This window comes from Macrosteles quadrilineatus, unplaced genomic scaffold (assembly GCF_028750875.1).
Source record: "Macrosteles quadrilineatus isolate MER2022 unplaced genomic scaffold, UCM_ALF_1.0 Scaffold_7__1_contigs__length_78375512, whole genome shotgun sequence".
Lineage (NCBI taxonomy): Eukaryota > Metazoa > Arthropoda > Insecta > Hemiptera > Cicadellidae > Macrosteles > Macrosteles quadrilineatus.
In genome coordinates, this window is record NW_026542600.1 from 17,196,108 (window position 1) to 17,268,196 (window position 72,089).

Below are 72,089 nucleotides of genomic sequence, written 5' to 3' on the forward strand. Positions count from 1 at the left end.
ATAGGGCAGTTGCCTCTCATCACCGCAGCGGGTTCGTTCTTCTCCTGAGTTGAGATAAAGATACTGTACAGTACTAGCCTACGATTTAACAACATGTAAAATGAACATGATAAAATGTATGTATGAATATGGTACAACCCATTGTTGCCAGTACGTTTACAAATTTCAGCTAATTATTTATAGAGATAACATGTTGTTTACGTGACTAAGAACTACCTGATTTTCTGCATAACCTCTCTCTCGCAATTTTATTTGCATCAATTGGCATTCATTTGGCTAGTTACTGTTATATCGTAAATTATATCAACCTGAAAAAATGCAGAATTGAAAGGCCTAATGTCGTTCAGATGGTTTCTGTTTCCCTTAAATGTGAATAATGCGAATCCTTCAATGAAAGTTTTATTAAGGTTTCTTGGATGTAGACACATTCTTTTAAAAATCACTTGAATTTTATAAAAAACTTTTATTTAATGATTAATGTCCTTGCCGTACCAATTTATTCAGACTTAGAGGGGTTTCCTTTGCCAATCATCATAAGGTTAAGGCCATGTTTCCTAGAAAATAGTAGCACTTCGGCTAACATCCTTGTTCATTGTTTGTGGGAATCTTCATATTGTAGCTGTAGGTATTCTTCATTATATAGGTTGATAGCAATAGTAAATATTTTTTAAATCTCTATTTCTTCTACTTGGTGGCGTTCTATGACTTTGCTATGTTTCCATGGTTAAAAAATTGGTTCTTTCAATGATTCCCGAAAAAATACAGTACTATGTCAATTATTTTTTCTTATTTGGTAAAATATATACGGTTGTCCAGGTTTTCTTGTTATTTTACATTGTAATATGTACGGATATTAATTAAAATAGTTAATATTGAATTTCAACAAAGTTATTAAATGTACCCAATGCGTTTTATTGAATTGAAAAATTAAATAACATTAATTAAATTACAGCTGATCAAAATGTAAACAATTATGTTCTTCGTAAGGATAACATGGAGACTTTAATAACCACTGGAGCAGAGCCCAAGGGACTTGAAAAATTGTAAGGTCAGTTTGCAAATCTACACGACACGCTCTTTCCAATGAGACGTCAACGGATAAAATCGGTTAAGGACACAACCTTATATAGGTAACCTATATAATCGGTGTCGGCGGAGGAGTTCAACCGACAAAGTTTCATGTAGCGTATTAATTATACAGTAAGATATGGATGAAAGCCTTCGCAATAGAAGCGCAACGACAATGTGTTTCTGTTTTGCGAGGGTTGCAAAGACAATTTGAAGGCGTTTTTTTTACTGTGTGTGTTTCAAAAAACGGTAAAATCTGTTTATCCGGTAACTTGATTATCCGTCATGACCCTGGTCCATTTATACCGGATGAACCAGGCTTTAAAGTACATACAGGGTGATTGAAAAGTCTGGGTACGGCTTAATATTTTAAAATATAATGCATATTGAGCTACAATACTTGGTACAAAGTTACAGGGCATAAAACTCTATTTTAACACATATTCAGTGATCCAATAACTCTTCAGGGGGACGGCCCACAAGGAGACGGAAGAAAATCTTAAATAGAAGCATAGGTCAATATGCACTTCAAATTAAAGGTATTTTTTAGTAGAATACAATGCCGCAAACCGCACTTCAAAAGGTTGATCCTGCGCAAAATGACAGTTGTTCAAAGATTCATTTAATTTACATTGCTATTATACGCTTACTCCTCAGCCGGGGCACAGTCCTAGAAATCGGAAGAAAATTGTTAACGTAAGCATAGGTCGATATGCACATCAAATTAAAGGTCTTCACTAGTAGATTACGATGCCGTAAATTCAAGCTCAAAAGAATGCCTGAGTAAAAAATGACAGTCGTTCAAAGATTAAAAATGGCGGATTCAAGAACTGTCATTTTGCGCAGGATCAACCTTTTGAAGTGCGGTTTGCGGCATTGTATTCTACTAAAAAATACCTTTAATTTGATGTGCATATTGACCTATGCTTCTATTTAAGATTTTCTTCCGTCTCCTTGTGGGCCGTCCCCCTGAAGAGTTATCGGATCACTGAATATGTGTTAAAATAGAGTTTTATGCCCTGTAACTTTGTACCAAGTATTGTAGCTCAATCTGCATTATATTTTAAAAAAAATATTAAGCCGTACCCAGACTTTTCAATCACCCTGTATATTGAAGTGTTTTAAATTTACGAAAATTGGTTAACAATATAAATTTTTAATCACCATGCATGCTATTGTTATAAGAATAATTAAACTGTTGTAGTTTGCTAGTTTATAGACATATTTAGACATATTAAAAAAAAACCGTCGCAGCATACCTCCAGATTGAGCGAATTTGCATTTGCCTGAATTGATATTCAGTACAATTAAATCTATTCGAATAAGACAAGGTTGAACAAGTACCTTGGTTTGCTGCTACAGGGAGGCTAATAAAAGGTGTTTATAGTAAAATATTAATAGCTTAGTATTAAATACATAAAAAATAAATATATAAGTATATAAGTAAATATTAAATACATTTGGTAAGCTTCATCAAAATATATCCATAAACACACAAACTATGGAACCACATAATCAATGTATTAAAATATTGTGGCATGTCAATAGTTTGCACTGGAGAGAAGAAGAAACAAGATGATTCAGTCAGTTTTATTTAGTCAGTATGACAATCAGATAGTGCTGTCCAGCCTGTACAGTTTTAATCCGTTTATAATTTTATTCCATTTTAATTTTTTTTTTTACATGAGGAGTTTTAATTATTGTGACAGTGACAGCCTTTAAACTAAACTATTCACATATTACAATGTATTAATACTAATGACCTGACGATATTCTAAGGAACGAAACTTCTTGTCATACGAACTAACTGTAGTTGGATAAGGTAATTATTTTATTTTATAAATAATGCTTATCACTCACTTTAATTGGTTAAATAGTGACTGAATTCACTAAGTTGATCATGAAAGATAGAGATAGGTTACATCTTGTCAACTTTTGTCAAACCCGAACTAATCCTCTCCAGGCGACTGCAGAGGGTCCCAGGATTACTGAGGGGTCGGCCTGGGACTCTCTGGCTGCGCTCACAAAATCAGACAAAGGATTTTTAGGTAGGTTTAAGTAGGTTTTTAAAAATTATCAATTAAACCGGAAACTCAGTCTGTGCTTCAATGACACAGAGTCAATGGAGTAATGAAGGTGGAAGACATCAGAGACACAGTGACGGAATAAATGGGACCGGCTGTCGAAAAACGGCGCAGAAAAAAGCCGTGCGCATCAACTGGGAACACAGTGAACAGTCCACCATATATTAACAAAAATATGAATTATGTTCAATACCAGGTACACGCATTACCTAAAAAATACAAGCCACTATCCCTTAAATTTGCAGACCATTGATCGGTCCCCCAGTACAATTTGATTAAGTCTGAAAATGTAAATCAGAGCTTTTGGCCGATACAACTAAACAATAAAACATTTTCAAACCCTGTGTAGAACTTAAACAACCATAAAATACAGCGTGTGATCCATTCTCCTCCAGAATGCTTTTATTCATTCTCAGCGACCTTTCATAGCCAATTTTCACGTTAAGTCTGGTAATGCAAATTTTTAAGTTGTCTATTTGAATGTCTTAAATTATATACATAATATTTACATCAACAACAAACAACAATTGATTAACAAAGTTATATCAATTGTGTACGATACAGCAGCATTTGCTCTGTCATCTAATGTACAAAAGGAAAGATAATTGATTTCAGTTTCTGAATTTCTTGTTTAAAAGTTCCAAGTTACGACTGTCTGAACTGACAATCTACAAAATAATGTAGTGCAAAACTGACATTCTCCAGAATATTATGTATTATTTCCATAGTTTAAACGGAGATAAAAGTAGTTAAGTATGTTAACATGTATTCCTTAAATATAATCTACAAAGTATGGACAAAGCAATTGTTAAGGGACTTTATTTTTTTTATCAAAGGGATTTTTACTCCTCCATTCTGAAAACTGTAAAATGCAAGTTATGCTTGTAGACCTCCTTGGCTTTCAGCTATTTCAACCATGTTCTATTAGGTGGTTTCGAACCCACGATATGACCTGACTTGAAAAAATCAGTCTGGCAAGGACGTTACATCAAAACAGTGTTGCATCAATAACACTGTTTTATAAAACTGCTTACATTAGCTATACAGTATAAAGGTCGATTCACACACATCAGTCCAGTCACAGTTCCGTTACAGTCCAGTTGCAGTTCAGTTACAGTCCAGTCACAGTTGCATCCGCAATTTCTCAGTCAATGGTCCGTCAGTTGGTTTCAGTCAGTCTTCCGTCTCTAATATTTACAGTAATTTAAAGTCAAAAAATTTAAATTTTAAACCTATATTCTATTAAATTATCATTGTCCATCTTGTTGATTGTTACAAACAGTACTCAAAATACAAACGCAACCATTTAAATGACAATAACACTATTTCCTAACCTTAAACAGTTCCGTCAGGCGTCCGAAGAATCAAAAAGTATCGTTGGAAAGAAATCTGAAATTGACTGACGGATGCCAGCAGAGTGACTGACGGGACTGCAACGGATGAGTGTAGATAGCGCAATAGAAAATCCATCAACGAATATTTTTGTTAACTGTGACGTGCCTGAAGTGACTTTACTGTGACGTGCCGTAACTGTTGTGTGTGAATCGACCTTAAGTAGCCCCCCTCTACAGTCACCAAGGGGTCCGCCAGCAGTCAGGACTTCTGCCTTCTCATTGGCCGGCTACGTCATCTACTCACTGTGCGAGATCAACAGCAAACAGTTTACACTCAACAAGGTAAAGCACGGTTCAGCTAGCTTATAGAGAATATACAGGGTGTCTACCAGTCACAGAAGTGACTTAGTTCACGGAAAAGTCTCTGACTACGGAGTCACGGAAGTCACTGAAAAGTAACAAATTTTCATTTTAAGGTCGCCCAAGTCATGAAAAATCGGGCCTAGCTAAAATAAAGTTTCCCAGACTTGTCTTTGGTTTGAACCTTTTGCAGGTATTGATTAAATTCATAATGCAAAATCAATGAGCGTGAATATATCTTGGTAGGCAATCAGCTCAAATTATTGCGGCACAAACTATTGAATGTCTGACTCTTTCATGTTCAAGTTACTGAAAATTATTATTTTAGAAGTACCAACAGTTGTGTGTTTTTCCGACTTTTTAGGGATGTTACTTCGATGTATTCATTCAGCTTAGTGAATACACAATTAATAGAGCCATTGAATCTTATTAAACCAACGAAAAGGGCTGTGCATGTTTACCAGCGTTACTCAGCAATAAAAACCATTTAATTTTTCTCTAAAAGACATTTTTTACAGTTAACCGGTAACTTGACCAGATGGTAAAAAATGCCCAAACTATATACTACAAAAAAGTTAATTCCAGAGCCCTTTTAATGCCCTTGGTTTGTGAAATTTATTAATTCGGCTTATATTTATCTTAACAAACAGATAATTCATCTGCAGAAGAAGTTCATTGTGCTCTTATTGTGTCTAATAACTTACAAATACAGAAACCTTGCCTAAAATAGTTCCTATATCTTGACAGATGTTTTGCAGTGGCCTATTACAGACCGTGGCCAACTTGATTGGCCTTAAGTGAGATTTTTGAAAATAAAACTACACTTCGACTGTAAAACAAATTTCACAGAGAGTAATTACCATTTAAGCAGTTACTCTCATGAGTGAAAAGTCGTGTTCCTTTTGAACTAGATCCCTTCATCCTTCCTAAGATAAGTTGATTAACAACAATGCATGTAAACGTCACTCTTTACGTAACAATTTACAGTATTTGCATTTTGGAAATGCAGCATTGCTTTGTCATTTGCATTATTTGTTGCCAATGAAGCCGCATAACCATATGAACGAGGTTACTCATTTCAATAATAAAAGCCAGTTTCACTACAAGTATATTCCTTTAAACCTAAAATTCCGAAAATATATTATATTGAAAACTTTATGTAACTGATAAGGTTCATGACAACTGACATCCGCATGTCATGGAATCAATGTTATGCTAAAAAAATATTATTGCTAAATTTAGAGGGTTATTCATTAGCACAGAAGTACGGTATGATGACCGTCGTGACGAAGGAAAAATAAAACTTACACAACTTTAGGGTGAGACTTCCTTTGAAGTAAGAACGTGCCTTCTCAACAAACAGATATAAAAATAAACCCAGATTTAATCTACATAACACTGATGAAATCGCAGAAGTGTGTACCGCAAAATATCCACCAATACGATTTTAATACTATTTAAAGATTCTACCAAAAGCATTCTATATACTATATTCATCGAGAAGAAGTTAACATAGGAACAATAACTCCTATGACTGATGTTATATAATGATCAACCATATTTTGTAACTAACGCAATAGTCGTTATTGTTTCTACACCTATTTACTCATTTCACTATTTACTATTTTTACTATTGTTATATAATAATTACTATTTACTAATTTACTCATTAAACAATGCTAACGGCTAAATTTTTTTTACAATTTCACTCTTTTTGTCGCAATTAGAAGAGTTGTTGTAAGCCTTTTAAGCAACCGTTGATTTCGACGGGTTTCACCTAGTATTCTCTATAAGAATAACATGGAAATTTTAACATAAAATTTTTTTTTAATATTCTACATAACTAATAACTGTAAAAAACATTTTGACATGCTGAATTATTTGTTTTTAAGCTCTTAAAAAAGGTTTAGAAAGAATTTGGGAAATTTTGGGTTTTGATGGTTAAAAATGAGAAAAACCTATTTTCACCCCATCAATTTCCCTGTAAGACCCCGTTGCCATGGTCCGATCATGCTGGTTCGCGATCTCATCCAAGTTTATCCCACCTTACACCTTCAAACCAAATTGCATCAAAATCAGGCAAAAATTACTCAAGTTATCGTATTCACGGACACATATATAACCCTATATATATATTTACACATAGAAAGCAGACTCTACTCTGATGCAAAATCATTCCGTATCATTTAAGTCTTTCATCATTCCTCCTCAAGACCATGGAACGGCAGGTGGAGAGGCACATAAGAAAGGGTGTACTTCTCAACACACCTCTTCATTGCAATCAACACGCCTACCAGCCAGGCAAGTCCTGCGAAACCGCTCTGCACGAGTTGGTCAGTAGAATTGAGGACAGCCTGACTGGAAATCGTTCTATGCACCTTCATGGATATTGAAGGAGCACTCGACAATGTAACATACGGAGCAATGGTGCGGGGAGTTTGTGAGCGTGGACTCGAGCAATCTCTGTGTAGATGGACAGAGTCTATGCTTCTCAAGACGCACCGTAGCCGACTTTCTTGGTAAAAAAATTGTGATCGCACCCACAAAAGGATGTCCACAGGGAGGTGTACTTTCACCCTTACTGTAGAACCTTGTGGTTTGTCCTGCTTCTTCAGACTAACCCAACGAAAAGAGTAATTCAGTTACAATTATTATTAAAACTGTTAAGTTAAAATAAACGAAAAATGTATATCGTGTGTGTTGTTAGCAAAAGTATTAAAAACTAACCGTATTTAAAGATGAGGATGTTTTTAGAATAAGCTGGTTTTGGATTAGAAACTTATTACTCTGGATAGCTTAGAATTATGATGTAAAAGTATCTTATGAATAAAACCATTTACTCTATGAATGAACAGGAGCAAGTAAAGCCGTCCTCTTTCTCTTTGTCTATCTACAGTGCGAGTGCACTACAAAATTGTAAGTCTTAAAAAGTAAACAAATAACAAGAATGACGGAATGTTATCCCATAAGGCCCATGTGAAATTTTCAAAAGGTTGTACTCATATTATGGCTAAAATAGATTTTCCTGGCTATACCACTGTTCTAGAACTTATTTTTGACACATAACTTAGTTATACCGTAAGTATAAACGTACAAGAGTGAGGCCATCTCCTTCACGAGGTCGAGGAGGCAGGACGATGGTCAACACCTCCACCTAGACGGGGCCGACATCCCATGGAAGCGCCGGGTGAAGTACCTCGGCGTCCTGCTGGATCAGCGACTCACCCTGATCCCCACGTCGAGAGGGTCTGCGACCTCGCCAGGAAAGGTCTTGGCGCCATCCGCCCGCTGCTCAGGTCACGGAAGTTGTCGACGGTTGCAAGAGTCCGACTCTACACGGCCCTGCTTCGGCCTGTCCTCACGTACGCAGCCCCTGCATGGTACCACCTCACCTGCAGAACCGCTAGACGGAGGCTGCTCGTCGTCCAGAGCAAGGCTCTTCGGCAGGCGACAGATTCACCCTGGTACGTGAGGAACTCCGTCATCAGGGACTCCACAGCAGTGACAACTCTCCGAGACTTCGTAGACGGCCTTCGAGCGAGACTTGAAGAGACGGCGGATGTTTCTCCGTGGGAACATATCAGGGACCTGGTCGCTGAGGATGTTCCGCAGCTCCGCCCCCAGATCAACGAATAACCCCCGGGAACGACGTTGACGTCTACAGGTAGCTGAGCTACCAGGGCTTGGACCCACAGCAGACCGGAAGTATATGCTCCCAGCGAGCAGGCACTTCCCCCAGACGTGGCGCTAGTCGCCACAATCATATGAACTTGGACTTGGACTAGTATAAACGTGTTTATATGTGCCAATTCCGTGATCGAAGAACAAATTTTCAAACTTTATTCATATTATATACAGGATAATGAACTATCTGAATGAAAAAAGTAAATATTTATTTTGGTTATTCTATATAATAGTATCAATTTTAATGAATTTAACTTTTTAAATCAAACACTTAACTTAAGTAATTAACTTAATTAAGTATACTCGAGAATAATCAAATTATCATGTAGGGATTATTTGTAAAATGTAAATAATTTAAAAATTATTAATATAAGGTAGATTAATTGTATTATTACTAGCTTGAGTAACATTAAAAAGGTAGCGTAACTTTTAGCCAAATAAACATAAAGCTCAGACAATTTTAAATCAATTTCTGGCAAGGAATAACATGACAGTGTCACGAAAAGAAATTTAATGTACAGATGGTTCTGCAAACATTATAACTTGAATATAAACACTCTCTTTCACAATACGGTTTGACATTGTTTCCTACAGAGTTAAATGAACACATGGTTTTGCCTCCTACGCCATACGCCATCCTGGGGTTGAGATACAATGCACAGTCTCTGTAGCAACCTACACTGTAAATGTAACGTGAAAGTGAAAAAGAAAGGTTTTGTTTGGTTATTTTGATAAATATAACAAAGAAACATGTTTATAATAAAATAAATAATTTTGACTGATGGGTTCAATGGGTGGACACTGACGTTTGCGATTTTCCCTACGCTGAGGGATCATACTACTTTTTTTGTCATAGTACGCTAGGCACGAGCCCAGAATTGTTCTTCACATTACTTCAGGCTAGACCTAGGGGTTACGGCATTATCACTTAGATAAAATCAATTGGTGATCTGGCGGGGTTTGAGCCCGGGACCCCAGGAACCGGAGTCCAGCGCTCTAACCACTACTGAGTGATCATACTACTGGATCTGGCTTATGAGCTACCGTTTCTTGTTATGGTTTGAGATATTTCTAGAATACTACGTTTTCAGTTTACGTAGTCATGTGATTTATTGTATTTAGGGGGTAGCGGATTTCTACCCCCGGATATTTACCCCCATGAAAAAACGCCTACGTCATTTTGACGTCACGAGGGGCGGGGCTTATACACGTTCGAGAAACAGCCCGCGACTGGAAATCTACCCCCGGACATCTACCCCCAGACATCTACCCCCAGACATCTACCCCCGGACATCTACCCCCGGACATTTACCCCCGGACATCCACCCCCGGAAATTTACCCCCGGAAATCTACCCCCCGTGGTCAGCTCTGCCGTGTATCGGCCAATATTCATTATGTTGTATAATTGATTTTATAAATTGCTTTACCTTCTTATATCCAGTAGTAAACATGCGATATGTCGATGTCTGTTTTAACATTATCCATATTTATAATTCAATAAGTTGTAACAGTACTTTTCAACCCGACCTACTTCACAGATTTTTACGATTGAGGTGTCTTTTAAAAGCTTAAGATCTAGCGCAGCACAAAATGGTAATTAAAAGGATATTTCGATTATGGCTTCAAAAGGTTGACCCCTAAGCCTTTGATTTATTCCTATAGGTCGGCCGCTTAGAAAACGACCTCCTCCAGCATTGGTTTAGCATTAGCGCGCAGGTCGTTTTCTAAACGGCCGAACTATAGAAGGTGCTTCCAATGGTTGACCAACTTTTACAAACACTATACAGTAACAGTTTAAAAGTGAAATGTGAGTAGTACTCATCAGATCAATTTTTAAGTCAGGTTGTGAAAACATGAATAGATCGTCTGCAACTGTAAACAGGAGATGAAAAAGCTATGAAAATAATATAATATAATATTGCGCACTTTTCACATGGTCAAGTTACATCGTACTGAACCAGAACCATTGTTTTTACACACATTTCTTAAAGGATAAAGTGAATAAACTGTGGTGAACTTCCGGTTTATTCAATGTAGGCCTAGTAGTAATAATTGTTTAGTAAACTAAAACTCATTTGTAAACTGTTTAATTGAGAAAGAGGATCAAAAGTTTTCATCAATAAAAGTCAGGTGTATAATGGCAAATTTTTCATATCACCTAGTAGTAAAAAAAATAGTTTCTAAGATTTTAGATGCGTACTAAGAAAGGATTTTAAAGTATTTTCTCTTTAAGACTTAAAATAAAAAAAATATTCAAATTTAATTTTTGTATTTTGTATTATTTTGTATTATAATTATATTTTGTATCATATTTTGTATTATAAATATATTTTTTATATTTGTAATTTTTCATCAATAAAAGTTAGGTGTATAATGGCAAATTTTTCATATCACCTAGTAGTAAAAAATTTAGTTTCTAAGATTTTAGATGCGTACCAAGAAAGGATTTTAAAGTATTTTCTCTTAAAGACCTGAAATAAGACAATTATTCAAATTCAAAATAATGGCCACATTCAAATTTTTAAGCATAGCCTAATAAATCTTTTATATCTTATCTTTTAATACATATATACGCCTAAATACCCCCATTGCAGCACATTCGTATATTCAGGGAATCTATAAAGTCTTATTGGAAAATCCTGCCTTAAAACAAAACTTGTCAACTTATTTCCATAAATAAGTGTTCAAAAGATTCATTCATAAGAATACCATATAGGAAGTGAATATGCAGGTTTCCTGCCAGTAAAATGTTAAAATGAGGAATTTAATGTAATATACAGAACAGAATTAGGTGAAACCCGTCGACATTGACGGTTACTTTCAAGGCTTATGATAATTCATATAACTGCGATAAATAGATTGAAGTAATACAAATTTTGAGCATTTAGCTCTTTAGCTTTTTTGATGAGTAATAAGTGTAAAAGCAATAATGACTATTGCGTTAGTTACAAAATATGGTTGATCATTCAATGAATAAAATAATTCCCATACCGTACGTCATAAGAGTTATAATTAACCGGTTTCTCTTCTTTTTGAAGAACCTTTAAATAGTATTAAAATCGTATTGGTCAATCTTTTGTGATAAACACTTTCGATCCGCGCTTAGCATGCGCCGTTAGCTGTTACTGTATGTGAAAGTAACAATGGGGGGTTGAAAAGGACTGTTACAACTTATTGAATTATAAATATGGATAATGTTAAAACAGACATCGACATATCGCATGTTTACTACTGGATATAAGAAGGTAAAGCAATTTATAAAATCAATTATACAACATAATGGATATTGGCCGATACACGGCAGAGCTGACCACGGGGGGTAGATGTCCGGGGGTAGATGTCCGGGGGTAGATGTCTGGGGGTAGATGGCCGGGGGTAGATTTCCAGTCGCGGGCTGTTTCTCAAACGTGTATAAGCCCCGCCCCTCGTGACGTCAAAATGACGTAGGCGTTTTTTCATGGGGGTAAATATCCGGGGGTAGAAATCCGGCGACCCGTATTTTAAACAAACATAAACACTTTAAACCCAAACAATTACAAGCAAGAACTTAGCTTAAGGAATATTAATGCGAAATAAATGAAGAACTTAAAGGAATACTAAATTTGCTTATTCGGTAGCGCAAAGGAACTGCGCTAATTTGGATTACGATAATTTATAACTTTGGTTTGATCTTAAGAAAACATTTGTATCCTGGAAGCCAATATAAATTTACAACCTTTAAGGTTATATTTTGATTAATGATCAGACTCGTATCATAAGCTTTTTCAACATCCAATGATCAGCGACTAGACGACATCCCAGGATAATCTCGGAAAGAGGCTGAACTGCGGGTGGCGACAGAGGACAGACTGGCGACATACAGGTTCGTACCTGTCTAAAAACCGAAGTGGCAGTCAAAGCGGTTGATAACATCCCTCTGACGGGGTTTGTACTTAATCAAAGTTCGGAGCTTACCATTAGCGTATCAAAGAGGGAGGAGAAAAACGATTCGACGGAAGATGAAAGTCTATGTGAGGTCTGGCGGTCTGTATTCCTTACAAATGTTTGGTATTGGAATAGATAAAAAGAGTATAGACATGTCTAGGAGGTGTTATTCCAAATCCTAAGTAGGTTTGATCAAAATTTATAAATGATTATCCACCTGCAAGAATTTAATTTCTGCTTTTAATATTATGGCTGTATTGCAACTTTAAAAAATTTTTGTTTAACTGTTACATTTTCCTTAGATTTTCCCTAGGTTTTTATATCAATTAATCTTTTACTTATTTAAAATATGATATCAGAATGAGAATGTTGTACTGTAGCATTCATGTAAGCTGGAATTGACAGTGTTAATTTGTGAAGAAATTTATGTTTTAACTTAAAATTTTCACATTACTTAATCCCTTCTATACACACTTCCGCTTATATACACTTCTGCTGGGTGTACGAAAAAGTTAAGATGAGTTTATAGTTTCCAAAACAATAAAGATAGACACGTTTTCAAAGTGTTTAAAATGTTTTTATAATATATTTATGGTAGTATTATTGAACGTTGGCCAGCCAAAATATAACAAACCTGAATCATCTGCGGTTCATGACTCAATCTTCATAAAACTTGCATTATATTAGTTTTTGTATTTTACAAATATCATAACTAAACACTGGAAATGTTTAATTAAGTATATAAATAAAGGAAAAGATCAATAAGGTTTAGGCTTTTAGATATAGTGTTTAATAACTGACAGTACATATCTGATGCTAATGTTGGCATTTTGATCGTATTGTGTTTTTTTATTTATTTGTACTCAAACAGATACTCTATAAGGAGGTGGATACCATAGACGTAACTGTCGGTTAAAAAAGAGGACTGAACAATTGTTTTTGTACTTTTTATTGTTGGAAAGTAAGTTCTTTGTTTTAATAACAAATTTAAATACCACAAAAAACTAAGAAGTATAGTCTATTAGAGCTATTTGAATCTAAAGCGTGTGTTCCTTTCCTTAGCCTCTTAATTAGGTATCCACCCTTTACACTTAGAAGACAGCTCAGTCCAAGTAAATAAATATGAGTCAACTTTATTATTATATGTACTTAAATATACATTTCACTACAGATATTTATTATAAACGTTCTTGCTTTCAAGAATCAAGAATCAATATGATAGTTTTTTGGTTAAATTTTGTGATGAAACAGAAAGAAGTTAAATATCCGATATAATATTTGTATTTGATCGATAAGGGATATTATTGAAAATTAATTTCCCATAACCTGTAAAATCAACTAGTTTTAAGAATCTTATATTTCAATACAAGCATTGTAAAACAGCATATATAAGTTTATCAGTATGTATAATCGACCTATGATTCACTATCAGGGAGGCAGCAATGACGTATGGTTTCGATATCATTATCGCTGTGTTCTGAGCTCTTGGTCACTCCAGTTTTATCCCGTGACAGGTGAAGTCCTTCTACTTGAGCTTCTAGTGCTACTTGAGCTTCTAGTGCTACTTGAGCTTCTAGTGCTACTTGAGCTTCTAGTGCTACTTGAGCTTCTAGTGCTACTTGAGCTTCTAGTGCTACTTGAGCTTCTAGTGCTACTTGAGCTTCTGCGACTACTTGAGTTTCTGCGACTACTTGAGCTTCTGCGACTACTTGACCTTCTAGTGCTACTTGAGCTTCTAGTGCTACTTGAGCTTCTAGTGCTACTTGAGCTTCTAGTGCTACTTGAGCTTCTAGTGCTACTTGAGCTTCTAGTGCTACTTGAGCTTCTGGTACTACTTGAGCTTCTAGTACTACTTGAGCTTCTAGTGCTACTTGAGCTTCTAGTGCTACTTGAGCTTCTAGTGCTACTTGGGCTTCTGTGACTACTTGAGCTCTGCGACTACTTGGGCTTCTGCGAATACTTGAGCTTCTAGTGCTACTTGATCTTCTACTGCTACTTGAGCTTCTGCGACTACTTGAGTTTCTGCGACTACTTGAGCTTCTGCGACTACTTGACCTTCTAGTGCTACTTGGGCTTCTGCGTACTACTTGAGCTTCTGCGACTACTTGAGCTTCTGCGACTACTTGACCTTCTAGTGCTACTTGGGCTTCTGCGACTACTTGAGCTACACGATGGCTTCAGGACATAGCTACTTCTCAATGGAACGACTACGAGAAAGGAAGTCCAATCGACTAGTGCAGTCGACCGCAGTTTTAGTGTTTATAGCACTTGTGTTATACCTTCGCGTTCTCTTCTCAAGCGGTAAGGAATGTTATTTTATCTAGAATATAGCTAACTCACTAATAAGTGTTTAAGATAAACTAGCTACGACCTAAGAGGTATTGGTACATTGAACCGTCCCATTTTTGAAATAGATTACAAAAATAACTCTAAACGCCCTTTAAAAGATCAACATAGAGTTAAATATACTGTATATTAATTGTAAAAAATAGTACTAATAAAATACGGTAGGGCATTTCTTCGATGAGAAAAATTAATAATGTTTATTGCAGTAGTAAGACTTGTGACGGATTATAGCCGATTGTATTTATATTTTATAGTTTATAATTAATAATCAATCGCAGAACTCCAACCTCCCTGACTGACCTCAGAACTCTAACCTGTTCCAAATTGCATAACTGAAAGAAAACGCTCCGGAACGAATTTCTGTAGAAATGCCTTCATAAACAGTCCCTAACCGATTAAACTTGTTCAAAACAGTGCCTTGGCATCATATTCTTATCGGAGAGGTTCCTTTCAAAGATACAAATGTGATACTTTAATTCTAATAGCGAATATAATTTTTTTGTGCCATATAACACTTACCAAAGAAATGTTGGGGAATAACTTATTATACCTTCCATGTAAAGGGAATTCTAAGACCCAATTCTGAGGAATATGTTAGCTACAACAAGTTAACTCTTATGCATAGAACTTACTTTATTGTCTTGTAATTTTATACATATTTATTTAAAAACTGATCAAACTTTGACTGGAAGTAAACACATGCCGTGGTATGTATGTCGGAGCAAAGCCTGGCCGGTCTATAGACTTTCTGAGCAATACCTTTATTAAAGACGCGTTATTCGGAGCTATGCCTAGAGGAGTGATATCGCACATCGCTCCATGTTGAACATTACTTTAAATTTTTTAAAGACTTATATATTCCCATCGTAGTATGCTGGGCTCGGATATTCTTCATATTAATTCGGGCTAGGCCTTCGGGGTGAGGAATTATGCCAATCAACTTATGCAATTGTGATTGGCGGAATTTTAACCCTGGACATCAGGAACCGAAAAGCAACGCCCTACCACTAAACTAGATCCATCAAAAATTAGATGCAACTAAGAAGTAACCTATCAACAATTACTTTAAATATTTTCTAGGCAAAAATGTTGGTTCACGGAACCTTTGGGGCTTATTTGCGGACCCCAAGACCGATCTGAAAAACGAATCTTAACGTTACGAATCAGCCAGTTAAAAAGCTATTATTTGGGTGCTTTTGGCAAAAAAGGCTCTTTTTTCCTATGCGAAATAAGAAAAAATGTTACAAACACGGGAAGGAAAACGTGTCCATTCTAAACACGAATATTATAAAATACCCTGTATGGATCATAAACATAAACAAATGACGTTTTTGCCCGAAAGTAAACAAAACCATATGTCAATTAATGCTATTTGTATAGAAATTTTGTTTACTATTGGGCCAAAAACGTCATTTGTTTATGTTTATGATCCATACCGGGTCTTTTCTAGTATTCGTGATTCTAAACGGAGTTTAAAAAATACTGTACGCTATAAAACGTGGTGTAGACGTGTAGACAGGTTTATCAATTATTTTATTGCCATTTATGATGGAAAAATAGAGACAGACACTAAATAGTATATTTCCTACCTAGGGCCGAAAATGTTCTCGACTTTGTCTCGAACTTAAACATGATCTCGATCCAGCAAAACCCTTTCGGCCCGTGGTACGAACACTATTTTCTCCACACTATACAAAATTGAGAAAATAAATACAGTAAATGCACACTCAACATAACTAAAACTTTAAGGTAATGTTAAGAAATAAAAGGATTTAGCAGAAATAACAACTAGTTGCTATGTAGCGCAATAAAACAAGTCTACTGGAATGCATTGCTTGTGTATTTTATATACAGCTGGTTTAGCTGATTAGGAACAGCTGATGTTTGGCCATAGGATGTAAAACCCTGCTCGGCCCCCAAATGACGACGACAGCTGGCTTTTCAGCCCTGGACAGCAAAAAACAGCTTAAACATTACAGTGAGGTAAAAATTAAATATTCAACAGTGGTTGAAATTCTGTAAGCTTGTAATTATTATTTCTTTATGTTAAAACAATTTGTGAAGTTAAAATTTTATGGTTTTAGTGATTATAATAATTTATTTGGGGGGAAACGGACTTTCGGCCTGCGCTGCCCCTGACTCGGCCTGGGCTGCCCCTATTATGTGGTGTAAAGGGTAGGTTTCTCGGGAGTAGGTACCTGACCTGAGCTTGCGCTTTACCCACTAAATCCCAGGAATCTCCCGGAAATACCTGTGGGGTGGTGGATAGGCCCGTCAACACAGGAAACAGGGCAAATAGCATTGGAGCCAACCTTCTAGGAAATACATTACTATTGTATTAGAATACTGCTGTAATCTTTGGCATTAACGACTCAGGAAGTGATGGTGTCTACGGGTGGTGGATATCCGCCCCAAATAAACCTATTTTTGTTTCAAAATTTTAGATTCAAAAATACGCAAATTCTTACTACATATAATAAATCTTTTATGCTTCTTTTAATACTGTATATGATAGTGGTTTTTAGTAATGTATTATGACAAATTTAAATGTAAAATACTTGCAGTTATTTGAACTTGAATTCATTATTTCTTAGGCCGCGAACGCTAAATATGTAACAGATGTTCGTGTACAGTAGTTAAACAATAAAAAATAGTGCATTTCATCACTAGAGGGTACCTATTTAACAGTACTGTATTACGAAACATTTATGTGTAAAATACTTATAGTAATTTGAACTTGAATTCTTTATTTCGTTGGCCGCGAACACTAAATATAAAAGTAACAGATGTTTGTGTAAGGTAGTAAAACAATACAAAATAGTGCATTTCATCACTAGAAGGTGTCTATTTAACTTAACTGTATTACGAAATCTTTAAATGCAAAATACTTGTAGTAATTTTAACTTGAATTCTTTATTTCGTTGGCTGCGTACGTTAAATTTTGGCAGTAAAAGTTTAATTTTGATACTTACTTGTTCTGTGTTATTTCACATATTAACAACAGTACATTTAATTCCATCCAACATAATTTTTGTTGGAAATGCACAATGTTGAATTGTGTGTTCCAATTATTAAATTGCAAATTACATTAATTAATTGTTGAATGAAATGCATAGGGGCATTTAATTCCATCCAACTGAATTTTCTGATTTTGTATATAACAAACTGTAAATTTCTTTTATTGATTGTAAATATCTACATCACTAGAAGCCTTTTTGTAGTAATTGATCATTTAAACACTGCAGTTACAAGATTAATTTTAATATTTTGTTGTACCAATACACCAGACTGTTAATTAATATATAGGATTATATTTTAAACGCATTTTTATAACATACTTGTCTCTTGTTACATTGGTTTAGTTTTTAATTTCATATTTTATACTTAGTGTTTATCTGGTTTTTACATAACAAATTGTTATTTACTTTCACTTTGTATTTGCTTGTAAATAGGACACTACCAGAAGTTTTTTTAGGTAAACATTATTTTAAACACTGCAGATTTTTGTTTACCTTACACCAGACTGTAATTTAATTAAAGTAGACCTATCATTATTTTTATACTACGTCTCTTGTTTAAATTATCTGAATGAATGTACTACGAATGTACATTCAGCTGTTAAACTACAATTCACACTTTAAACTGAAACAAGAGGTTCTACCCGTGAATTCACGGGTGAACAGAAACCACCATTAAATTAATTTAATCAACTTTGACTTTATATTTCATCCACATCTAGTAGTGTGTGGATGGACAGCACATCCACTCTAGGGAGGAGAAGTTTGTTTCGTTTGTTAATTTAGATTGGTTGATTAATTATTAATCGATTGATTGGTTTTTTGTGATTTTAGCGATTTTTTAGTGATTTTAGTGATTTTTTAGAGATTTTTTCTTGATATTATGGGCTTATTCACTTGATATTATGGCTGTAATTCCACATTTAGTGGTTTTATGAGCTTATTTCCCTGGTATTAAGCCTTTAATGGGTAATTTTATTATATTCTACAGTCTAATTCATCATTAAATGATTATGAAATTGGTTAAAAAGACTAAAAAGTCAAGATTAGGCTATGACTCTTACGTTTTACTTGCCGATTTGCAACCACTGGTAATACTTGAATTTTCGATAAACTGTTCATTTAAATTACTTAGACTTCACTACATACCATGTAATAGGTGCTTAAGCAGTGAAATATACAAAAATAAAGTCATAATTTACTTTTATAGAGAAATAAATAAAAGAATAAGCCTGTATTGTTGTTTGAAATGTCTTTGTCGCAATAGATTTTTTCCATTTTCTGAATAAACTGTACAGTTCTAAGCTCTCCAAATGTGGTTTTCAAATCATTTACTAGTATAGTTTAACTAATTTGATGTTAAAATCCCTTAAAAAATCACAAAAAACACTATATTTTGCAATATTATGACATTTATCGTCTTTTAAACTCGTGGCGAAAACGCCATTTTATTTGCTGAAATATAAAGCTATTGAAAGGATTAACATTAAATAAACTACATAATTATGTTTATTGCTATATATTCAACAGTAATACATATATTTCAGCCATTAAAAATGTTTACTTTTTAAGCCTTATCAGTCTAAAGTTGGCTATTTTGCTGCGAGTTGGACTATTTTAAGTCACAGATTGTAGACTTTTAAAGTGTATATTAACATAATATTTACTGTTTTAGGCTAAAATGATTCTCAAAGGTACTATATTATACTTTGGTTAGTTCAAAATTGGCTTAAAACAGTTAGAATCCTAATAAAGACCCTTTAAAATCAAATAACAATCGTAGTATTCGGTTAAATGAAGATAGGTCTTTAGTTAGTCTTCCTGTTAATCTATACATTCATCAGAGGCTATAATCTGTATTAAACTAATTATTAAAAGTTTCAATTGAAGTGTACATAGTGTTACATCAACTGCCTGCCAAATCGCTACGGTATTTCCCAAACATCGATAGAATGCGCTGACAAAGGAATTTCGCAAGGTCACCGCGCGCTGCTGTAGATCTATTGTCATACTTTAATATGTATGGTTAATATCATAAACACTTTTTGGCTTAATAGTTTATTAGTAAACTACAAATACCATACAGTTTACCATATACAGAGTCTTGAACCTCTAGTTTTAGTCGATTGAAAATTGAATTTTTTATACGTATTTTCAGTATAAATGTATGGTTTTAAAGTATTGAACTGTATATATTTACGTACTTATTAGTATAGAATTATAGAAGTAGTACTTATATAGAATTATTACTTATATAGAATTAGTAAGTAACAAAATCAGTAATAAAGCATTTTAATGTTGTAAAAAGCATAAACCTGAGTAGTTTGAATGCTAATTATACGTATTTTTTGGTCATTTAACCATAAATATAGAGTTAAAATCTGTACTTTTAGATATTTTACTAATAAATCTAGGCTTATATAGCTTGTTTGACCACAAATACAATAGAAAATGATTTATAGCCTTTGGAATACTTCTCACATTTTAAGACTATCGTGACTATCGCCTGCCGTTTGCGGAACGCAACGCGTAGTAACTTAAACGCGGGCGGTCGATTACTAAATAACCCTTAAAGACGCATGCATTTAATTAGGTTAGTAAAATGTGGGTAAAAATTAGCTTTAATTCAGTGAAAATCCCAACTCTGTATCACTATTAGTTTTCGAGATATTTGCATTTAAAGTTTTCCACGAGTTTATTTTACCTCTAAATCACGTAAATATTATTTTTAACATACAATTTGCATCATCTGACGTTATATTTGAAAGCCTCAACCTAATTAAAAGGTTATAAAGCTATTAAATCCCAATATTCTATAAATAAACAGTCTCTAACTTGTAAAAACTGAGTTTCCAACGCTTTTTGACCATTCTGATAGGTGGAAAATCACAAAAAATGCCTTAAAAATCACTAAAATCACTAAAATCACTAAAAAACCAATCAATCGATTAATAATTAATCAACCAATCTAAACGAAACAAACTTCTCCTCCCTAGAGTGGATGTGCTGTCCATCCACACACTACTAGATGGGGTTGTGGCTTGAAGTGGTTGATCGGTCGAATTTACCGTTTTTTATTGGTTTTATCGATTGATTATCTAATTGATTACTGATTAATAGATTGACTGATAAGATATGGTACTAAAACTATTTAAAAGATGCTATATTGATTGTTTTTTTCTGTTAAAACTACCAAAAAGACGATGAGTTTCCCTTTATTCCTAACATGCCTACTGAAATAATGTAATAAAATAGTATTATTATCTCAAGTGTAATCAAAATAACTCTAGTTTAACGTAGGGCCATGTTTAAAATCAGTCTCTTATACCTTTGTCTAGCATAAAGAAGTTTTAGCAGCAAAATGAAATGTGTCTTAATAGTGATTGATTGTCTGATTAATGATTGAAATATCAGTATTTTTGTGAGTATAGCTATGAGTTTATCCCGATTTTAGATTTGAATGATGGTAATAAAAAGAAATAATCTGCTGAACAAAATACTAATATCCTTTAGGAAGAAGCATTGGTCATTGTTTGATATTAGTGCTAAAGAGACCCATATTACTATGTATTTTGACAGACTTTCTTAGTACAGTGGGAAACTGTATAACTGCAAATCCTAAATACATATTTTATTTTGGTGACAGTTGTTTAATGTTTGTTTTACACTATCAAAAAGGTTTCTTTTAGTATAAATTCATAAAGTGTAAAATCCAGCAGTAGAACCATGTACTGCGTTGTATTTCTGAAATGCTTCCTACTAAACAAGAAAAGGCTATGCAGACAGTCATAATTTAAAAAGATTGCCCTTTGCTATGTGACAGTTATTTATCATTCTATAAACTACATCACAATACCATCATTTAAAAGTTTAAATTATGCAAATTGGGCAATAAATGGCAAAGTTATTAACATAATAAAATATTCCTACAAAACTGGCCAATTCTTTTGAAAATCATACATTTCTTGAAATTAAAAGTTATTTAAACCCAATAATGGCAGTTTTACCATAAAATACCCTTGGTTTGGATAACTTAAATGTATTTGACAAGATTTAGAGCAATTATAAGGTGTATTTCTTGGAAAATGTTGTTTAACAGTACCAGCGATTCATTTCAGACTATAATCTGGTGTATCGAATTTGATCTCAAAATAGCCCAAATTGTTTTTTTGAGTTTTAAATGAGATTTTTTTAAACTAAATAATATTTAAGACTAGGCTATTCAACATTTGGCCCAATAAAAGTCCTTTTCCAAAGAATAATCCTCATTTAATGTAAGTTGTAGCTAGTTTCACGCGTAATATTTCCGCAACACCTTTTAGAGAAATTTTTCACAAATATATAACCTATTACTTTTTGAGTAAACTTTCCTGACAATTTACATATAGTTATAAGAGGAATTAAAGGTTTACCTCAATTTAATTGCATATTTAGGGCTGAAAAATCCATTTGAAAAAAATTTCCTCTTTCAAGGAGATTACTGTTAACTTTTGCCATTTCTCATACAATGATGCAGTATATAGTGAATTATTATTATATTTCTTGGCGATTTATATATTTTAGTGACTCAACTGACCATTTTTAATGAATTTGACCTTTTTACTTTTGAAATACAGTCAATTGTAAATTTATAGTACAGGAAGTAGACAAGGTAGAAGGTAGTTTATGTCGATTGAAACAGAGGATTAAACACTAATAAATGACTTTGTTCAACTTTATTCATTTTGTAAAAGTAATATATTGTCTTAGTACAGTGTTTTTAATCTTAGAATGATGGGTACAAGCTTATGATGGACCCAATATTTTGTAAAATTTCAATCTCTTGACACTATACTATAAAAAGTCTTTCTTGTATCATAGTTTCTTCAAAAACTATTTGATTGTTGTAGACTAATAATTTAAACAGATAAATTTACTTACTTAAGACCAATTAGTACCACAAATAACCAATCAATTACATGCAATAACAGTCCTGTTCTAGCTGATGCCAGATAACAGAGAAAACTCTAAAATCATGAAAGACCTCTAGGGCAACAGATATCACTAATCAGTTAAGCAATCAATCGATAAAACCAATAATAAACTAATCAGTTAATCAATCAGATAATCAATCGATAAAACCAATAATAAACTAATCAGTTAATCAATCAGATAAAACCAATAATAAACGGTAAATTCGCCCGATCAACCACCTAAGGCCACAACCCCATCTAGTAGTGTGTGGATGGACAGCACATCCACTCTTCAAACTTCTCCTCCCTAGAGTGGATGTGCTGTCCATCCACACACTACTAGATGGGGTTGTGGCCTTAGGTGGTTGATCGGGCGAATTTACCGCTTGTTATTGGTTTTATCTGATTGATTATCTGATTAGTTTATTATTGGTTTTATCGATTGATTAAGTGATTAGTGATAACTGTTGCCCTAGTTCATTTAGATTGTTAATTGATCCATTTAGGCATGTGATCAGGTTCTTTTGTCTTGGTTTGTGTCAAAGACATCTTAGCTACAAGTATAACTTTTAATATGTGATAATTACCTAAAGGCATAATAAATACTTGTATAGTCAATACTCTTGAGCATTTGTCATAAATTATTGTCTTTAAGATAAAATTACAACATCAAATATTATCCACATGAAGTAGTAATTTGTTTTGACTAGACATTTATAGAACTAAGGTTCAAAGCGATTATTGGCATATTTGAATGTAGAAAGAAAAAACACAATTTTTGTTAAAAAGTTTATTTGTATGATATGATAAATTCTCTATGTATAGTTTGACATATTTAATAATCATAATAGTTTGAGACAATACTTTCAATTAACTTAAAGTTAGTCATCTAGGTATAGTTTTCATGCACATATAAGTTGGACCAAAGCATAGCAATTTTGAAATGTTATAAAGGGATAATACATATATTAAATAAAATATAAAACAAGATAACAAATGTATTAGTAGTATTTGCTTGCCATTGTATGTGAAAACAAAGTATTCATAAGGATATATTATTCATTGTATAATTTAAAATTCCAATTGTTTATGTTTGATTTCACTTTCAAGATATATATTATTTTTATATTTTTATGATTTTATTGCAACAATATAATATATTATCATTAATATGTCTCATACAATATTTTTATGACAATACTTCAAAATTATTGTTACGACTTTTTATCAAATACAATAGAATAATATTTTATTATATAGTAAAACTATTACATCAATATAATCTTGTACTTTTTATAGGCATTTTACCATTTGATACCAAGTATCACAGGGCTACAAAACATCTTTTATTTTAAGATGCTAAAACCTGGAATTAAAAATTAAACATGAACTAATCTCTTTATAGCCAAAGGCAATGTTAGAAATAAGTTTGACAAAGTTCCTTTCATAAGATTCACATTTAAAAAAAAAGACTTTCTTCAATGTTTTCAATTGAACCATGTAGACACTATCTTAACGTCAATTATGACATTTAAAATGATTTCTGATATTTCTTTAATAAAATCCTTAAGCAATAAGAAGGTTCACTGAAGTATAAATAATATTCTATGTGAACATTTTTTAGTATTTCTTTTTTTAGTTACAAAACTTGTAATAATATTTTATTGATGTGAATGAGTGTCCTATTTGTAGAGCTTAAATAAAACCCTTCATGATGCAACAAGTCAGTTTTCATTTCATCAAGGATAGATGTTAATGCATCCAAACTGTCCATTGAAAGGAATGTAGAACATAAATCAACATTTGGATTTTCATACAGGTCAATGGTACTGAAAACTGTATGAAAGTTTATATAAAACTTAAAAACTCCTATGTTGAAGAAAATCTGCTTTAAGATTGATTTGAGGCGATATCGGTTATTTTCTACACATTCCTCAATAGTAATCGAGTTACATATAATCTCATATACTTTAAAAGGTACTATAATAGATGTTCTATTGTTTAATGACATTATCACAGCAGTATTGGTTTTTGTCAAATTACAAAATTGATTACAATATAAGTAATTTAATTGGAAATACAAGTTTATTATGCTATGAATATATGGTTATAATGTAAATGTTACAAAAATTTGATTCATTGATCAGATAAAAATAAGCATATATTTTCAGGTAAGATAAAAATATTAGATATAACTCACATTTAAATTTATAATAAGATATCCTATTGAAGAAACACCACTAGATTACTATGCAAAAACTTCTTTGTGACTGACTGAGACAGAAGACTCTTGTAACTATAATCTGTATTATCTATTAAAACATGTCTTTTGGTTAAACAATACGTAGACACTTAGTACTCTAAATAGTGATAAACATTATCTTAGTAGATATGTTAAGAACAAAGGTTTAAAACAAAGGGAAACTCAGCATCTTTTAAATAGGTCTAGTACCATATCTTATCAGTCAATCTATTAATCAGTAATCAGCCTATCTATCAATTAGATAAAACCAATAACAAACGGTAAACTCGACCGATCAACCACTTGAAGCCACAACCCCATCTAGTAGTGTGTGGATGGACAGCACATCCAATAGGGTGGAATTACAGCCATAATATCAAGTGAATAAGCCCATAATATCAAGAAAAAATCTCTAAAAAATCACTAAAATCACTAAAAAATAAAAAACCAATCAATCGATTAATAATTAATCAACCAATCTAAATTAACAAACGAAACAAACTTCTTCTCCGGAGTGGATGTGCTGTCCATCCACACACTACTAGATGGGGTTGTGGCTTCAAGTGGTTGATCGGTCGAGTTTACCGTTTGTTATTGGTTTTATCTAATTAATAGATAGGCTGATTACTGATTAATAGATTGACTGATAAGATATGGTACTAAACCTATTTAAAAGATGCTAGATTGATTGTTTTTTTCTGTTAAAACTACCAAAAAGACGATGAGTTTCCCTTTATTCCTAACATGCCTACTGAAATAATGTAATAAAATAGTATTATTATCTCAAGTGTAATCAAAATAACTCTAGTTTAACCTAGGGCCATGTTTAAAATCAGTCTCTTATACCTTTGTCTACCTTAAAGAAGTTTTAGCTGCAAAAAGAAATTTGTCTTAATAGTGATTGATTGTCTGATTGATGATTGAAATAACCTATCAGTATTTTTGTGAGTATAGTTTGAGTTTATCCCGATTTTAGATTTGAATGATGGTAATAAAAAGAAATAATCTGCTGAACAAAATACTAATATCCTTTAGGATGAAGAATCCTTAAACTTAACCATTCTAAAATCTTAAACTAAACTATAAAATGAATAAAGGAATACTCTATATTTCAAATAATTACAACATTCATTTATACACTACTTTATTGAAGAAATACTATACAATTGTTTTACTGCATCCTGCTGCCCAATTAATTGAACACCTGTTCTGAAAATACCAAAATTCCTCTTCACTGTCACTATACAAAGAGTCCCAATAACATTCTTCTAATGTAGCTGAAGCTTCCAAGTCACTCATTATTTTCTTAGTCATACATAGCAGCAAAAAGTATTTAAAACAGCTGTACATTTTCTTCTTCTTAACATGAATAGGTATTTTCAATCCACTAGCATTTAGAGTTGTTTCATCACGTGAAACACTATATCTCTTATTTCCAATGCAGTAATACAAAACTGGAGGCTTAATAAGCATTTGTATCCATTCTTTACTATGCTTTTGTAAATGCTGAGCTTTATTTTTGAAATAATACAGTTCTCCTCTTGGCATTTTCAGATTGATCACATTAGTTGTATTATTACTATAGTGTTGCCAACGTATATTAATAAGCTTCTCATTTTTTAACTCATTATTGAGTTTCTCACTCAATTTTTGAATGTTAGAACCAATTATATAACCAATATATGTGTTAGCATAAAGACAGTCATTTCCCAATTTAACATCTTTGGGCACTTTAGTAAAGATTTCCTCACAAAACTTCAGATATTGATTCTTACTTGTTTTTAGCTCTAAATAATTGCATGGTCTTCCTTTCTTTACATTACTTGTAACCACTCGTAACTTATAACCACGAGCTATCTTGTCCATTTCAAATAAATATGATTCTAAATCATTAAACTTATTCTTTTGTACTTTAGAGAAATTTGTTTTTAGATCAGAAAGAATCTTCAATTTGCAGCTCCGCAATTTATCTAAAACCTCACTTTGTGACATAATAAATAAAATAACAACTTACAGATTCACCACACAATGTCTGCTGAATACTACTGGAATCCCAGCCAATAGAGGCCCTTATATGGTATCATTCAATGTGTAATCTATTGTTTTGTTTTGATATCATAGTGGTATCAAGTGTATAGTCTGATAACAGGTTCAAATACTATCTAACAAACTGAATACCTTGAGACCTCATGACAATGACAAAAGAATTTTGCATAACACTAGCATGAAGCTTTCACTAGAGTAGTCTCCATTGCAGTAATTCTTGAGTTTTGTACACATGTTTAAAAAGACACTGTTTATACTTATCAAAACTAATGACAATTGAACTATATTATGTAGATATATTAACATCATTTACAAGTAAATAGGCTTCCAAAATCTTTCTACTCATTTGTCTAACCAATAACACTTAAATTTCAATTCCTTGAAACCATTAGATGTCCCAAACTAGTTGATTGTTGTAGACTAATAATTTAAACTGATAAAGTACTAACTTAAGTCCAATTAGTACCACAAATAACCAATAAATTACCTGCAATAACAGTCCTGTTCTAGCTGATACCAGATAAGAGAAATAACTCTAAAATCATGAAAGACCTCTAGGGCAACAGTTATCACTAATCAGTTAAGCAATCAATCGATAAAACCAATAATAAACTAATCAGTTAATCAATCAGATAATCAATCGATAAAACCAATAATAAACTAATCAGTTAATCAGATAAAACCAATAATAAACGGTAAATTCGCCCGATCAACCACCTAAGGCCACAACCCCATCTAGTAGTGTGTGGATGGACAGCACATCCACTCCGGAGAAGAAGTTTGTTTCGTTTAGATTGGTTGATTAATTATTAATCGATTGATTGGTTTTTTAGTGATTTTAGTGATTTTAGTGATTTTTAAGGCATTTTTTGTGATTTTCCACCTATCAGAATGGTCAAAAAGCGTTGGAAACTCAGTTTTTACAAGTTAAAGACTGTTGATTCATGGAATATTGGGATTTAATAGCTTTATAACCTTTTAATTAGGTTGAGGCTGTCTAATGTAACGTTAGATGATGCAAATTGTATGTTAAAAATAATATTTACGTGGTTTATAGGGAAAATAACTCATGGAAAACTTTAAATGCAAATATCTCGAAAACTAAAAGTGATACAGAGATGGGATTTTCACTGAATTCAAGCTAATTTTTACCCACATTTTACTAACCTAATTAAATGCATGCGTCTTTAAGGGTTATTTAGTAATCGACCGCCCGCGTTTAAGTTACAACGGGTTGCGTTCTGCAAATGGCAGGCGATAGTCACGATAGCTTGTATAGTGAGAAGTATTCCAAAGGCTATAAATAATTTTCTATTGTATTTGTGGTCAAAATCAAGCTATGTAAGCCTAGATTTATTAGTAAAATACCTAAAGGTACACATTTTCACTCTATATTTATGGTTAAATGACCAAAAAATACGTATAATTAGCATTCAAACTACTCAGGTTTATGCTTTTTACAACATTAAAATGCTTTATTACCGATTTTGTTACTTACTAATTCTTGTTCTCACCATAATATTGTTAATAAACAATTCTTATACAGTTCAATACTTTAAAACCATACGTATTTACTGAAAACACGTATAGAAAAATTCAATTTTCAACCGAATAAAACTCGAGGTTCAAGAGTCTGTATATGGTAAACTGTATGGTGTTTGTAGTTTACTAATAAACCATTAAGCCAAAAAGTGTTTATGATTTTAGCCATACATATTAAAGTATGACAATAGATCTACATATGTTATAAATGGGTGTTTATGATATTAGCCATACATATTAAAGTATGACAATAGATCTACAGCAGCGCGCGGTGACCTTGTGCAATTCCTTTGTCAGCGCATTCTATCGATGTTTGGGAAATACCGTAGCGATTTGGCAGGCAGTTGATGTAATACTACACTTTTTGTTCAAATGAAACTTTTAATAATTAGTTTAATACTGATTATAGCCTCTAATGGATGTATAGATTAAAAGGAAGACTAACAAAAGACCTATCTTTATCTAGACGAATGCTACGATTGTTATATGAATTTAAAGGATCTTTATTAGGATTCTAACTGTTTTAAGCCAATTGTGAACTAACCAAAGGATAATATAGTACCTTTGAGACTCATTTTAGCCTAAAACAGTAAATATTACGTTAATATACACTTTAAAAGTATACAATCTGTGACTTAAAATAGTCCAACTGGGAGCAAAATAGCCAACTTTAGACTGATAAGGCTTAAAAAGTAAACATTTTTAAAGGCTGAAATATATCTATTACTGTTGAATATATAGCAATAAACATAATTATGTAGTTTATTTCTTCTTAATCCTTTCAATAGCTTTATAATTCAGAAAATAAAATGGCGTTTTCGCCACGAGTTTAAAAGACGATAAATGTCATAAAATTGCAAATTATAGTGTTTTTTGTGATTTTTTAAGGGATTTTAACATCAAATTAGTTAAACTATAATAGTAAATGATTTGAAAACCACATTTGGAGAGCTTATAACTGTATAGTTTAGCCAGAAAATGGAAAAAATCTATTGCGACAAAGACAGTTTAAAAAACAGTACAGGCTTATTCCTTTATTTATTTCTCTATAAAAGTAAATTATGAATTTATTTTTGTATATTTCACTGCTTAAGCACCTATTCATGGTATGTAGTGAAGTCTAAGTAATTTAAATGAACAGTTTATCTATCAAGTATTACCAGTGGTTGCAAATCGGCAAGTAAAACGTAAGAGTCATAGCCTAATCTTGACTTTTTAGTCTTTTTAACCAATTTCATAATCATTTAATGATGAATTAGACTGTAGAATATAATAAAATTACCCATTAAAGGCTTAATACCAGGGAAATAAGCTCATAAAACCACTAAATGTGGAATTACAGCCATAATATCAAGTGAATAAGCCCATAATATCAAGAAAAAATCTCTAAAAAATCACTAAAATCACTAAAAAATAAAAAACCAATCAATCGATTAATAATTAATCAACCAATCTAAATTAACAAACGAAACAAACTTCTTCTCCGGAGTGGATGTGCTGTCCATCCACACACTACTAGATGGGGTTGTGGCTTCAAGTGGTTGATCGGTCGAGTTTACCGTTTGTTATTGGTTTTATCTAATTAATAGATAGGCTGATTACTGATTAATAGATTGACTGATAAGATATGGTACTAAACCTATTTAAAAGATGCTAGATTGATTGTTTTTTTCTGTTAAAACTACCAAAAAGACGATGAGTTTCCCTTTATTCCTAACATGCCTACTGAAATAATGTAATAAAATAGTATTATTATCTCAAGTGTAATCAAAATAACTCTAGTTTAACCTAGGGCCATGTTTAAAATCAGTCTCTTATACCTTTGTCTACCTTAAAGAAGTTTTAGCTGCAAAAAGAAATTTGTCTTAATAGTGATTGATTGTCTGATTGATGATTGAAATAACCTATCAGTATTTTTGTGAGTATAGTTTGAGTTTATCCCGATTTTAGATTTGAATGATGGTAATAAAAAGAAATAATCTGCTGAACAAAATACTAATATCCTTTAGGATGAAGAATCCTTAAACTTAACCATTCTAAAATCTTAAACTAAACTATAAAATGAATAAAGGAATACTCTATATTTCAAATAATTACAACATTCATTTATACACTACTTTATTGAAGAAATACTATACAATTGTTTTACTGCATCCTGCTGCCCAATTAATTGAACACCTGTTCTGAAAATACCAAAATTCCTCTTCACTGTCACTATACAAAGAGTCCCAATAACATTCTTCTAATGTAGCTGAAGCTTCCAAGTCACTCATTATTTTCTTAGTCATACATAGCAGCAAAAAGTATTTAAAACAGCTGTACATTTTCTTCTTCTTAACATGAATAGGTATTTTCAATCCACTAGCATTTAGAGTTGTTTCATCACGTGAAACACTATATCTCTTATTTCCAATGCAGTAATACAAAACTGGAGGCGTAATAAGCATTTGTATCCATTCTTTACTATGCTTTTGTAAATGCTGAGCTTTATTTTTGAAATAATACAGTTCTCCTCTTGGCATTTTCAGATTGATCACATTAGTTGTATTATTACTATAGTGTTGCCAACGTATATTAATAAGCTTCTCATTTTTTAACTCATTATTGAGTTTCTCACTCAATTTTTGAATGTTAGAACCAATTATATAACCAATATATGTGTTAGCATAAAGACAGTCATTTCCCAATTTAACATCTTTGGGCACTTTAGTAAAGATTTCCTCACAAAACTTCAGATATTGATTCTTACTTGTTTTTAGCTCTAAATAATTGCATGGTCTTCCTTTCATTACATTACTTGTAACCACTCGTAACTTATAACCACGAGCTATCTTGTCCATTTCAAATAAATATGATTCTAAATCATTAAACTTATTCTTTTGTACTTTAGAGAAATTTGTTTTTAGATCAGAAAGAATCTTCAATTTGCAGCTCCGCAATTTATCTAAAACCTCACTTTGTGACATAATAAATAAAATAACAACTTACAGATTCACCACACAATGTCTGCTGAATACTACTGGAATCCCAGCCAATAGAGGCCCTTATATGGTATCATTCAATGTGTAATCTATTGTTTTGTTTTGATATCATAGTGGTATCAAGTGTATAGTCTGATAACAGGTTCAAATACTATCTAACAAACTGAATACCTTGAGACCTCATGACAATGACAAAAGAATTTTGCATAACACTAGCATGAAGCTTTCACTAGAGTAGTCTCCATTGCAGTAATTCTTGAGTTTTGTACACATGTTTAAAAAGACACTGTTTACACTTATCAAAACTAATGACAATTGAACTATATTATGTAGATATATTAACATCATTTACAAGTAAATAGGCTTCCAAAATCTTTCTACTCATTTGTCTAACCAATAACACTTAAATTTCAATTCCTTGAAACCATTAGATGTCCCAAACTAGTTGATTGTTGTAGACTAATAATTTAAACTGATAAAGTACTAACTTAAGTCCAATTAGTACCACAAATAACCAATAAATTACCTGCAATAACAGTCCTGTTCTAGCTGATACCAGATAAGAGAAATAACTCTAAAATCATGAAAGACCTCTAGGGCAACAGTTATCACTAATCAGTTAAGCAATCAATCGATAAAACCAATAATAAACTAATCAGATAATCAATCGATAAAACCAATAATAAACGGTAAATTCGCCCGATCAACCACCTAAAGCCACAACCCCATCTAGTAGTGTGTGGATGGACAGCACATCCACTCTAGGGAGGAGAAGTTTGTTAATTTAGATTGGTTGATTAATTATTAATCGATTGATTGGTTTTTTGTGATTTTAGCGATTTTTTAGTGATTTTAGTGATTTTTTAGAGATTTTTTCTTGATATTATGGGCTTATTCACTTGATATTATGGCTGTAATTCCACATTTAGTGGTTTTATGAGCTTATTTCCCTGGTATTAAGCCTTTAATGGGTAATTTTATTATATTCTACAGTCTAATTCATCATTAAATGATTATGAAATTGGTTAAAAAGACTAAAAAGTCAAGATTAGGCTATGACTCTTACGTTTTACTTGCCGATTTGCAACCACTGGTAATACTTGAATTTTCGATAAACTGTTCATTTAAATTACTTAGACTTCACTACATACCATGTAATAGGTGCTTAAGCAGTGAAATATACAAAAATAAAGTCATAATTTACTTTTATAGAGAAATAAATAAAAGAATAAGCCTGTATTGTTGTTTGAAATGTCTTTGTCGCAATAGATTTTTTCCATTTTCTGAATAAACTGTACAGTTCTAAGCTCTCCAAATGTGGTTTTCAAATCATTTACTAGTATAGTTTAACTAATTTGATGTTAAAATCCCTTAAAAAATCACAAAAAACACTATATTTTGCAATATTATGACATTTATCGTCTTTTAAACTCGTGGCGAAAACGCCATTTTATTTGCTGAAATATAAAGCTATTGAAAGGATTAACATTAAATAAACTACATAATTATGTTTATTGCTATATATTCAACAGTAATACATATATTTCAGCCATTAAAAATGTTTACTTTTTAAGCCTTATCAGTCTAAAGTTGGCTATTTTGCTGCGAGTTGGACTATTTTAAGTCACAGATTGTAGACTTTTAAAGTGTATATTAACATAATATTTACTGTTTTAGGCTAAAATGATTCTCAAAGGTACTATATTATACTTTGGTTAGTTCAAAATTGGCTTAAAACAGTTAGAATCCTAATAAAGACCCTTTAAAATCAAATAACAATCGTAGTATTCGGTTAAATGAAGATAGGTCTTTAGTTAGTCTTCCTGTTAATCTATACATTCATCAGAGGCTATAATCTGTATTAAACTAATTATTAAAAGTTTCAATTGAAGTGTACATAGTGTTACATCAACTGCCTGCCAAATCGCTACGGTATTTCCCAAACATCGATAGAATGCGCTGACAAAGGAATTTCGCAAGGTCACCGCGCGCTGCTGTAGATCTATTGTCATACTTTAATATGTATGGTTAATATCATAAACACTTTTTGGCTTAATAGTTTATTAGTAAACTACAAATACCATACAGTTTACCATACATAGACTCTTGAATATTATGCATTATTTATACCATATATTAGCTCTCTTGAACCTCGAGTTTTTGTCATGTAAAAAATAAAATTATACGTGTTTTCAGTAAAAAGGTATGGTTTTAAAGTATTGAACTGTATAAAGATTGTTTATTAACAATATTATGGTGAAAACAAGAATTAGTAAGTAACAAAATCAGTAATAAAGCATTTTAATGTTGTAAAAAGCATAAACCTGAGTAGTTTGAATGCTAATTATACGTGTTTTTTGGTCATTTAACCATAAATGTAGAGTTAAAATGTTTACTTTTAGGTACCTTACTAATAAATCTAGGCTTACATAGCTTGATTTTGACCACAAATACAATAGAAAATGATTTATAGCCTTTGGAATACTTCTCACATTTTAAGACTATCGTGACTATCGCCTGCCGTTTGCGGAACGCAACGCGTAGTAACTTAAACGCGGGCGGTCGATTACTAAATAACCCTTAAAGACGCATGCATTTAATTAGGTTAGTAAAATGTGGGTAAAAATTAGCTTTAATTCAGTGAAAATCCCAACTCTGTATCACTATTAGTTTTCGAGATATTTGCATTTAAAACTTTCCACGAGTTTATTTTACCTCTAAATCACGTAAATATTATTTTTAACATACAATTTGCATCATCTGACGTTATATTTGAAAGCCTCAACCTAATTAAAAGGTTATAAAGCTATTAAATCCCAATATTCTATAAATAAACAGTCTCTAACTTGTAAAAACTGAGTTTCCAACGCTTTTTGACCATTCTGATAGGTGGAAAATCACAAAAAATGCCTTAAAAATCACTAAAATCACTAAAATCACTAAAAAACCAATCAATCGATTAATAATTAATCAACCAATCTAAACGAAACAAACTTCTCCTCCCTAGAGTGGATGTGCTGTCCATCCACACACTACTAGATGGGGTTGTGGCCTTAGGTGGTTGATCGGTCGAGTTTACCGTTTGTTATTGGTTTTATCTGATTGATTATCTGATTAGTTTATTATTGGTTTTATCGATTGATTAAGTGATTAGTGATAACTGTTGCCCTAGTTCATTTATATTGTTAATTGATCCATTTAGGCATGTAATCAGGTTCTTTTGTCCTGGTTTGTGTCAAAGACATTTTAGCTACAAGTATAACTTTTAATATGTGATAATAACCTAAAGGCATAACAAATACTTGTATAGTCAATACTCTTGAGCATATGTCATAAAACCATAGTCTCTAATATAGAATTAAAACACTAGTTGTCATTCAAACACAAAGGAAATAGATAACACATTAAAATATGGATCAATATTTTTATTTATTTGTAGGAATTTACAATATGATAAGTTGTTATACAGTACTATTTATATGTATTCCAAAACATTTCCCAAGTATGGGGAGCAACATTAAAGTATTCAGAACATGGCTGTTTAATATAGTAAGTATAGGTTCTAGCTTTTATAGCATTTTTTGCTGAAGGAACCTTGCAGTATAATTCGATATCATAGTTAGAAGCTGTATATAATACACAATTTGTAATCTCACACTTCTCTTGATATTTTACATCAGTTAAGAAGTTCTGACCTGCAGCTAGAAGTTTCCATACTTCAAATAAAGGCTCTGTTAATTTTATTTCATCCATAAAACAAGCATTAGAATGTACTAATGAAGAGAAATTGAAGGATGAATTTTCATTTATTCCTGTCAACCGGGTATAATTGAAATGACAACTTATTAAGCTTTCAATTATCATGCTTTTACCAGTAGACGGTGGTCCTTTAAAAAATAAATTATTTTTCTTACCAGATTTTTTGTGAAAATGGTCGTAGGTTATGTTAGCGAATTCATGAACATCAATAGAATTCATTTCTAACCATTTTATTAATTTGGCCATTTGCTCTGAAAAATTAATGTCATTGGATATTTTTTCGTAATATTGCTTGGCTCTTTGTAACCTCTGGAATGATGTTTCCCCAAATGATATCATCTTACTGGTTTGAATAGCAATTTTGATTCTATCATTTGAAAACTTTTTAAACAAAAATTCTTGTCCATTAGGTTCAGCAGTTAACAAAATCTTTGCTGTTGATTCGGTAAAGCATTTATTTTTCAAAAACAACTCAATCAAGTAAGCATTAGTGATGACAATTCCATTGTTTGTTGATCCTTCAAAATCACTATCACATTCATCAAAATCTTCAAAACTAAATTGATTATTTTTACTATGCTTACTACAACAAACTAATGATTTATCTTTTTCTGTTAGAAAATCTGTAACGACTTCTCTACCATTTCCACTATGAAGGTAGTTTTGTAAACATTGAATACAACCAACATTCTTTATTTTATGTTGTACATGTGAAATATCAATACCTAATTTGGAATTGGTCTTAAACTTTCGATGAGAAGCTATATATAAAAAATGCCAATGATCATTTGTAGTACCTTTATGTAGGACAACTATCTTCCATGGTGTATAGAAGTCCTTTTCACTGGAATCCATTTCATCCTGTTGTGATGTTGATGAAGTATCATTTCTTGATGATGTAGATTGGGTTGGTGTATAGATGTCTTCTTTCTTGAAGTAGCAGTCAATCCTCATTTTCTTGGATTTCTTGGATTTTTCTTCCAAAGCAGAAGTTTTCTCAGACGATGTTTTTAGTGAAAAACCACATCCTAAACGCATACCATCAACAGTATCACTGTAACCCGGAATAACACTACGATCGTAATCTCTTGGTAACAATGCCATTATATGTAAACAATGTACGGATTTGTGAAGTGACATTATTATGTTAGGAAAACCAAAACCTATTCACTAAAGAAATTCTATACATAACACTCTGCGTATTACTCAACACTATTCGGAACTTATGTTCCATCTACTTAAATAGCTGCTAGTTATCTGTATTCATGATTTATCTTTAGTTTGTAGAACAAATAACCTTGGATTAAGATTATAAACCTTATCTTAGTACACTTCTTAGGAACAAAGGTTTAAAACAAAGGGAAACTCAGCATCTTTTAAATAGTTTTAGTACCATATCTTATCAGTCAATCTATTAATCAGTAATCAGCCTATCTATCAATTAGATAAAACCAATAACAAGCGGTAAATTCGACCGATCAACCACTTGAAGCCACAACCCCATCTAGTAGTGTGTGGATGGACAGCACATCCACTCCGGAGAAGAAGTTTGTTTCGTTTGTTTCGTTTAGATTGGTTGATTAATTATTAATCGATTGATTGGTTTTTAGTGATTTTAGTGATTTTAGTGATTTTTTAGAGATTTTTTCTTGATATTATGGGCTTATTCACTTGATATTATGGCTGTAATTCCACATTTAGTGGTTTTATGAGCTTATTTCCCTGGTATTAAGCCTTTAATGGGTAATTTTATTATATTCTACAGTCTAATTCATCATTAAATGATTATGAAATTGGTTAAAAAGACTAAAAAGTCAAGATTAGGCTATGACTCTTACGTTTTACTTGCCGATTTGCAACCACTGGTAATACTTGAATTTTCGATAAACTGTTCATTTAAATTACTTAGACTTCACTACATACCATGAATAGGTGCTTAAGCAGTGAAATATACAAAAATAAAGTCATAATTTACTTTTATAGAGAAATAAATAAAAGAATAAGAAGAATAAGAATAAGACTCTTGAATATTATGCATTATTTATGCCATATATTAGCTCTCTTGAACCTCGAGTTTTAGTCGATTGAAAATTGAATTTTCTATACGTGTTTTCAGTAAATACGTATGGTTTTAAAGTATTGAACTGTATAAGAATTGTTTATTAACAATATTATGGTGAGAACAAGAATTAGTAAGTAACAAAATCGGTAATAAAGCATTTTAATGTTGTAAAAAGCATAAACCTGAGTAGTTTGAATGCTAATTATACGTATATTTTGGTCATTTAACCACAAATTTAGAGTGAAAATGTGTACCTTTAGGTATTTTACTAATAAATCTAGGCTTATATAGCCTGTTTGACCACAAATACAATAGAAAATTATTTATAGCCTTTGGAATACTTCTCACTATACAAGCTATCGTGACTATCGCCTGCCGTTTGCAGAACGCAACCCGTTGTAACTTAAACGCGGGCGGTCGATTACTAAATAACCCTTAAAGACGCATGCATTTAATTAGGTTAGTAAAATGTGGGTAAAAATTAGCTTGAATTCAGTGAAAATCCCATCTCTGTATCACTATTAGTTTTCGAGATATTTACATTTAAAGTTTTCCACGAGTTTATTTTTCCTATAAACCACGTAAATATTATTTTTAACATACAATTTGCATCATCTAACGTTACATTAGACAGCCTCAACCTAATTAAAAGGTTATAAAGCTATTAAATCCCAATATTCCATGAATCAACAGTCTTTAACTTGTAAAAACTGAGTTTCCAACGCTTTTTGACCATTCTGATAGGTGGAAAATCACAAAAAATGCCTTAAAAATCACTAAAAAATCGCTAAAATCACTAAAAAACCAATCAATCGATTAATAATTAATCAACCAATCTAAACGAAACAAACTTCTTCTCCGGAGTGGATGTGCTGTCCATCCACACACTACTAGATGGGGTTGTGGCCTTAGGTGGTTGATCGGGCGAATTTACCGTTTATTATTGGTTTTATCGATTGATTGATTAACTGATTAGTTTATTATTGGTTTTATCGATTGATTGCTTAACTGATTAGTGATAACTGTTGCCCTAGAGGTCTTTCATGATTTTAGAGTTTTCTCTGTTATCTGGCATCAGCTAGAACAGGACTGTTATTGCATGTAATTGATTGGTTATTTGTGGTACTAATTGGACTTAAGTAAGTAAATTTATCTGTTTAAATTATTAGTCTACAACAATCAAATAGTTTTTGAAGAAACTATGATACAAGAAAGACTTTTTATAGTATAGTGTCAAGAGATTGAAATTTTACAAAATATTGGGTCCATCATAAGCTTGTACCCATCATTCTAAGATTAAAAACACTGTACTAAGACAATATATTACTTTTACAAAATGAATAAAGTTGAACAAAGTCATTTATTAGTGTTTAATCCTCTGTTTCAATCGACATAAACTACCTTCTACCTTGTCTACTTCCTGTACTATAAATTTACAATTGACTGTATTTCAAAAGTAAAAAGGTCAAATTCATTAAAAATGGTCAGTTGAGTCACTAAAATATATAAATCGCCAAGAAATATAATAATAATTCACTATATACTGCATCATTGTATGAGAAATGGCAAAAGTTAACAGTAATCTCCTTGAAAGAGGAAATTTTTTTCAAATGGATTTTTCAGCCCTAAATATGCAATTAAATTGAGGTAAACCTTTAATTCCTCTTATAACTATATGTAAATTGTCAGGAAAGTTTACTCAAAAAGTAATAGGTTATATATTTGTGAAAAATTTCTCTAAAAGGTGTTGCGGAAATATTACGCGTGAAACTAGCTACAACTTACATTAAATGAGGATTATTCTTTGGAAAAGGACTTTTATTGGGCCAAATGTTGAATAGCCTAGTCTTAAATATTATTTAGTTTAAAAAAATCTCATTTAAAACTCAAAAAAACAATTTGGGCTATTTTGAGATCAAATTCGATACACCAGATTATAGTCTGAAATGAATCGCTGGTACTGTTAAACAACATTTTTCAAGAAATACACCTTATAATTGCTCTAAATCTTGTCAAATACATTTAAGTTATCTAAACCAAGGGTGTTTTATGGCAAAACTGCCATTATTGGGTTTAAATAACTTTTTATTTCAAGAAATGTATGATTTTCAAAAGAATTGGCCAGTTTTGTAGGAATATTTTATTATGGTAATAACTTTGCCATTTATTGCCCAATTTGCACCATTTAAACTTTTAAATGATGGTATTGTCATGTAGTTTATAGAATGATAAATAACTGTCACATAGCAAAGGGCAATCTTTGTAAATTATGACTGTCTGCATAGCCTTTTCTTGTTTAGTAGGAAGCATTTCAGAAATACAACGCAGTACATGGTTCTACTGCTGGATTTTACACTTTATGAATTTATACTAAAAGAAACCTTTTTGATAGTGTAAAACAAACATTAAACAACTGTCACCAAAATAAAATATGTATTTAGGATTTGCAGTTATACAGTTTCCCACTGTACTAAGAAAGTCTGTCAAAATACATAGTAATATGGGTTTCTTTAGCACTAATATCAAACAATGACCAATGCTTCTTCCTAAAGGATATTAGTATTTTGTTCAGCAGATTATTTCTTTCTATTATCATCATTCAAATCTAAAATCAGAATAAACCCAAACTATACTCACAGAAATCCGGTTATTTCAATCATCAATCAGACAATCAATCACTAATAAGACAAATTTCTTTTTGCAGCTAAAACTTCTTTATGCTAGACAAAGGTATAAGAGACTGATTTCACTTATTTATTAAACATGGCACTAGGTTAAACTAGAGTTATTTTGATTATACTTGAGATAATAATACTATACGGTACATTATTACAGTAGGCATGTTAGGAATAAAGGGAAACTCATCGTCTTTTTGGTAGTTTTAACAGAAAAAAACAATCAATCTAGCATCTTTTAAATAGGTTTAGTACCATATCTTATCAGTCAATCTATTAATCAGTAATCAGCCTATCTATTAATTAGATAAAACCAATAACAAACGGTAAACTCGACCGATCAACCACTTGAAGCCACAACCCCATCTAGTAGTGTGTGGATGGACAGCACATCCACTCTAGGGAGGAGAAGTTTGTTTCGGTTGTTAATTTAGATTGGTTGATTAATTATTAATCGATTGATTGGTTTTTTGTGATTTTAGCGATTTTTTAGTGATTTTAGTGATTTTTTAGAGATTTTTTCTTGATATTATGGGCTTATTCACTTGATATTATGGCTGTAATTCCACATTTAGTGGTTTTATGAGCTTATTTCCCTGGTATTAAGCCTTTAATGGGTAATTTTATTATATTCTACAGTCTAATTCATCATTAAATGATTATGAAATTGGTTAAAAAGACTAAAAAGTCAAGATTAGGCTATGACTCTTACGTTTTACTTGCCGATTTGCAACCACTGGTAATACTTGAATTTTCGATAAACTGTTCATTTAAATTACTTAGACTTCACTACATACCATGTAATAGGTGCTTAAGCAGTGAAATATACAAAAATAAAGTCATAATTTACTTTTATAGAGAAATAAATAAAAGAATAAGCCTGTATTGTTGTTTGAAATGTCTTTGTCGCAATAGATTTTTTCCATTTTCTGAATAAACTGTACAGTTCTAAGCTCTCCAAATGTGGTTTTCAAATCATTTACTAGTATAGTTTAACTAATCTGATGTTAAAATCCCATAAAAAATCATAAAAAACACTATAATTTGCAATATTATGACATTTATTGTCTGTTAAACTCGTGGCGAAAACGCCATTTTATTTGCTGAAATATAAAGCTATTGAAAGTATTAAGAGGAAATAAACTACATAATTATGTTTATTGCTATATATTCAACAGTAATACATATATTTCAGCCATTAAAAATGTTTACTTTTTAAGCCTTATCAGTCTAAAGTTGGCTATTTTGCTGCGAGTTGGACTATTTTAAGTCACAGATTGTAGACTTTTAAAGTGTATATTAACATAATATTTACTGTTTTAGGCTAAAATGATTCTCAAAGGTACTATATTATACTTTGGTTAGTTCACAATTGGCTTAAAACAGTTAGAATCCTAATAAAGATCCTTTAAATTCATATAACAATCGTAGCATTCGTCTAGATGAAGATAGATCTTTTGTTAGTCTTCCTGTTAATCTATACATCCATTAGAGGCTATTTACAGTATTAAACTAATTATTAAAAGTTTCAATTGAAGTGTACATAGTGTTACATCAACTGCCTGCCAAATCGCTACGGTATTTCCCAAACATCGATAGAATGCGCTGACAAAGGAATTTCGCAAGGTCACCGCGCGCTGCTGTAGATCTATTGTCATACTTTAATATGTATGGTTAATATCATAAACACTTTTTGGCTTAATAGTTTATTAGTAAACTACAAATACCATACAGTTTACCATACATAGACTCTTGAATATTATGCATTATTTATGCCATATATTAGCTCTCTTGAACCTCGAGTTTTTGTCATGTAAAAAATTGAATTTTCTATACGTGTTTTCAGTAAAAATGTATGGTTTTAAAGTATTGAACTGTATAAGGATTGTATATTAACAATATTATGGTGAAAACAAGAATTAGTAAGTAACAAAATCAGTAATAAAGCATTTTAATGTTGTAAAAAGCATAAACCTGAGTAGTTTGAATGCTAATTATACGTATTTTTTGGTCATTTAACCATAAATGTAGAGTTAAAATGTTTACTTTTAGGTACCTTACTAATAAATCTAGGCTTACATAGCTTGATATTGACCATAAATACAATAGAAAATGATTTATAGCCTTTGAAATACTTCTCACATATTAAGACTACCGTGACTATCGCCTGCCGTTTGCGGAACGCAACGCGTAGTAACTTAAACGCGGGCGGTCGATTACTAAATAACCCTTAAAGACGCATGCATTTAATTAGGTTAGTAAAATGTGGGTAAAAATTAGCTACAATTCAGTGAAAATCCCATCTCTGTATCACTTTTAGTTTTCGAGATATTTGCATTTAAAGTTTTCCACGAGTTATTTTCCCTATAAACCATGTAAATATTATTTTTAACATACAATTTGCATCATCTGACGTTATATTTGAAAGCCTCAACCTAATTAAAAGGTTATAAAGCTATTAAATCCCAATATTCTATAAATAAACAGTCTCTAACTTGTAAAAACTGAGTTTCCAACGCTTTTTGACCATTCTGATAGGTGGAAAATCACAAAAAATGCCTTAAAAATCACTAAAATCACTAAAATCACTAAAAAACCAATCAATCGATTAATAATTAATCAACCAATCTAAACGAAACAAACTTCTTCTCCGGAGTGGATGTGCTGTCCATCCACACACTACTAGATGGGGTTGTGGCTTCAAGTGGTTGATCGGTCGAATTTACCGCTTGTTATTGGTTTTATCTAATTGATAGATAGGCTGATTACTGATTAATAGATTGACTGATAAGATATGGTACTAAAACTATTTAAAAGATGCTGAGTTTCCCTTTGTTTTAAACCTTTGTTCCTAACAAGTGTACTAAGATAAGGTTTATAATCTTAATCCAAGGTTATTTGTTCTACAAACTAAAGATAAATCATGAATACAGATAACTAGCAGCTATTTAAGTAGATGGAACATAAGTTCCGAATAGTGTTGAGTAATACGCAGAGTGTTATGTATAGAATTTCTTTAGTGAATAGGTTTTGGTTTTCCTAACATAATAATGTCACTTCACAAATCCGTACATTGTTTACATATAATGGCATTGTTACCAAGAGATTACGATCGTAGTGTTATTCCGGGTTACAGTGATACTGTTGATGGTATGCGTTTAGGATGTGGTTTTTCACTAAAAACATCGTCTGAGAAAACTTCTGCTTTGGAAGAAAAATCCAAGAAATCCAAGAAAATGAGGATTGACTGCTACTTCAAGAAAGAAGACATCTATACACCAACCCAATCTACATCATCAAGAAATGATACTTCATCAACATCACAACAGGATGAAATGGATTCCAGTGAAAAGGACTTCTATACACCATGGAAGATAGTTGTCCTACATAAAGGTACTACAAATGATCATTGGCATTTTTTATATATAGCTTCTCATCGAAAGTTTAAGACCAATTCCAAATTAGGTATTGATATTTCACATGTACAACATAAAATAAAGAATGTTGGTTGTATTCAATGTTTACAAAACTACCTTCATAGTGGAAATGGTAGAGAAGTCGTTACAGATTTTCTAACAGAAAAAGATAAATCATTAGTTTGTTGTAGTAAGCATAGTAAAAATAATCAATTTAGTTTTGAAGATTTTGATGAATGTGATAGTGATTTTGAAGGATCAACAAACAATGGAATTGTCATCACTAATGCTTACTTGATTGAGTTGTTTTTGAAAAATAAATGCTTTACCGAATCAACAGCAAAGATTTTGTTAACTGCTGAACCTAATGGACAAGAATTTTTGTTTAAAAAGTTTTCAAATGATAGAATCAAAATTGCTATTCAAACCAGTAAGATGATATCATTTGGGGAAACATCATTCCAGAGGTTACAAAGAGCCAAGCAATATTACGAAAAAATATCCAATGACATTAATTTTTCAGAGCAAATGGCCAAATTAATAAAATGGTTAGAAATGAATTCTATTGATGTTCATGAATTCGCTAACATAACCTACGACCATTTTCACAAAAAATCTGGTAAGAAAAATAATTTATTTTTTAAAGGACCACCGTCTACTGGTAAAAGCATGATAATTGAAAGCTTAATAAGTTGTCATTTCAATTATACCCGGTTGACAGGAATAAATGAAAATTCATCCTTCAATTTCTCTTCATTAGTACATTCTAATGCTTGTTTTATGGATGAAATAAAATTAACAGAGCCTTTATTTGAAGTATGGAAACTTCTAGCTGCAGGTCAGAACTTCTTAACTGATGTAAAATATCAAGAGAAGTGTGAGATTACAAATTGTGTATTATATACAGCTTCTAACTATGATATCGAATTATACTGCAAGGTTCCTTCAGCAAAAAATGCTATAAAAGCTAGAACCTATACTTACTATATTAAACAGCCATGTTCTGAATACTTTAATGTTGCTCCCCATACTTGGGAAATGTTTTGGAATACATATAAATAGTACTGTATAACAACTTATCATATTGTAAATTCCTACAAATAAATAAAAATATTGATCCATATTTTAATGTGTTATCTATTTCCTTTGTGTTTGAATGACAACTAGTGTTTTAATTCTATATTAGAGACTATGGTTTTATGACATATGCTCAAGAGTATTGACTATACAAGTATTTGTTATGCATTTAGGTTATTATCACATATTAAAAGTTATACTTGTAGCTAAAATGTCTTTGACACAAACCAGGACAAAAGAACCTGATTACATGCCTAAATGGATCAATTAACAATATAAATGAACTAGGGCAACAGTTATCACTAATCACTTAATCAATCGATAAAACCAATAATAAACTAATCAGATAATCAATCAGATAAAACCAATAACAAACGGTAAACTCGACCGATCAACCACCTAAGGCCACAACCCCATCTAGTAGTGTGTGGATGGACAGCACATCCACTCTAGGGAGGAGAAGTTTGTTTCGTTTGTTAATTTAGATTGGTTGATTAATTATTAATCGATTGATTGGTTTTTTGTGATTTTAGCGATTTTTTAGTGATTTTAGTGATTTTTTAGAGATTTTTTCTTGATATTATGGGCTTATTCACTTGATATTATGGCTGTAATTCCACATTTAGTGGTTTTATGAGCTTATTTCCCTGGTATTAAGCCTTTAATGGGTAATTTTATTATATTCTACAGTCTAATTCATCATTAAATGATTATGAAATTGGTTAAAAAGACTAAAAAGTCAAGATTAGGCTATGACTCTTACGTTTTACTTGCCGATTTGCAACCACTGGTAATACTTGAATTTTCGATAAACTGTTCATTTAAATTACTTAGACTTCACTACATACCATGTAATAGGTGCTTAAGCAGTGAAATATACAAAAATAAAGTCATAATTTACTTTTATAGAGAAATAAATAAAAGAATAAGCCTGTATTGTTGTTTGAAATGTCTTTGTCGCAATAGATTTTTTCCATTTTCTGAATAAACTGTACAGTTCTAAGCTCTCCAAATGTGGTTTTCAAATCATTTACTAGTATAGTTTAACTAATCTGATGTTAAAATCCCATAAAAAATCATAAAAAACACTATAATTTGCAATATTATGACATTTATTGTCTGTTAAACTCGTGGCGAAAACGCCATTTTATTTGCTGAAATATAAAGCTATTGAAAGTATTAAGAGGAAATAAACTACATAATTATGTTTATTGCTATATATTCAACAGTAATACATATATTTCAGCCATTAAAAATGTTTACTTTTTAAGCCTTATCAGTCTAAAGTTGGCTATTTTGCTCAGAGTTGGACTATTTTAAGTCACAGATTGTAGACTTTTAAAGTGTATTATTAACGTAATATTTACTGTTTTAGGCTAAAATGAGTCTCAAAGGTACTATATTATCCTTTGGTTAGTTCACAATTGGCTTAAAACAGTTAGAATCCTAATAAAGAACCTTTAAAATCAAATAACAATCGTAGTATTCTGTTAAATGAAGATAGGTCTTTAGTTAGTCTTCCTGTTAATCTATACATTCATCAAAGGCTATAATCTGTATTAAACTAATTATTAAAAGTTTCAATTGAAGTGTACATAGTGTTACATCAACTGCCTGCCAAATCGCTACGGTATTTCCCAAACATCGATAGAATGCGCTGACAAAGGAATTTCGCAAGGTCACCGCGCGCTGCTGTAGATCTATTGTCATACTTTAATATGTATGGTTAATATCATAAACACTTTTTGGCTTAATAGTTTATTAGTAAACTACAAATACCATACAGTTTACCATACATAGACTCTTGAATATTATGCATTATTTATGCCATATATTAGCTCTCTTGAACCTCGAGTTTTTGTCATGTAAAAAATAGAATTATACGTGTTTTCAGTAAAAATGTATGGTTTTAAAGTATTGAACTGTATAAGGATTGTTTATTAACAATATTATGGTGAAAACAAGAATTAGTAAGTAACAAAATCAGTAATAAAGCATTTTAATGTTGTAAAAAGCATAAACCTGAGTAGTTTGAATGCTAATTATACGTATTTTTTGGTCATTTAACCATAAATGTAGAGTCAAAATGTTTACTTTTAGGTACCTTACTAATAAATCTAGGCTTACATAGCTTGATTTTGACCACAAATACAATAGAAAATGATTTATAGCCTTTGGAATACTCTCACATTTTAAGACTATCGTGACTATCGCCTGCCGTTTGCGGAACGCAACGCGTAGTAACTCAAACGCGGCGGTCGATTACTAAATAACCCTTAAAGACGCATGGATTTAATTAGGTTAGTAAAATGTGGGTAAAAATTAGCTTTAATTCAGTGAAAATCTCATCTCTGTATCACTATTAGTTTTCGAGATATTTGCATTTAAAGTTTTCCACGAGTTTATTTTTCCTATAAACCACGTAAATATTATTTTAAACATACAATTTGTATCATCTAAAGTTATATTTGAAAGCCTCAACCTAATTAATATGTTATAAAGCTATTAAATCCCAATATTCCATGAATCAACAGTCTTTAATCTGTAAAAACTGAGTTTCCAACGCTTTTTGACCATTCTGATAGGTGGAAAATCACAAAAAATGCCTTAAAAATCACTAAAATCACTAAAATCACTAAAAAACCAATCAATCGATTAATAATTAATCAACCAATCTAAACGAAACAAACTTCTTCTCCGGAGTGGATGTGCTGTCCATCCACACACTACTAGATGGGGTTGTGGCTTTAGGTGGTTGATCGGGCGAATTTACCGTTTATTATTGGTTTTATCGATTGATTATCTGATTAGTTTATTATTGGTTTTATCGATTGATTGCTTAACTGATTAGTGATAACTGTTGCCCTAGAGGTCTTTCATGATTTTAGAGTTATTTCTCTTATCTGGTATCAGCTAGAACAGGACTGTTATTGCAGGTAATTTATTGGTTATTTGTGGTACTAATTGGACTTAAGTTAGTACTTTATCAGTTTAAATTATTAGTCTACAACAATCAACTAGTTTGGGACATCTAATGGTTTCAAGGAATTGAAATTTAAGTGTTATTGGTTAGACAAATGAGTAGAAAGATTTTGGAAGCCTATTTACTTGTAAATGATGTTAATATATCTACATAATATAGTTCAATTGTCATTAGTTTTGATAAGTGTAAACAGTGTCTTTTTAAACATGTGTACAAAACTCAAGAATTACTGCAATGGAGACTACTCTAGTGAAAGCTTCATGCTAGTGTTATGCAAAATTCTTTTGTCATTGTCATGAGGTCTCAAGGTATTCAGTTTGTTAGATAGTATTTGAACCTGTTATCAGACTATACACTTGATACCACTATGATATCAAAACAAAACAATAGATTACACATTGAATGATACCATATAAGGGCCTCTATTGGCTGGGATTCCAGTAGTATTCAGCAGACATTGTGTGGTGAATCTGTAAGTTGTTATTTTATTTATTATGTCACAAAGTGAGGTTTTAGATAAATTGCGGAGCTGCAAATTGAAGATTCTTTCTGATCTAAAAACAAATTTCTCTAAAGTACAAAAGAATAAGTTTAATGATTTAGAATCATATTTATTTGAAATGGACAAGATAGCTCGTGGTTATAAGTTACGAGTGGTTACAAGTAATGTAATGAAAGGAAGACCATGCAATTATTTAGAGCTAAAAACAAGTAAGAATCAATATCTGAAGTTTTGTGAGGAAATCTTTACTAAAGTGCCCAAAGATGTTAAATTGGGAAATGACTGTCTTTATGCTAACACATATATTGGTTATATAATTGGTTCTAACATTCAAAAATTGAGTGAGAAACTCAATAATGAGTTAAAAAATGAGAAGCTTATTAATATACGTTGGCAACACTATAGTAATAATACAACTAATGTGATCAATCTGAAAATGCCAAGAGGAGAACTGTATTATTTCAAAAATAAAGCTCAGCATTTACAAAAGCATAGTAAAGAATGGATACAAATGCTTATTAAGCCTCCAGTTTTGTATTACTGCATTGGAAATAAGAGATATAGTGTTTCACGTGATGAAACAACTCTAAATGCTAGTGGATTGAAAATACCTATTCATGTTAAGAAGAAGAAAATGTACAGCTGTTTTAAATACTTTTTGCTGCTATGTATGACTAAGAAAATAATGAGTGACTTGGAAGCTTCAGCTACATTAGAAGAATGTTATTGGGACTCTTTGTATAGTGACAGTGAAGAGGAATTTTGGTATTTTCAGAACAGGTGTTCAATTAATTGGGCAGCAGGATGCAGTAAAACAATTGTATAGTATTTCTTCAATAAAGTAGTGTATAAATGAATGTTGTAATTATTTGAAATATAGAGTATTCCTTTATTCATTTTATAGTTTAGTTTAAGATTTTAGAATGGTTAAGTTTAAGGATTCTTCATCCTAAAGGATATTAGTATTTTGTTCAGCAGATTATTTCTTTTTATTACCATCATTCAAATCTAAAATCGGGATAAACTCAAACTATACTCACAAAAATACTGATAGGTTATTTCAATCATCAATCAGACAATCAATCACTATTAAGACAAATTTCTTTTTGCAGCTAAAACTTCTTTAAGGTAGACAAAGGTATAAGAGACTGATTTTAAACATGGCCCTAGGTTAAACTAGAGTTATTTTGATTACACTTGAGATAATAATACTATTTTATTACATTATTTCAGTAGGCATGTTAGGAATAAAGGGAAACTCATCGTCTTTTTGGTAGTTTTAACAGAAAAAAACAATCAATCTAGCATCTTTTAAATAGGTTTAGTACCATATCTTATCAGTCAATCTATTAATCAGTAATCAGCCTATCTATTAATTAGATAAAACCAATAACAAACGGTAAACTCGACCGATCAACCACTTGAAGCCACAACCCCATCTAGTAGTGTGTGGATGGACAGCACATCCACTCCGGGGAAGGAGAGTTTGTTTCAGTTGTTAATTTAGATTGGTTGATTAATTATTAATCGATTGATTGGTTTTTTGTGATTTTAGCGATTTTTTAGTGATTTTAGTGATTTTTTAGAGATTTTTTATGGATTTATGGGCTTATTCACTTGATATTATGGCTGTAATTCCACATTTAGTGGTTTTATGAGCTTATTTCCTTGATACTAAGCCTTTAATGGGTAATTTTATTATATTCTACAGTCTAATTCATCATTAAATGATTATGAAATTGGTTAAAAAGACTAAAAAGTCAAGATTAGGCTATGACTCTTACGTTTTACTTGCCGATTTGCAACCACTGGTAATACTTGAATTTTCGATAAACTGTTCATTTAAATTACTTAGACTTCACTACATACCATGTAATAGGTGCTTAAGCAGTGAAATATACAAAAATAAAGTCATAATTTACTTTTATAGAGAAATAAATAAAAGAATAAGCCTGTATTGTTGTTTGAACTGTCTTTGTCGCAATAGATTTTTTCCATTTTCTGAATAAACTGTACAGTTCTAAGCTCTCCAAATGTGGTTTTCAAATCATTTACTAGTATAGTTTAACTAATCTGATGTTAAAATCCCATAAAAAATCATAAAAAACACTATAATTTGCAATATTATGACATTTATTGTCTGTTAAACTCGTGGCGAAAACGCCATTTTATTTGCTGAAATATAAAGCTATTGAAAGTATTAAGAGGAAATAAACTACATAATTATGTTTATTGCTATATATTCAACAGTAATACATATATTTCAGCCATTAAAAATGTTTACTTTTTAAGCCTTATCAGTCTAAAGTTGGCTATTTTGCTCAGAGTTGGACTATTTTAAGTCACAGATTGTAGACTTTTAAAGTGTATTATTAACGTAATATTTACTGTTTTAGGCTAAAATGAGTCTCAAAGGTACTATATTATCCTTTGGTTAGTTCACAATTGGCTTAAAACAGTTAGAATCCTAATAAAGAACCTTTAAAATCAAATAACAATCGTAGTATTCTGTTAAATGAAGATAGGTCTTTAGTTAGTCTTCCTGTTAATCTATACATTCATCAGAGGCTATAATCTGTATTAAACTAATTATTAAAAGTTTCAATTGAAGTGTACATAGTGTTACATCAACTGCCTGCCAAATCGCTACGGTATTTCCCAAACATCGATAGAATGCGCTGACAAAGGAATTTCGCAAGGTCACCGCGCGCTGCTGTAGATCTATTGTCATACTTTAATATGTATGGTTAATATCATAAACACTTTTTGGCTTAATAGTTTATTAGTAAACTACAAATACCATACAGTTTACCATACACAGACTATTGAACCTCGAGTTTTTGTCATGTGAAAATTGAATTTTCTATACGTGTTTTCAGTATAAATGTATGGTTTTAAAGTATTGAACTGTATAAAGAATATGTATTAACAATATTATGGTGAAAACAAGAATTAGTAAGTACAAAAATCAGTAATAAAGCATTTTAATGTTGTAAAAAGCATAAACCTGAGTAGTTTTAATGCTAATTATACGTATTTTTTGGTCATTTAACCATAAATGTAGAGTTAAAATGTTTACTTTTAGGTACCTTACTAATAAATCTAGGCTTACATAGCTTGATATTGACCATAAATACAATAGAAAATGATTTATAGCCTTTGGAATACTCTCACAGTTTAAGACTATCGTGACTATCGCCTGCCGTTTGCGGAACGCAACGCGTAGTAACTCAAACGCGGGCGGTCGATTACTAAATAACCCTTAAAGACGCATGCATTTAATTAGGTTAGTAAAATGTGGGTAAAAATTAGCTTTAATTCAGTGAAAATCCCAACTCTGTATCACTATTAGTTTTCGAGATATTTGCATTTAAAGTTTTCCACGAGTTTATTTTCCCTCTAAATCACGTAAATATTATTTTAAACATACAATTTGTATCATCTGACGTTATATTTGAAAGCCTCAACCTAATTAAAAGGTTATAAAGCTATTAAATCCCAATATTCTATAAATAAACAGTCTCTAATCCTTAAAAACTGAGTTTCCAACGCTTTTTGACCATTCTGATAGGTGGAAAATCACAAAAAATGCCTTAAAAATCACTCAAATCACTAAAATCACTAAAAAACCAATCAATCGATTAATAATTAATCAACCAATCTAAACGAAACAAACTTCTCCTCCCTAGAGTGGATGTGCTGTCCATCCACACACTACTAGATGGGGTTGTGGCTTGAAGTGGTTGATCGGGCGAATTTACCGTTTTTTATTGGTTTTATCTAATTGATAGATAGGCTGATTACTGATTAATAGATTGACTGATAAGATATGGTACTATACCTACCCAAAAGATGCTATATTGATTGTTTTTTTCTGTTAAAACTACCGAAAAGAATTTTACTGTTTGTTATTGGTTTTATCTAATTAATAGATAGGCTAATTAATTATTAATACATTGACTGATAAGATATGGTACTAAACCTATTTAAAATGAACCGATTGTTTAATCTAATGTCACGTTTGATGACATAATACAATTACCTGTTCTAATGCTCTTCTCTCCAAGGTATTTCAGTACTAAATATTGTGTATACACAGGCCTTCAAATGATCACGTAAAAGGCCAGATGTAGAATAAAAGACATATAAGTGTTGGTCTAGGGCATATGGCAGAGAGATATCAGACATTATTACTTGTACTTAGTGTTAAACATGGTAGAGAGAACAGTGATCTAGAAGAAAGAAACACCGTGGTTTATGGATCGTCCTCAACTTCATTCAAAGAAGAGGGAAGGAAGATGAACTCCTATCACCAGGTGTTTCAATAAAGGATCCTGGACTTCGGCCGTCTGCAGGACTCACTATACCCAGCTTCAATTACCTAGGACCTGGAAATTCTATTGACAATGGACCACCAAGAAACAAGATGAAGAGATACAAAGGTGAATAAACCATTATATAGGTTATACTTCAAATTTTATCATATTGTGTACATTTAGGTACATCCTACATCTCATGTTACTGACTATGAAAGAACAACCAACACTTTTATTCATTTAGTGAACAGAATGTACTCCAAGTCAGTTATTGTTGATCTTCAAGGGTTTAGAGGTAAATTTAATGATTTTGTTATAAAGGAAATTGTATTTCTATCATTTACATCAATAACTATTCAAAATTTTACATTTAAACCACCTTATAATTACTTTGAATTGTCTAAAGACCAACAAAAAGTTGCAAACTGGCTTGAAAATAAACATCATGGATATAACTGGAAGGATGGTTACATAAATTATAAAGAAATAAGAAGAATATTTGAAATCTGTACCAATGATTTTGAAGAAATATTTGTTAAAGGACTAGAAAAACAGACAATTGTTGAAAACTTTATTAATGACAAGAAGATTTTAAATATAGAAGACTACAGTTGCCCATCTTTAAATGTATTGAAAACTACATATAATCCATCAACAACATGTATTCATAATAAACCACATAAGACATGTTCTTTTGAGAATGTCAATTTAATGAAGCAATGGATCATTCAAAATGAAGTAAAACTATAATATGTATAAATATTGTAAATAGAATATTGGTTTATATATTATATTGAATGTAAATATTTAAATATTGTATAATAATAACATAATATTATTTAAGGTAATAAAAGCATATATATTATATTTATTGTTTTAATTAAACCTTCTTTACATGCAAAGGGTTATATATTTTTAGATTATTATTACTCTTGAAACCAATTACTCATGATTGTTGAAACATTTTAAATCATTAGCAGTTTTCCATATTAATTTGACTATTTCATTAACCTAACAAATACTATATTACTGCACAATAACATTTTAGGAGATTAATAAAGGTAAACTATTTATTAAATGATATCTACCTTATCATTTGTTGTTAAAAACACTTCTAAAATTGCAATTGTTTGAGTAGAAAATGAAACAAAAATTGATTCTTTCACAAGAGTTTAAGTTTTTGCTGCAGAAATAAACTTCATTAATTAATAATTTTTTAATTCAATAGTTGGAACTCTTAAAAATACTATATTACAACACAAGGCTATGTAGTTAATGATATATAGTCTGTTAGAGCCTTAAAAGTCAATAAGGGCCCTAATTACCAATATTCAAAAGCTAAGCATTTACAAAAACATTAAAAAATGGATTCAAATGCTTATTAAGCCTCTAGTCTTGTATTACTGCATTAGAAATAAGAGATATAGTATTTCATATGATAAAAGAACAATCAATTACCTGCAATAACAGTCCTGTACTAGCTGATGCCAGATAACAGAGAAAACTCTTGAATCATGAAAGAGCTCTAGGGCAACAGTTATCACTAATCAGTTAATCAATCAATCGATAAAACCAATAATAAACTAATCAGTTAATCAATCAATCGATAAAACCAATAACAAACGGTAAATTCGCCCGATCAACCACCTAAGGCCACAACCCCATCTAGTAGTGTGTGGATGGACAGCACATCCACTCTAGGGAGGAGAAGTTTGTTTCGTTTGTTTCGTTAAGGGCCCAAGTTCGAGAAATTTTCATGTGAAAGGATGTTAAAGGCAGTGGAACTTTCATACCTTACGTCCTAAGGTTGGCCGAGGTTGTACCTGAACACGCAGCTCTCTTTCACGACATCTTTAATACTTCTCAATGAAATTGCGATCTGTTAAAGATCGGTGACAACCTCTTGGAACGAACAACATACATGGTTTGTTAATCTCATAGTCATCATGGTTCGAACACCTTTAGTTACTCACTTGTAACAAACAGCTATAAATAGCTTCACTGTCCATTCACCGCGACTCTTTTAAGAACGTAAAAGTAAATAATAAAATAAGTAAACAAAAATGTAAACAAACAAACTATATTGTCGATTGCATTGGCCAGCTGTTGTTCACTAAATTAATCAAATAATAACTTCCAAAACATGCAAGGCGTAGCCTTTTGAAAATCAGCCTGTGGGGCAGAGCCCTTAGGGAGTTCGTCCATATCAATACTTTTCGGCAAAATCTACACACTCTAAGCTTCATTTTGATATGCCATATGCCTATATTTTTATTTGGTAAATGGCCTTAACCGTTTACATAAAATTTGATTGTATCACTGTAATAATATAATATACTGTTGTATGGATAATATTGTTGTACTATTGAGTGGATGGATTCATATGTAAACAAGCCTTGAAATCATATTAAGTGAGACTAATTCGTCAACGTTTGTGATTTATGAAAGCTATAGTGACAATAGGCGGATGGTGGCCCCACCTTCTGCAGTAGCCTATCTATAAAAGCTATAATGTATATACAAAACTATAATATCTATAACTAATATTATGATGGTCAATTTATACATATCCACTGTTTTTGTATCTTGAACTGAGGTGACACATATGTCGTCAAATCGTCGTTAAAATTGGTTAAAAACTGTTTAAATATACAACTTTTAGCACGGTGTTTGTAACTAAACTAGCCCAAACTTAGATTTAAATCCATCTAATACCTGCTCTTGCTCTGGAGTGCTCTGGGGCTCAGGTCCTTCTTGGAAGTACAATCATTACTAATCCTACCGTACCTAAGGAAGTACGTAAGGAAGTACCTAAGGAAGTACTTCCCTACTTCCCTCTTACCCACAAAATCTTTTCAATTTACCTATAGGGAATCTTTTGGGGGGGAAACGGAAGCCTGGCGAGCTCTGGCCCTAATCCGGGGTCGAACCCTTTTACGCTTCATTAGGCTTCAGTTCGCACACCAACTAGCTTTCCCCCAAGAATACCTCTCTCCCCAAAAAGTACCTGACCCGTGGGTAAGAGAGGAGGATGACTTTGGTGCCCCGGTGGGGGGAGGGGTGCAAAGGGCAATGGCTTTGGGGAGGAAACACTTCCGTTACTGAGGGCAACTGATGGGATAGTGACCTTCCTAGAATTGAATTCTTATTGTTGAGATATTAAGTTAAACAAATGTATTGCAGCCAATTCTTTGAATCACTAGAGTAATAGCATAAAGACGATTCCGGTAATGAGCTAGCTATTTCCGTCTTAAACTTTAGCATGAGTAATATATGGACGGCTCAGGAGATTGCCAAATAGTTACTAATACATAGTTGTTTCTAGCCTTTATATTTTCTGCTCCCTTAGTGCACTGTTTTATTTTACAATAAAAACCAATAACTTAGCTGTGTTTTTTTTTGGAATTTTATCATCACTTCATTATTATTGTATATTTGTTATTGTGAATTTTGTTTTATATAATTTATTATATATTTAGTCAATCAAATTCATAAGAACAATAAATAGTTTTATATACCTTGTTGAGTTCATAGTAAAAGTATCTTTAATTTTGGCCGCATTTAAATAATGGTGATTAAATTTGAAACAATAACGTAGGCCTAGTAACTAGTGTTGCATATACAACATTCGGTTGTGAATTTTCTTGTGCTTTGCCTTGAAACAAAAATTAGTTATATATGAGCGGTCTCTGGAAGATCACGCGGGTTTGGATGAATAGTTTAATGATGCCTATTGATTTGTTTCTATTGTTTCAGTACAAATTGATCAGGTTGTTAAGCGAATTTCTTATTCAAAGGTACTGTATAGGATATTAGCTATTACCGGAGATCTCGTTGAAAGACTCCCAGGACCGATTTACTTTTTCGTTTTGAAGGGTCATAACAGCCAAAAACACCACCCGTCCACATTTTTAGATATATGTCCGTCAGCACGATAACTCAAGCAAATATAATCTGATGTTGATGAAATGTGGTTTAAACGTTATTATTAAACTTATTATTATTACTGGTTATTATTTAAACTTTCGTTAAATAATAAAATAGGGATTTCCCATTTTTGACCCTAAAACATACAGTTTTTCTATTTCTTTCTAAACCATTTTGTAGGTCTTATAAAAAAATCATTTAGTACCACAAAGCGTTGGTTGTACGCCTGCCGGGGAGATAAAATTCAATAAAAATGGTAAAGTAAATATTACTCTTTGTTATTTTTATTTTTTAAATCAACTGTTGTAGTTTGCTTGTTTATTGACGGATATTGTACCTAATACAATCGGGGAAATTTGTTAATTTCATACCAAGCTATCGACATTTTAACCAGCAAACACACCTCTTTACTGTCACTTTAGCAGCAAACTTAGGTAATCATTAAATCACTATCATTAGACAGTTTTAAGGGAATATTTTTGTGTAAATCTTGCTAGGTAAATGGAAATTAGCTTATCTGCATGCAGGTTTACTGCGGCGGGAGTAGGTTATTTTATTATGAGATTGGATTTGTCTGTTGAAATATCATATTATGTAAGTACGTTGTTCATACAATTAAAATATTTATAGTATTACATTTCATATCATTCGTTAGGTAGTGTTAATTCCCCACATTATATGTAATTTTAATATTTAATTCCCTTTATTAAATGTTCCCTACACTTAATTTGTCCTCACATATTTGTAATTTGTAAATAAACCTAATGTTGACAAATATTCTTTTCAAGCCAGCACAACACCAACTCCCAAATATAAGAACCCCCATAATTATTTTAAGAACCCCTGAATATCCTAGTAATAATCCTACAGTATATTAATTACTAGCAGAGTACCCGTCCTTACGGCCGGGGCCACACTCATCTTATCTCGCTGATTTTTTTCCACGGGCGTTACCCGTGGGTTTGAAAGATACATTACGGTATATGGGGCAGGCCACACTAGAGTAAAAACGTCCGTGAACGCGTTTGTCAGTCTCGCTGGTAAAACCAGCGAGACTGACAAACGGAATTGCACGTGTATTCTCTACTAACATTCCACGGGCGTTGCACGTAAAACTAGTCGCGGGGCATTGCGGCTTATGTGAGTGAACACACTCATCTTATCTCGCTGAACTTTTTCCACGGAAGTTTCTAGTTTTAACATGTACAGAGAGCGTGGAAGGGGGGGGGAGTGCGTATCACGGACACGGACGATTGTTATTGCCAGTGTGGCATGCTCTATCAGTTTCACTGGTTTGCCCGAAAAATCTATCTCGTAAGACGAGTGTGGCCACGGTCAAACTGTTTCACGTGCGTCGCACGTGAAAACGGAAAAAACAGTCTTGCTGGTTAAAATTTACAAGTGTGGCCCCGGCCTGGGGTTGGCGTATAAGTATGAAATGCTTATTGCAGTTATACTCGTAAATAGTATACTATTTCGTCAATTCGGTAAATTCCGAATAGGTAGACCTAAATATAATAACAGTTAAAGCAAAGTTGGAGAGGTTAAATTATAATTAATTTTTTACATTTTAAATTGAAATGTTTGCTTTAATATTACGGTTTAAACTTCCGCGAGGGCCACTACATTTCCTAATCACGTACTTATCACTGCTTACGCTTCTTCGAAACTGACCAAAGTATACATTTCATTATCTAAATCATCGTATAACCTCATAGTAGCCACTAGTAATCTCTCCCGTGAACTTATCTTACGCACCAACCGTGTGTATTGTACGCAGTCTAGGAAACCACTCACGGCAGCTGCGTTTTGGGACCTGGACAAAAGCCTTATCTATTAAGCTATGGTTCCACAAGATGCGGAATCTCCGCTGTGCGGTGCGGTTTTTTTCCGCTGCGGAATTACAACGACACTGGTTTAATGGAATTCCCATGCGGTTCAACTGACGTGCGTTTCCGCATCCCGAATTTTCGGTTCCGCATGGCGGACAAATCATACTGGTCTGAGAGCATTGGCAGTGCGGATTCCGCCAGCGGAGAAGAGCCATCAATTAATTATTGTGACCGATCCTATTAATTATTGTGATAATTTAGTTTCCTAACATTATTTAAATAACCTTATTCTTTTTAGGGATTGTATTTTTTATTCGTGTATCAATAAAACTGCAATTTAAGTTCAAATTGTTATTTTATTAATGTTTACCATCACCATCCTCATAAAAATCAATAAGGTGATTTTTAAGAACTATGTCTAACATCAGTTGACAATAAAAGTAACCACAATTAAATATAAAGTCTGAATATTACCTAATAGCCTATTATTTTATAGTATTTATGGTAAATATTTGTGTCCCCTACTCGTTGCTAGTTTGGACAAAATTGAATTTCCGCAACGTTATTTCCGCAGTTAGTCCACCCCTCCAGATTTACGCTGCGGAAAATTACGCACCGCATGGCGGAAGTTCCGCAGTCTGTGGAACCATAGCGTTTCCCATTTCGTTCAATGTTTGGATTTAACTTAACCTAAAAAAATTTTTGAAAGACCCTAGGACTAGTTACTAGGCCTACGTTATTGTTTTAAATTTAAAATGTTTGAGATGTATGATTTATATGATTTGTTGGGAAAATATGTGTAACACGAGTTCAAACTACCTCTGCCGCACTCGATAAACTTTCAACACTCGCCCACGGAACAGCGTACACATTTCTCTCGTATGCAGCAATGCGCCACTTCGCCCACTAGTTACACAAATAACTATTGGAATAATAATCAGCCTATTTATTAATGGGTAAAATGAGCTATGATCATGCGAAATTTCAACCCAATTCGAGTCATTTCTTGATTGAGTCCCAAACAAATAACGAACACACACTTACAGCTTTATAATATCAGTACGGTATATAATGATGTTTCGATTGCCAATACACTAATGCTGCCCATGTTCTTTAATAAAGTCCTATAACAAGTACATTTGGATTTTTTAGCTGGAAGCAGTTAAGGTGGAATGTCTTTGAAGATGAACCTATTTGGCAGTAGTGTGATCATGTGTTCAGACCTGTCAAATTTTGAGGTTAAGTAAAAAAAAAAAACAAACTGACATAATAATTCTTGGAATTGACAATAGTTAAATATACTTTAAACTTACTCTAGCCTACTTTTATATAACTACTTGGCAATATATAGAATATTTACTGTGAAATAGAGAAGTGATTCCTAACTCCAAATCAGCTAATGAATAAGTTGATACTTAATTATTTTCTCCAAATTATAGGTGATGGTTGCTTTGATAATAGTTAATTATATTAGTTAGTATTAAAATATTGAATCTTCTTGCATAAGTTAATTAATTTCGATCATTATATTAAAGCCCCCCACACACTACCAGACCAGACCTACAGACCAGACCGTCTGGTCTGTCGTCTGGCACTTGTCTTATCGTGTGTGGGGCTGTCTGCAGACCGATTTTCTCGGACCAGACGGTCTGCGTGTCTGATGGTTGAACCCTCAGACCACAGACGTTCTGAGGTTCCCCCACCACTATTTTTGTCTGGTCTGTGAGTGTGTAGCGCTGTCTGTCAGACGGCCGACCATCGTGACAGTCTTCATCCATTTGTTGGAGTTCTCACCACGGTCTCTCGATTACGAATGTTAGACCGTCTGGTCTGGGAGTGTGTAGAGCCGTCCAAGACAGTCTGGTTTCAGCCAGACGGTCTGGTCTGGAGGTCTGGTCTGGTAGTGTGTGGGGGGCTTAATAGAATAATATGGTTGCTACGACTGGGATACACATAAAATAACTGTTGGGACATACAGTAATGGTGATTTACGTTTAGTTTTGAAATATCTTAACATCTAAATATAAACTCGCCTTTTGGGTTTCATGTTAGAGATCAGAATTAAATACTCTTGAGATGACGAGATGAACCTTTATAGACTCACGGTTTGACCCATTTAAATTATAATTAACAGCTAATTGTATTGCTGATAATTCATTAATGCAATCACTAATCAAATAAGTTCACCTCATACAAACAGGATAACATTATACAATAGGCCAAGGAAGCAAGATTCGAGTTTGGTTTATAAAATGCAGTAGCCTAAAAACAGATTTTTTTCTTATAAATTAAACAATGAAATATAGTAAATCATTTCATTTGATCTTTAATGGCAATTCTTTCGTAAGTAATACCGTAATACAACCGGGCCTCTAAATGCTTAATTATTGATTGCCAACATGCCAGTTTGTTTGTTTTGATTTAACCTCAAAATTTGACACATAAAACACATGATCGCACTACAGCTAAATAGGTTCATCTTCAAAGATATTCCACCACACCTTAACTGCTTCTAGCTAAAATATCCAACTGTAGGTAAGAATATTTTTGTATATATACGCCTCATAGGCTACACATATGTTCGAAAAAAATGTTCGATAATTATAGCATTAGTATTGATTGTCAAACGCCAATCAATAGATACTTTCTTGGAAGCTCTGTTTTCTGTTTAGAAACTACTTTGCATCTACTTGTAGTGCATACAACACACGGCCACGCTCTCGTGTTGTTCTCCTCTCGCCACAGACACTCTCCTCACCCTCTCTCTCCTTCTCCCGCCCCTCTTTACTCGACCACCCCTTTCTCCCAGCAAAATACCCGGTATAGTACTGTTGGGGAGAATAGGCTTATGTCAGGTAGTCTTCTCCACTCGCCTCGACACTCTAATGACCCCTTAATTTACGAGTTCGATAAGCCGGGTCGCCAGCGCCCCTACACTCCTTTTGGGGACAGCAGACTCAGAGCTACCCACGTTCCCTATTGTTTGTTGCGGAGGGTAAGTTTCTCATAATCACCCCAGGCCGAAAGTCCTACACTCTTATTTGGGACCATTGGAGAACAAATGAATCCATTACGATGTGTTCGTATGTTTTCTACATTGTCATTCCAATACAAGACAATGGACTACCATTTCACAAAATAATTAATTTGTATTAACAACAATATAATATCAGCTGGTGTGTCACATTAGTTATCAGGTAGGTGTGTCTGTTTTGAATTCCGTCGTAATCAGTTTCTGAATCACTGTAGCTGTAGTTTTATAAACAACTGTAAGTTTCAATCTGCAAGTAGCCCTGATAACAATTATTTAGACTTCAAGATAAAGCAAGCTTGTCATCCACCTAATTTCTTATTTGGTCTAAAAAATTGGCTTTTAAAAGAGGGAGTATTATTTATTCAAACGCTACAATACAAACCTATCGACCTATCAAAATTACGATACAGCATATACAGTGAGGCTATTAAGGCCCTACTTGTGTTTTCTACAACCTATATCTATTTTATTTTTTATCATTGGACTCGTTATCGTAGTGTTTTCGTACATACTCTGACTTTTGTAGTTCCAATAAATTTGTGAGGTTACAAGTCCAGGTGTAGGAGTCATCATGTAAATGTGTGTACGTTGGAATGGGACTACGTACGAGGGAAGATAATAAAGAGATCTCTAGAATATTACACAACTGATCTAACCTCATATCTAGACCTGATCAGAATGAAATAGAAACATTTCGTCTATATATGCATTGCAGAAAACTTCCAGATCTAAAAATATAAACCAAGGTTGACGATGAACAGTCTTTCTCTATTGAGCTATATGGTGTGCAAATGAAAATGATATGTAATAGTTGTCCAAGATCTCTGGTTAGTTTCAATAGGAATATATAGAATTGATCCATTCGTCGAATACCGAAAGTCTGTGACATTCTGTGTTCATACCTCACGAAAGAATAATCAATTATCATTATGAAACTTTAGGCAGTGTTTACTCTATTTTACCAAACTATCCACGTTATCTAGGAGATGTAAGCAATCAATAGCATTATATCTTTGAATAGCCTACATGCACATTTCAGTGTATAAAAAATCCTTACTGTCATAGTAAGTCATCATGAGAAAATGTTGTCAATATCGCGAGCTGGTCTAGTGGTTAGAGCGCGGGGCTTCGGTTTCTGAGATCCCGGGTTTAAATCCCGCATCATCCCCTAAGTGATAATGCCGCAAACACTAGGTCTAGCCTGAAGTAATGTGAAAAACACTCCCAGACTCGTGCCTAGCGACCTACGAAAACAAAAATATCGCACAGAATTAGGTTGTTGAAAATTAACCATTTAGTTTAAGAAGTAGTTAGGCCATGTTTGAATTGCTAAAGACATTCTCACAAATTCAGTGGATATGGACAATTAAATGTTATCTTTATCGGTGCCCTAGTGTTGCCGGAGTAGGAAGCGTGAAATGTTGTTTTAGCGTCTCTGTTCAATGTAGAGACATAACTATATTTATAATTTGGTATATTAAAGTAATATTTATAATCTATGCTCGATGGTGAATGCTAATACAAACATGTGTTGGTTGACGTTAAACATCTTATCAGTTTAGTAAGTCAAGAAAGAATTATTTCTGAGCCTAATCAGTTGTATTTTCAAACATTTGTACGTGTACATCAGCAAGCAACCCTGATAACTGATATTTAGATTGTGATGTAAAAAACTAAGTTTTATTGAACTAATTAGTTGTTTTAGTAGTGTAAAACCTAATGACAGGTAAACTTAACACTTAAAATGTTGCCTGGATTTAAACTAGTACTGTAAAAGAATAAAAAAATTTAAAATCATTAATCTTACATCAATTTTAAGTGGCATACGGCTATAACACTGCTATACTCTTATTATACAGGGTATTTTTTTAAAAACTTGCATCTTTATTTATGTAAAAACCGCAATAGATAGAAATATGCAGTTGGCGGTAATCATCTATTGACATAGGGGGCACATTTTTTTTTTAATTCAACGTTACATTCACATTCCCCCCCTTACCCCCCTGCCACCAACTTATCTTTTTTTAAATAGCAAGGTACCCCTTGTGACATATCAAATAAAAGAGCATGAAAAAAGAAAATGTTTGATGAAAGAAAATTGAAAATCGGTTCATAAATGTGTGATATATTCCCCCCTTCTCTACTTAATTTTTTTTAATAGCAAGGTACCCCTTGTGACATATCAAATGAAAGAGCATGAAAAAAATGTTTGGTGAAAAAAATTAAAATCGGCTCATGAATTTGTGAGATAATCCCCCCCCCCTTTTCCCCTACCAATAACAAGTTTTTTAATAGCAAGGTACCCGCCCTTGTGACATATCAAATGAAAAATAAATTTCACCAAACATTTTCTTTTGTCGTGCTCTTTAATTTGATATGTCTCAAGGGGTACCTTACTATTAAAAAAATTAAGTTCCGGGGAGGGGGGGATATCTCGCAAATTTATGAACCGATTTTCATTTTTTTTACATCAAACATTTTCTTTTTTCATGCTCTTTCATTTGATATGCCACAAAGGGTACCTTGCTATTTAAAAAAAAAATAGTTGTGGGCAGGGAGGAAAGGGGGGGGAATGTGAATTTAACGTTGAATTAAAAAAAAATTGGCCCCCCTACGTCAATAGATGATTCCCGCAAACAGCATATTTCTATCTATTGCGGTTTTTACATAAATAAAGATGCAAGTTTAAAAAAAAACACCCTGTATAGTGTAACACTCCAGAAGTCAGAAGAGCGATTCTAGTCAAACTCATTTTTAGCGTATTTCCTAAAGGGATAATCTATTACCTAGCAAGCCTGATAATTGCAACGTTAAAACAAAGTTTAATCCAACTAATTCGTAGTAGTGTAACACATAAGCATGTATAAGCTAAATACTTAAGATTTCCTCTGAAGCTATACCAGCGGTAGAATTACACTGAATAAAATAAAATAATAATAAAAATATAGTCAAACTAATTTTTCTTCTTTCTTTTTCAGACCTAAATCATTTTGAATAAATCCTACACTATCAAGCTTAACAGAATGAAACATGCATCTCTTGCCTTTCCCAAAATGTAATACCTATGTTTAAGTAATAAGATAAACTAAAATCGAATGTCCTAATGATATAGAGAATATTCAAATTGGTATTAGCTAAAGTAAATAAATAAATTCTTCATATAGTCGATTTGAATAAAAACATTATATATGAACGTAATATCCAAAACAAAAGTCTTTAGTCTCTGGGAGATCTGACAACTAATTTTTATAATTGTATTACCAATTAGTTTAATTTATTTAGGTGGATGGGATACGTTTAACTATTTTCAACATAGAAAATTTCCAATATTGGTAAATATAATAAAATATCGTATATACCTTTAAATGAAAATGTGGATATTTGGAAATAAATAAGGAATTCGCTGTATTGAAAATTACTGGATGATCTAATTTGTTTAAATGTCTCCAACTTAAACATAACTTTTGAGTCGAGGTTTAACCTTCTTATACCATCTTGTATGTTTCAAAACGTAGATGTAGACTGAGATCAATCGTCCTTTATAGGTTACTGAAAAATGTGTTACCTATCGTATATAATCTTTAATTTGTCCAACATCATAATTTGACTAACGTCCTATCTAGACAACTGTTTTGACTTGATCTGTAGAAAAAGTTAACTTGTTTTGTTAAGCCAAACTGAATCGGAACCTTTTTAAAACTACAATAGTTATTTGTGTAGTGCGCGAAGTGGCACTTTGCGCCCGTGTTAAACATAGAGTATAATAGAGTATTTTTTTACTGCTAAGTAATGTTAGGTACTATGTATGTACTGAATTAATATAGAGTATAATCCATAGTATTTTTACCATAGAGTATAGATAATAAGTCTTTCAAACAATAAACAACACGTTTTAGGTTAGGCTAAATACAATCGTTGAACGAAAATAGAATGTTAACACGAAACAACAGGTTAAGTCGTAATATCATAATTCAAAAGGCTGTGAAACGCAGCACCAGCTGATTGTAGTCGGATTAACTTTAAGTGTTGCCAACCTATTTCCAAGCGTACAAGCACTTTTTGTGGCTGAAATACTGGAGTGTGGCAAAAGTAAATAAAAGCAGAAATTAGCTACTTTGCGTGCTATAATCAGTGCAAGGGAGCATGCTTTGTCAGGTAATTGTGGGGAAAATCTTTTGTGTCACCTCAACAATTATCCTATCACTAACTATATCATCATTATCACTAACTAAGGAATAAATTAATATTGACATTGTCACACTGCTGGAGAGACTAGTTAAACCACGTTCTATTATGCAAATACTCTACTCTGCCTTGTATATGTATATGCTATGGCCGGTCAATGTAGGTTAGATTTATCTTCAGTATACAACAATTAATGGCAGTATATATTAGGAACATTATTCTTAATTTGGAGAATAATATCAAATAAACTGAAGCCTGCGGTATATTACCATAATATACTCATGCATTCAACTATTTTGACAATCATTTAATATACAGTTAAGGGGTTTGGGCACACATCGGGTGCAATTTCAATATGTGTATTTAAAAAAAATCTAAAGTGTATGGTTTGGAATTAAATTTTAGTAGGGAACTAGCGTTTAAATATTATTTCTTTTGAAACAATAAACAGAGTTTTATGTTAAATTATGAACTGTTATTTGCCAATCGGGCAATACAGTAAAAATAAAATATCATTTATGGGAAATTTTAAATTTAAACTAAAGGATTGTAAAAGTGTTCACCTAAAAAGCCAGTGTGAGATTAACTTCGACTATGGTAAACACATCTTGGACAGTCATTTTGGTTGTGTTATGTGACGTACGATATTTTTCGCTATAAAAACTGCTCTAAGCTCGCCTAATAATAGCAAAACTGTCAAAATCGGTTATACCTCCCTAAGGTGGTTTCTTAAAGATATCATCCATATTAAGAACTTAACAATCACAACTCATAACATCTTTGAGAGATTATGTTTTCGTTTATAACCTCTCATAGCCACTGACTGTAATGAAAAGATAGTTGTACCAGCCACTCATTAACAATTAAATTGGTCTTACCAGCTGATAAGTTGGCGTTTGAAGCATTAGAATTGTACTTTTTTTTCTATGTCCTTGAACCTCAATTTCCTGTTAAAAGTGTGTATAGTAAAAAAAAGAAAAACCAATGCTGTAAAGTAAGTAAACAGTGCTATAAAGTGAATATAATCAATTCTAAGAACTGATTTGAAAAGGATAGTTTAGAAAACGGTTGTAGGTAAAACTCATTACCGTTCAGTGGTAAGTAATGGAAAGCCATTTGATCAGACAGCAAACGGATGTTTTCCGGACTAAATTCATACGTGGAAAGTCCATTACAAGGAAGTAGTGTGGCAAAAAAATAGGTTTGCCACATGTTTTTAATGTTTAAACTTTATTGGATTTTTTAAATGGTTGTTTCATGTATCAAAACTTGATTTAAAATTAGGTGTACTCATTGCTGAAACAATTAGCCTAAACCTTTAGGGTTTAAAAAGTAATGTAATTCGCTGATTTTTACCAATTCCTTATCGATATTTCCCCCCCTTTTCACTAAGCTCAAACGAATAAACTGACAAAATGTATATTTCAGGTTTGATGGGTACCGAAGTAGCTGTTACACAAACGTAAGTATTCACCAGTAGAATTTTTCGCCTAATACAATTATAATTTAATAAATAACATTAAGTTTTCAGAGTCAGAGAAGTATAAAAGTATATTGAATTGAAATACCTAAAACAAAATGGACTCATTGTTGCTGTTTTATATAATTTAGAACTCTGTATTTTTAGTAACAATTACCTCATGCTCATTGTGTTGGTTTTTACAGTAAGAAATGAATTCTCATGGATTTTTTTTCGGAGAAGGTCTAAGCTAGAAAAGTTAGTAATGTGCTTCTTGGACTAGTGGTACTAAGGGATGGTGATTGCTTCCAATATACCTTTATTATACTAAAAACTCCAACCCCAAAAATGTTCCAAGTTACCAAAGGGACCAAAGCCACCTCTAATACCACTTCCTGTGTGAAATGAATCAATTAATTATGGTGAAGTTTTATTTTTATGTTCGTTGTAAAGACTCTCAGGTCGCCCAACGTGTTTACGTTGTGTTCGGTGTTTTTTTACTATTTAAGAAATCTAATTTCTGAGCAATGAAGACAGGCATTGATTATAAAATCTGGGGTTTTGCCAGTTAAATGTCTCGATTACTATTATCAGTATGCTGTCATTATGATCCTTAAACTCCGTGTATGATTTTGAAAGTTACAATAACTGATAGAAACTATAAAACTAACAAAGATCTTAAACTGCGTTGTATGGTTATTTTACATTTCTTTAAAAATACTTCAACAATTCCTCACTCCCATTGGTGTTACTACTGTACATAGATAGTCTTAATTAACCTGATTATTTTTAACTAACGATTCCCATAATACGCTTAATACACTAACAAACTTTTATGAATCACATTGACGAAATATTTCTTTAGAATATGAAATCATCTGAGTGTAAATTTTAAAGTATATAATTGTGTAGATAATTATTAATATGTGTAACAGCTTCAAAATAATATAGCTCAAGGTCACCAAAAGTAACCTCAACTTTACGTAAATTCTTGATCTAATAATTTGAATCTTTCGTGTAAAATACCCCTCTAAATACCCTAGAGAAAAAAACGAAGTAAAAACCACTATTCGACGATGAGTAGCCTTATAATAGGCCCCTGAATATATGGTTTGACCTAGAAATAATTAGAACACAGATGAAACCATTGTTGTTCGATAGTGAAAAGTATTGTGAATAACATATCAAAAGTCTCTAAATATATCTTTGGTGGAACACCACCATTTTTCCAAAATGGCGGCCAAATCCAGTAGTTTTAGCGAATTTCCCATATAGGGAATAAGCTATTACCGTAGTACTCACGGTAAGACCTGGACCCGGGACCGATTTTTTTTTTTCGTTTTGAGGTCCCTAGAGGTCAAAAACACCATCCGTTCAAATTCATATATATATATATATATATATATATATGTATATATATATATATATATATATATATATATATATATATATATATATGTGTCCGTTAGCGCGATAACTCGAGCAAAAATGATCCGATTTTGATGAAATTTGGTACAAACGTGTAAACCTACGTTTATTCGAACGAGTTCGCGAACCAGCATGATCGGACCATGGGAACGGGGGTTTATGGGGGCTTTTATGGGGAAAAAATGGGTTTTTCCCATTTTTGACCCAAAAAACATAAAATTTTGCAATTTCTTTTGTAACTATTTTGTAGAGTAAAAAAACAAATAATTTAGTATATTGAAGCGTTATAATGCGCCTAATGGTTACGGAGAAAATTCCAAAAAATTGTAAATTTAAAATTCCCATTTTATTCTTATGGAGAATAAGTAAACTGTTGTAGTTTGCTTGTTTATAAACATATTTTGCCCAAATTTGGAAAATGTTTTTATTTCTTACTAACTATTAACATTTTACTTAAAAAACACTTTTACCCTCCCTGTTGCAGCAAACCTAAGTATGTTTTAAACTGATTCTATTTAAATAGGGAATAAATGTGATAATTTTAAGGAGACATTTTAGTGTAAATCCATTCAGGGAAATGGAAATTCGCTTAGTCTGCAGGTTTGCTGCGGCGGGGGTATTTTGCTTTTCATTGAAATTCTGACTTTCCAGTCAATATTGGTGAAAAGTTGTCAATACATTTAATGTTCCTCCTGAAATTACCTTTAAAATGATACCAATCGTTGGACGTTGGCAGACCTGCGCGTCTGGAGAGTGGAAGGTGTTTATATCGCTGCTGATTAATTAGCTATTTACAGTGGTTGTAGACATTACTGGTTAGTGAAACAGTGTTATACGTTTTTTTTAGTACTTATCTTTGGTTATACAACGCCAAGTATACGTTGTAAGTAAATAAATAAAAGTAAAACTACTGTTTGTCATTACTTGAATAGTACAAGTGCGCACCTAGTCGGCGCACGCTCGTCTGCCTCTTCACTGTACCAACATTACAGCAAGAAATTCCATGTGCAATGCATTGCCTCTCACCGCTTGCGCCTGCATGGCTGAAGACGCAGCACTCAGTGGTCAATTGAATCCTTGGTTGCTGTGGCATTCTGAAGGCGCTTAGACTCCCAATTATATAAGAGAGTCGGGACTACTACCATTCACCGCTCGCGACATCAGCTGTACATTTCGGGTTGCTGCTGCTACTCCGTGTCCGTGTGCTCGTTGCTCACTGCTGCCACTACACAGACTGTCAATTTACAGATTCCTCCCCACCGGAATGTTTATCAATAAACTGTATTTGTATTGTATTTGTATATATTGTGTAAATAATAAGCTGTAACTGATCTTTTGTAATTGCAAATACAAACTTCTGTTACTGTTCTGATTAACATCAAAATGAGTTTTGTAGAGGAGAATTTATTGACTAGTGTAAATTTAGACAGTAGTTCTGAACAAGCGTTGATTTCTATTGTAACTGTATTGAACTCATTTCTCAGTAATTTCCCTGATTTTGACTGCAGCACTCTGGTTGATAACATCGCTCATCTAGTTAGGACAATAGACAGCATAACTGTAAGGAATAATGACCTTATATCTAGAAATGTTGACCTGACTTGTGAACTGTCTCAATTAAATGCTCACTTTGAGAAACTGAAACAAGATAAGCGGTCAGAGTTAAACGCATCATTCCAGGCTCAAGATACAGTAAATGAAAAGTGCGTGTCACTGACTAGGGATTTAAACTCTTGTCAAAGTAATATTGAGAGCTTAAGAGCCTCTTTACTTCAGGCTAAGAATGAAAATGAAGTCCTTAAGACAGCTCTTTCTCATGAAGACACTTTGTCTGACTCAGTTGAGTGTCCTTCTGACACAAACAATTCCGTCAAAGAAATGTTATCTGAAAAGGAGAAGTCCTTGCAAGTACTAGCCAACAAGCTGAATGATGCTTTGAAAGCTAAAGCTGGGTTATCTTCAGATATTGAAAAGCTTCAAAGTCTCGCTGATCGTTTGAAGATGATGATTAATGACAAGTGGTTGGACGACTCAATTGTCCAAGCATATTTCTCATCTTTCAACGAATCCAGTAAAGCCAAACTATCCAAAGCCCTATTTGTGGGCCCTAGTACCAGTGAGCTTTTGAAGCATGGTTCTTCTGATGTTGTTATGGGACAGCTGAGTGATCTTAATTTTGACTCTTTTAAATATGCTTTGTTATGTGTCAATAACAATGAAAGTCTAGAATGGAATAACAAAATTGACTCTAACAAATCTGGTCATGGCTCTCATTGGAGTATATTATTTGTTAATATTGCAAGTAAAGAAGCTTTCCACTTGGACTCTTTAAATAACTTAAATGAGAAACATGCATTGCGTTTATCTAGTAAGTTAAGTATCACTAAAGAGAATTTCCATTCTGTCCCCTGTCCTAAGCAGAATAACAATTTTGAATGTGGGCTCAATCTAATTTTGAATGCTAAGATAATACTAAACTGCTATTGTTCAACGTCTACAAAAAGTGAAACTAGTTTTGCTAGTTGGTTTCAAACCTTTTCTGATGGCTATGTAGTAGATGGTAATGATATTGTTTCTTTGCCTGAAAATACCGCCAGTCAACTTGTAACTAGTGATTCCAGAAAACCCTTATCCTTGACTTTAAAACGAGTAGATTCAAATCAGTGGCATATAGTTCACCACAAAAAAAGCAAACAAAACATTACCTCTCAGAAATACCCTCCTGCACCATCTGCCGTTGCTACTAGCAACAAGTTTTCTTCCCTGGCACCCTCAGGTGATGATCTCTTGCCTGTTCCTGACAAAACTTCTCACTCTTCCCTACCTTTGCCCAATAAGGTGACAAGTTGCAAACCAAAACCTGGAAGCCCTAGACTTAAGTCCCCAAAATCTCCTGGGCTTAAGAAAGTGTCTAGTATAAAGCATGTTAAATCTAATTGTACTAAATCTAAGTCTGTTGTCAAAATCTTTAGTGATAGTCACGGACGTCACCTCTCAGGTATTCTACAGTGTAAACTGAACAACTTGTACAACGTAGACGGCTTTGTAAAACCTGGGGCTAAAATGGAACAGGTCCTAGAGGGGGTAAAAGAAAGCTCAAAGTGCCTTGATTCAAGTGATTTCATTGTGATAATAGGAGATACTAATAATGTTAATGTGAACGGATGCTGTAGCAACTTTGATAAGTCCCTTGATGAAATTTTAAAAAGTGTGTCTACACCGAGTGTTCTCGTAGTCGGTCTGCCTACCAGATACGATTTCCCCGATTTGAATCAAGTAACTTCTACAATCAATCATAAAATCCAATCCTTAACCTCATCCTACAAGAACGTATCCTTTGTCCCAGTAACATCCTTGACCCGCCCCAATTACACAAAAAAAGGACTCCACTTTAACTCTAAAGGTAAAGCGTTGGTTGCGGAGCTCCTTACAAAATACATACACAATCCCATCGTGCCCAAGGTATCTCATCCTGTATCAGGCCCTGTTCCAAGTATCACATCAATGCTATTTGAAAATCAGCTATACAAGTCAACTAAATCCCCTAAATCTGCCCATGTGTCTGAAAATTCTCTAAGTAGTTCCACATCCCGGTATTACCACTCTTCTAAAAGTCGCACAATCATAAATAGCCATTTTTTAGGGGAGGCACGCAGACCAGTGGGCGTCCCCTGGGGTCACTTCCTAAGGGGGATTTTGAGTGCGTAGGCATTCACTCTCAAAAAATTATCCACCAGAACATTAGAGGTCTCTTCAGTAAAGTAGATGAGTTGGAAATATTTATTGAAGATGAACAGCCAGACATTCTGTGTCTAACAGAACACGCCCTGAAGACATTCCAGATAGAGGATCT

General features: G+C 32.6%; 1 protein-coding gene across 1 annotated transcript; it reads right to left on the reverse strand.

Moving 5' to 3' along the window:
* Positions 1-13,955: 13,955 nt before the first annotated feature.
* LOC128998829 (uncharacterized) lies at positions 13,956-59,908 on the reverse strand. The gene is made up of 5 exons (XM_054425186.1): positions 59,695-59,908; positions 58,096-58,191; positions 36,138-36,368; positions 14,219-14,619; positions 13,956-14,174 (listed from the first exon to the last, which is right to left on the reverse strand). Exons 1-5 carry the CDS (start codon positions 59,906-59,908, stop codon positions 13,956-13,958), a joined length of 1,161 nt encoding a protein of 386 aa, XP_054281161.1.
* Between the last annotated feature and the right edge of the window lie 12,181 nt (positions 59,909-72,089).

Bases quoted from the DNA above. Each gene is read 5' to 3' on its own strand.
- LOC128998829 (XM_054425186.1), bottom strand. From the start codon at position 59,908: ATGGATGAAGACTGTCACGATGGTCGGCCGTCTGACAGACAGCGCTAC. The intron at 36,369-58,095 runs GTGAGTGGTTTC...GTATGCGTTTAG, and splicing joins GGTCCCAAAACGCAGCTGCC to GATGTGGTTTTTCACTAAAA. The intron at 14,620-36,137 runs GTACTACAAATG...GCCATCGTGTAG, and splicing joins GATAGTTGTCCTACATAAAG to CTCAAGTAGTCGCAGAAGCC.